General features: G+C 42.1%; 1 pseudogene; it reads right to left on the reverse strand.

The window, feature by feature from the left end:
• Positions 1-14,658: 14,658 nt before the first annotated feature.
• Positions 14,659-49,807, reverse strand: LOC148453546 (uncharacterized; annotated as a pseudogene).
• Between the last annotated feature and the right edge of the window lie 22,282 nt (positions 49,808-72,089).

Consider the following 72,089-nt stretch of genomic DNA (forward strand, 5'->3'; position numbering starts at 1 on the left):
TCCTTTCCCTGCCACTTCGTGTAGTGAATGGCATATTGCCAATTTTTTGTTTATCTAAAGTCAAATATCCTTTCAATTATTTTTTCTTAATTTCAGTAAAACCTGCTTTACCATATCGATGGCATGACAAGCCCTGGGGCATGGGCCTTCCTAGAGGTCGAAGAAGTTGACGGCCTTGTACTGCTGCCGGCAGCTACAACATGTGGTTCTTGGCCTTGCTCTCCTGTCATGTGACAGCCCTTCATATTTTTTCTGCAGTCCAGAAGCAGTGTCACAATCACCAATAGTGTAGCCAAGGTGTGGTTACAAAATTAACACATGTGCAGTCGTGCGCACACACAAATATATTAGAAAAAATGACAAATTATGATTTATATTTTTTGTCAGCTCCAGAAGAACTTGGACCCAGAGTAACGATTGATCACGACTGGAGTCTGTCAGCACAAGGTTGCAACTTGCATTGCTGGCTGGATCTTGTCCACTAATGGGGTTAAGCCGAAAACCCACCCACACAAACAAGAAAAAAATATGACACTTTAATTGTATTTTTTTTAAGAATGATTGGAGTCTGTCAGCACAAGGTTGCAACTTGCATTACTTTCTGGATCTTGTCCACTACTACGGTTAAGCCGAAAACCCACCCATACAAACAAGAAAAAAATATGACACTTTAATTGTTTTTTTTATTGAACACGACTGTAGTCGCTGTATCTTGTGCGCTAATGTGGTTAAGCCTAACACCCACGCACACACAGAAGAAAAAAATATATATGACAGTGACACTTGTATTGTTTTTTTTTTAAGATCGACTGGAGTCGGGCAGCACAAGGTTGTAAGTGCAACGCGCGTTGCTGGCTGGCTATTGTGCGCTATTGTGGTTAAGCCTGCCTAACACGCATGCACACATAGAAAAATAGAAAAACTTAAAAAGACACTTTTTTTTTACTTTTTTTTTTTTGGAGTCCAGAAATCGGGCCCAGAGATGAACACAGCACAAGCCCAGGACACAGTAGACAGCCCAGATGGATCACCAGACAGCACCGTGACCAGAGACCAGAATGGATCAGCACATACAGCACAGTGATAGTGATAGTGACAGCACCGTGACCAGAGACCAGAATGGATCAGCAGACAGCACAATGACAGTGATAGCACCGTGACCAGAGACCAGAATGGATCTGCAGTCACCAGCCCAGGACACAGCAGATAGCACCAGTACTCTCCCAGCACTACACTACCCACCCTCCCTGTTCACTTTACACAGCCGGAGTGAAAATGGCATCTGCCGCGTGGTCCCTTATATACTATATTGATCATAGAGATGAAAGCTCGCGAACCGGGAGATTTCCGTCTCTATGGTTTTGCCTTGGTTTTTCGAGAACCGAGTAAGGCGGGAACCTTCGAGCCTGCTTGGATTTGACTCGGTTATGCTAAATTCGGGTGGCCTCGATTCTCTGAGAACCGAACCCGCTCATCTCTAATTATTAGTTATACCCCTGAAAAAGCGATGTGTTCTTTATTTATTTATAAACCTCACTTATTATAAGAAGAAATTAAATAATTCACACAAATACAGATTCTAAAATGAATGACAATGCTTTTACTTTTAGACAGCAGTCTCATACATGTATTTTGCCAGTGCAGAGTTACAACAAAAAACATAACACTTAGGTTATTTTAGCAGCAGTAGGAATACTTGTAAAATAAATTTGTGACACCCAGTGTAGCATATCAATTAACCAATTTCATACATGCGTACGGCAACCGCAACCAGCACCCCTCAGACCCTCGATGTGTTCTCTCTCCTTCGTCCTCCGACTGCTCCCCCCTCCCTCTCTCTCTGGGGATTTTTTATACTTAATCCTGGCTATAGCTCCAATTAACCCAATGGGGAATATTAATTTATTTAATATTTCTACGTGCTAGACCTTAATTGGTTATGTGTCTCTTAACCAAAATATTGACAATATAATATGTTATCTTCTTTTTCTCTGTTCCCATGTAGCTTCTAGCTGCTGCTTCTTGTAGGCCAAGGCTATCTTGATTAGCCTTCTTTTTATTTATAAAGTCTGAGACTTGTTGTCTGCTGTTCTGCACACGCTAAATACTGACATTTTAAACCCATAATTCCTACTGCTAGAACAAAATGGCTTACAATTCTTATTGCTAACCACTAAACAAGATGGCTGCTGCATCAGACACAGGGCTTGCCTACTTTAAAGGGGATAGACAAGGCCCTATCCACTCTAGATTGAAGCCATTCGACAAATACGGTCTTCTGCAACTCACACAACTAATTTATAAATTCTCAATTATTTCTATACATTCTTAATTGCAATAAAAGTAATAGTGATATACATAAGCATTCATATATTCGTGAATTGCTGATGAGACGTGTACAGTCCGCATATTCCTGTGTTATCACCCCTTTCAGACATTTTGAGAATCCTGGGAATTTGGCCTTCGCGTATGTCTGAAAGGTACCTACCCGGGAACACGTTCCCAGGTAGCTGACCCTTCAATCGACCAGTGATTTTCCCGGGACTTAAGTCCTGGGAAATTACCCTGCTTATATCTGAATGGTGCTACCCAGGAATTTACTTCTGGGCTTCACCAAACAGCTCGTGATTGGCCGGACGCGGCTGCCTGTTGATGACATCATCATCAGCAGCCTGAGAGTGGAGGACAGATGCCACACATAGAGCTACAGAATTTGGGGCAACTACATCCCAGTATGCACAACAAGTAAAGTCCCCCACAGCATTTGGGGCAACTACATCCCAGAATGCGCAACAAGTAAAGTCCCCCACAGCATTTGGGGCAACTACATCTCAGTATGCGCAACAAGTAAAGTCCCCCACAGCATTTGGGACAACTATATCCCAGTATCCGCAACAAGCAAAATGTTGAGCCTGATCGGGGCCTATATCCAAGCATCCGCAAACACCTCAGTTACCCTCAACATTTACAGATAGTACATTAGATAATGTAATTGAAGGTCAATTATTTAAAGATACTTTGCCTACTAATACTCTGTCATAGGAACTTAGGACCTTATTCAGAGGCGGGCCATACGGTCTACGACCGCACGGCCGCCTCGATGTTTGGCCAGTGCGCATGCGCACGAGGGAGCCGGCTCCCTCGTGCGCATGCGTTTGACCCGCTATGACCGACAGCGCTGGTCGTAGCGGGTCTCTTTCCAAAGGGGGCGAGCTGTCGATGTTGATTGACAGCTCGCCCCGTTTGGAAGGCGGGAAAGGGGGGTGGCAGCCCAAACGGAGGCATTCCCATGGGAATGCCTACCATTTGGGGGAGGCCCCACTGACATCACTAGTGATGTCAGTGGAGAGCTTCCGGCACTGACAGAGCCAGAAGCTCTCCGGGGCTTACGACAAGTGAGACCCTACCCCAGGGTCTCGTCGTAAGCCCCGATGGTCACCCAAGCGGTCGTTAGAGCTGTGGGTGTAAACCCACAGCCTAATGACTGCAACAGAGGTGGGCGGTCAGGATGCAAGTGGCCGCCCAGTTTCTGAGCGACCGCTTGCATCCTCCGACCGCCTCTGAATGAGGTCCTTACTCCTGACAAGAACACAGAGTTTACAGTATACAATAATATGTAACTGTGGTATTCAAATATATCCAGTGATGTTAACTAGACAGATCTCATATGATTATGTTTAAAATTTTATGGATACTGGTTTTGATGTGTTATTTCTTTAAGGATATTCTGTGGGTGTAAACAAGAATATAACAAAAAATTGTGGACCTAATTGTTTTATTTTAAAGGGTTGTTTAGTGCCTCACAGCTATATGTGCACTTAACAATGTTCACATTGTCCACGCTCATAATATGAGCTTCAACAATATCAATCCATACATACATATGGACTACATTGTGCTCTGAAGTAAATGTGCACTTTTCTGTTTTTTTATACTATTGTTTGGTTTTTACATGTGTTGTATTTTGTGCAACATTTTTTCCTATTAAACAAATATGGAAGTAAGGCTTTCAAACTTCTTATGCAACTTAACCAAAAGGCCTTTATTAAAATGAGAGTTTTTTAGAACATTTAAAAATATCAGCTTTTTTATTTTTATACAATGACACCATAAAAGTAATGTTTTTAGAAAGGGTGCTTCGAATCAATTCTGTTTTACTAGTTCTATAAACAAGTGAGGTTGATGAAAGGGGAGAAGGATCACTCCCAACAGGCTCCTCCACGTTGTCCCACTCTGGCAGGTATTGTTTTCGCTATATCTCACAGATATTATGTATGATACAACTACAAACGATTTTTGCATATTCCCTTACTGAAAACCGTTGACTTGGTCAGTCTGACTGAACTACAAATTACAAACGAGAACGCGCATGAACAATAATCGTTCATCGTTTTAACTCAGAAAGTGAACAATTTTTTAAACGATTGAACGATAAATTATATTGTTAACGATAATCGTTCAAAAAATCATTGTGTGTGTATGCACCTATAGACCTATTAAACACACTACAGTTTGGGGCAACTTGTTACCCATAGCAAACAATCAGATTCTAGCTATTATCTTCTAGAATGTGCTAGTTACATGTGAAGTAGAATCTTATTGGTTGCTATGGTCAACATCTCCACTTCTAATAACCCTCACTTTAGTAAATATACCCCTAACTTTATGATACACTAGAATATAGAAGAAATGTAGGTAAAACATATTACAGAAATGTACACTATTTATATCTAATACTGCATCTATTATTATACTGGTTATTATTTCTGATAGAAAGCGTATATAAGATCAGGTTACAAGTATACATATAGACTTATTTTCAACAAAATTTTTTATTGAATTTTTCAAAAACAAAATACACAATACAATAACAAGATGAAATAAAATAAAATAAAAGAAAGTCAGGAAGAAAAAAAATAACGAGACATGGGGACCACATTCCATATCAATACAAACTGTACTATACGTTTAACAGAGCATAAAAATACAGAAATCAACAGATCGGCACAAATATCTTTATATAGAAAAATACCAGAACAAGAAAAAATGGTTTGTAATATAAAAAGTTTATATTGACAGAGTCATATTCCTAAGCAATAGGTCCGCACCCTCCCCATCAGTTACATATTCATGCCATTTAAACCATAGCGTCAGTGATGAGGAAGCAGAGGTGGAATAAGTAACATCAATTGTTTCCATCAGGAATGCAAACTGTACCCTATGAATTACCTTATAGATAGAAGGCAGAGTAGAAGATTTCCATAGTTGCACTATTGCCGTTTTGACAGCTATTAGGATGTGACCCAATATATAGCAGTCACTGCTGGACAGGTTTGAAGGATAAACATGAAGTAGTGCTGCAGAAGGGGACGGTTGCAAACTAACGTTCAAAACCTTGGAAGCCAAATTAAACACCTCTTGCCACAGAGTCCGGAGATGAGGGCAACCCCAAAAAATTTGAAATATGTCACCAACATTCACACAGCACCTCCAGCAATACTTACACTGGGTGGGCCACATTATATGTAATTTGGCTGGGGTGAGGTATAATCTATGTAGTATTTTATTATACTGTAACTCCAAATGGTTATAACATTTGGCCAATTTGTGGGCAGTTATGTAAATAGATTTCCATTGCTGGGGAGCATATGACTCCTGAAGATCTAACTCCCACTGAACTTGGGATTTGGACTTATCTGATGGACCGTCCCCAGGACAAAGGGCATACCAAAAACTAATAAACCCCTTTGAGTTGCCTCTTCTCATTTTAGCTAAAATATCTGCTGAAGGCAACTCCAAAGAGCCGCTCACTTTAACAAAACTAGCCACCCAATGCTGGATACGGAAATACATAAAAAGTTGGAATAGGTGGAATTGGGATTGTATTTGAGAAAATGGAATGAGTGTATTGGTGCTTAAAATGTCTTCAATGGTCTCGATCCCTCGGGAACGCTAGATCCCTACAGGTAAATCAGGTATTAGATGAGCGAGTGCAACTAAGGATAAAGTTTTAGCTGGCAATTTAATACATTTAGATTTAATCAGCATATCATCACACAGCTTGAGGGAGTCTATAACTGCCCTGGGAGTATTTTTTGATAAAGGGCGTATTTGTTTGGGAGTCCATATTAAATCTACCAAGGGGTAATCATCTAACAATGCCCTTTCTAAGTCAACCCATGGTTTAGTTTCGGGGGGGGGGAGAAACCAGTCACTGATTTGTGAAATTAGGCATGCTGACTGGTATGCTTCTAAATCAGGAACTTGGATTTTTAGGTCTAGTCAAGCACTGGTAAGCTAACCGAGGTGTTTTGCCCTTCCAAATATACGACACTATCAACTTACGAGTCTGGATTAGGTATCATTTTGGGACCAAAAAAGGAATAGTTCGGAATAAGTACATTAATTTTAGCAATATCATCATTTTGAATGCCGCGAGGTGGCCCAACCAAGAAACCTCAAAGCCCAACCAATTGTTTAATAATTCTGCTATTTGTTTAAGGATCAGATCGAAATTTATCTTAGCAAAATCATCAAGGCGATTTGGTATATTAATACCTAGATAGAGGAGGTAATCCGAGCTATACTGGGATTGTAGACGAGACAAAACTGAGTCTGATATGTTAAAAGGGAGAGCTCGGTCTTAGTAGTGTTTAGTTTATATAGAGATGCTGCACTATATTTATCTATCAATTCGTGTAGGGTGGGTAATGAAATATCTGGTTTGGTAACAAACATAAGTATATTGTCTGCAAACAGACATAATTGGTGAGAGGTGGGGCCAACAAGGAGTTTCTAAGTGCTGATGCAAAAGGTTCAATAGCCAATATATACATCAAGGGAGAGAGGGGGCATCCCTGTCTAGTACCATTCCTAATGGGAAACAAGGAAGATAAAAAACCGTTACTAAAAACTCTAGCTGTAGGGTTGCTGTATAAAGCCTTAATAGATTGCAACATTAAGTCCTGAAATCCAAAGCGCATCAATGTCTCATATAGAAACTGCCAATGGAGATGATCAAACGCCTTCTCAGCGTTTAGTGACAGGAGAATGAACTCCTTATGTCGCTTTAGCATCAGTTCAGCCAGATCAAAAACTCTGCGTGTGTGATCAGATGCCTGTCTGCCACCGACAAAACCCACCTGGTCCGGATGAATCAACTGAGGAATCAAAGGGGACAAACGCATGGCTATCATTTTAGCGTCAATTTTAATATCTTAGTTGAGTAAAGCTACTGGGCGGAAATTCGAACAAGAAGTGGGAGGGTTAAGCAATTTCTTTTTATTGGGACTTATGATAAATTCTATTCTATTTCTGGCCTGACGCTTACGTAGTTTACGTGCTAGGAACTTGCCTGCCTTATTCCCCAGATTATAGAATTTCTGTTGAAGTTTAGTTAGAGCGGATTTCATTCGGGCTAAAAACAACTTTTGTAGCTTGTTACGGATGGAATCTAGCTCCCTTCTAAGGAGACGAGTGGGACGAGCCCTGTTTAAAGACTCAACCTGTTCTAAGCGTAGTTCTATTTCAGAGTGTCAGAGCAAATATTGCTTCTTAAGTCGAGAACCTGTTTGGATGGCCACACCACGAAGAATCGCTTTGAGAGCACACCAATGGGTTGGAATGGAAGTGTCCTGGGAATCATTAGTTGCCTGATAAGAAGCAAAGGCATCCACTAAGGGTTGAGCAACTTCGAGAGATAACAATAAGTGCTCGGGGAAATGCCATAGTCTAGGTGGGATTTTTAGAGTGTTTCCGTCCCAAGTCAATATTACAGAAACATGGTCACACCATACGATAGGAATAATTTTAGAATGGCGGGTATGTTGAAGCAAATGTTTATCTAGCAAGATCAAATCTATACGTGAATAAGTATTGTGTACATGGGAGAAATATGTATAGTCCTTCACAGATGGAGAACGGACACGCCACACATCATACAAATCATATTACGCCATGAGTTTCTGCAGTAAAATGGAGGTATCAGTATTACCACTTTGTGTTCCAGAGACAGGCACTGATGACTTATCCAACCTAACATCAGGGACCAAGTTAAAGTCACCCATTATAATCATATAACCGCGTTTAATCTGTTGGACAGCTAAGAAATAGAATTTGGTGAGTATTGGGGGCATATAGGGAGACTATTGTGACCTCTTTACCATCCATTTGACCAACCAGGACCAAATAACTGCCGCTCTTGTCTTCTAACTTATTAGTAGGAACAAAGGACACTGAGTTATGACATAAAACTGCCACCCCATTTCTTTTAAATGGACCATTAGCATAATATGCAACATTATACCTCGTCTCTCTGCAACTGAGGGGCTAAAGTTGAAAAATGGGTTTCTTGTAAAGCGATAACTTTAGCTTTGTTCCTATGAAAAGTGGACAAAGCTAGCCTACGTTTGTTAGGAGAATTTAGTCCGTGAACATTCAATGAAAAAAATGTAACCATAAGTTAAAGAAAGGAGCCCCATTGTCGGAGAAGTAGCCCAACACATCAAAAATAAAAGAATGGAGTGGTCAATGGTACCCAGAGAAAAAAAAAAAGAAAACATAAAGTTAAAAAAGAAAATAATAGAGAATAGGTAAATAGTAAAAAAGAGAGAAAAATAGTGGAAAAACTGAGATAGCCCAAAAAATTGGGGCTAGAGTGTTTGCCGTGGGGGAAGGGAAATGGCAAAACAAAAAACATGAAGGAGAGTAGCCTGTGACAAGCAGCATACCAAAAATCCAATACAAATATGAACATAACAATAATGGTAGACACATTGTGGCAATGTACGTTCCATCCACCTGAAATCAGATAAATGGACCAGAATGCACATCAGCCATTGCAGTAGAAATTAACACAAAATAAATAAATAAAATAAACATGGAGTCGCTAAACCCCCAAAAAAACAACAAAAGCAATCATAGTGGGTGAGGCTGTGAAAACTTATTAGCATAAAACATCTGTTATATCCAACCAAAAGATCACATAAGAGAATGACCTTAACTTAAAATTAGAATGATAGTAAGGGAACCCCTAAGCGAACCAGCTCCATACTGATTAATAATGGAGTAGTCCAATAGGCTAACTTATTATTCACCTAAACAGATAATGACTACCCATTTCACTAAAAACAGGATCAAATGCAAGAAAAAACAAGAATATACATGTATATTAAACGTTAGTCTTATTCAAAACCTCTGGACATGTAGAGGTTGCAGCACTGGATTAAATCTAACAGAATCAACATAGTAAATGTAGGGGTGAGCGGGTTCGGATTTCTGAAATCCGAACCCCCCCGAGCCCCCCCGATCCGAGGCAGATCCGAGTCAGGCTCGACTTTTCCCGCCTGACTCGGATTCTGAAATCGAGGCAAAAGTCATCATCCCGCCTTCCGAGTCTCGCGGGTTTTGGATCCTATATAAGGTACCCGCGTCGGCGCCATTTTCTCACTCAGCTGTGGACAGTGAAGAGGGAGGGTGGGAGTTAGGGCTGGCTGGGCTGTGTAGTGTAGTGTAGTGCAGAGTAGTGTTGTGCTGTGCTGTGCTGCGCTGTGCTGCTGTTGTCCATAGGGGCTGTGTCCACTACTTCAAAGTCCATAGGGGCTGGCTGTGTTGTGCTGTGCTGCTGTTGTTAATAGGGGCTGTGTCCACTACTTCAAAGTCCATAGGGGCTGGCTGGACTGTGTTGTGCAGTCAGTTGTCCATAGGGGCTGTGTCCACTCCAAAGTCCTGTGCAGTGTCCCAGTCCTAAAGGAGTGCTGTAGTGTTGTCCAGGGGGTGCTCTGTCCGTCAGGGGTGCTCCCCCTAAGTGCTAAAAAAAAATAATATTTTTTCTGTGTTTGTGAATTGTGTGCGCAGTAGCCGCACGTGCATCAACAAAGTAGTGCCAAGCGTGTGCCTGTGTCATAAGTAAAGGGCCGGCTGGCTTGACCGTTAAAGGGTGCTGTAACCCCCAAAGTACACTCCAAACCAAATAACAAAATATTTTCTGTGTTTGTGAATTGTGTGCGCAGTAGCCGCACGTGCATCAACAAAGTAGTGCCAAGCGTGCGCCTGTGTCATAAGTAAAGGGCCGGCTGGCTTGACCGTTAAAGGGTGCTGTAACCCCCAAAGTACACTCCAGTCCAAACCAAATAAAAAAATATTTTCTGTGTTTGTGAATTGTGTGCGCAGTAGCCGCACGTGCATCAACAAAGTAGTGCCAAGCGTGCGCCTGTGTCATAAGTAAAGGGCCGGCTGGCTTGACCGTTAAAGGGTGCTGTAACCCCCAAAGTACACTCCAAACCAAATAACAAAATATTTTCTGTGTTTGTGAATTGTGTGCGCAGTAGCCGCACGTGCATCAACAAAGTAGTGCCAAGCGCGCGCCTGTGTCATAAGTAAAGGGCCGGCTGGCTTGACCGTTAAAGGGTGCTGTAACCCCCAAAGTACACTCCAGTCCAAACCAAATAAAAAAATATTTTCTGTGTTTGTGAATTGTGTGCGCAGTAGCTGCACGTGCATCAACAAAGTAGTGCCAAGCGTGCACCTGTGTCATAAGTAAAGGGCCGGCTGGCTTGACCGTTAAAGGGAGCTGTATCCCCCAAAGTACACTCCAGTCCAAACCAAATAAAAAAATATTTTCTGTGTTTGTGAATTGTGTGTGCAGTAGCCGCACGTGCATCAACAAAGTAGTGCCAAGCGTGCGCCTGTGTCATAAGTAAAGGGCCGGCTGGCTTGACCGTTAAAGGGTGCTGTAACCCCCAAAGTACACTCCAGTCCAAACCAAATAACAAAATATTTTCTGTGTTTGTGAATTGTGTGCGCAGTAGCCGCACGTGAATCAACAAAGTAGTGCCAAGCGTGCGCCTGTGTCCTAAGTAAAGGGCCGGCTGGCTTGACCATTAAAGGGTGCTGTAACCCCCAAAGTACACTCCAGTCCAAACCAAATAAAAAAATATTTTCTGTGTTTGTGAATTGTGTGTGCAGTAGCCGCACATGCATCAACAAAGTAGGGCCAAGCGTGCGCCTGTGTCATAAGTCAAGGGCCGGTTTGGACATCTGGTCCGGACTGAAGGACGTGCCAACAATTTCTGACAAGTCTACTGTCACTGCATATGATACTGTCCTCAAAGCAGCAGCGACAAGCGTGCATCTGTCTGTTAAAGGGTGGTGTAACCCTCAAAGTGCGCTCCACAAACAATAAAAAAATTCTTCTTTTTTTTTCTGTAGCCGCACCTGCATCCTTAAAGCAGCAGCGACAAGCGTGCGTCTGTCTGTTAAAGGATTACATCGGTGACAGCATCCAAGTAGGCATGTCAGACAGTCCGTACCTGTACTGGCAGGAAAAAGAAGCAATTTGGAGGTCCCTGTACAAACTGGCTCTATTTTATCTGAGTTGCCCCCCCTCCAGTGTGTACTCCGAAAGAGTATTTAGTGCAGCCGGGAACCTTGTTAGCGAAAGGCGTAGGAGGTTGCTTCCACAAAATGTGGAGAAAATGATGTTCATAAAATGAATTATCAACTCTTCCAGGAAGACCAGCCTCCAGAACGTACAGAGGGACCTGTGGTTGTGGATTCCAGCAGGGACGAATTAATACTCTGTGAGGATGAGGATGTACACAACACTGAAGAGGGTGAGGAATCGGTGGATGAGTAGGATGAGGACGACATCTTGCCTCCGTAGAGCCAGTTTGTGCAGGGACAGATTAATTGCCAGCTTGTTTTGTGGGGGCCCAAACGAACCAATCATTTCAGCCACAGTCGTGTGGCAGACCCTGGCGCTGAAATGATTGGTTTGTTAAAGTGTGCATGTCCTGTTTATACAACATAAGGGTGGGTGGGAGGGCCCAAGGACAATTCCATCTTGCACCTCTTTTTTTTCTTTGAATTATGTACTGTTTGGGGCCTAGTTTTTCAAACTGCCATCCTGTATGCCACTGCAGTGTCACTCCTAGATGGACCACGTGTTTGTGCCGCCCACTCGTATCTCTTAGCATAGTCATCCAGCTACCTCGGTGCAGCCTTTTGGATATAAAAACACTATTGTGAGGTGTGAGGTGTTCAGAATAGACTGGAAATGAGTGGAAATTAAGGTTATTGAGGTTAATAATAGCATAGGAGCAGAAAAATACACACATTCTGTGATTTTAGCTGTTTTTATGCTTTTTAAAAAAAAAAAATACAGATCCAAAACACAAAACCCAGAACCCAAAACACGGAAGGGTGGTTTTGGCAAAACCAATCCAGATCCAAAACACGAAGAAAGATCCAGATCCAAAACCAAAACACAAAACACGAAAAGTGGCCGGTGCACACCCCTAAGTAAATGTATATACGGTACATTCTCACGTGGCTTTAGACCAATCTTGGGACACTTGACCGCTAGACCCAGAAGCCCGAGCAGGCACTGCAATGTCCCATTCTGCCAGTAGCTTTATTCCAGCTTCTACAGTTGAAATAATATAAGATGCGTTGTAGCTGACCAGGAGTTTTACAGGAAAACCCCAGCGATAAGTGATGTCATTGTCCCTTAAAGCCGTGGTGATGGGGTGAAATGAGCGCCTCTTAGCCAGGGTAGCAGCAGACAGGTGTGGGAAGATTTGAAGGCCCCATAGGGAGTCTGTACCCTCGGCTTGACGTGCAGCACGTACAATTTGCTCTTTGAAGTGGAAGAAGTGGACGCGCATTAAGGTATCTCGGGTATAGTTGCCTGCTCCTCTTCTCGGATTGGGAAGGCAGTGGATCCTGTTGATTATCAAATCCTGTTGAGAAGCTGTAGGCACCAACTTGTGAAACAATTTAGAAACGTATTCCAACAGCTCCGTATTTGACACAGAATCTGGAATACCACGAATCTTCAGATTATTTCTTCGTGATCTATCCTCCATATCTGCCATTTTATCTCTCATGGACGATACTTCTGTTTGGAGATCAGCGTGAGCCGTGAGGAGATCATTATGTGACGATAGCAGTTCCTGCATTTTCCCCTCCAGAAGGTCTGTAAGGCCACTCAGCCCCACGAGATCGGCCCGAATAGATTGTATAGAAGTGTCCACACCCTTCAGCACATCAGACCAAAATGCCGCAAACACTTGAAACATTGCTTGGGTAGTAAGAGGAGCATTTACATCCAAATCTAGGCCCAAATTGGCAGGAGAGACCATAAATCTTGTAGCGGACACAGTAGTTGTACCGTATATAAGAGAAGACATCTGTCCCACTTTGGACACAGGAGTAGCCAGAAAACGGATAGGTGTAGGTAGTTTGTGTTGTCTCATTTTCTTAGATGGCATATTTAAAGATAACAAGTAGCAGCAGCAAATTAAACCTGAAGGTCGTGGCACTTCTTGTTGTGGGAAAAGCATTATCCAGAGACAGACATCATTCTTTACTTGGACATATTCACATTATTGTGGTTGGTCACTGCACACTGGTGTATAGCAGATATGGGAAAGCTGCAAAAGTGCCTGGTATGCCCACATCCAAGATGGCAGCCACTGTATTTTCCCGGAGATCCACACTAGTAACTGGGCCCATAGGACTTTATGGCAGCCAGTAGCCGGGTGCAGGGGTGTTAGACAGCTCACCTGCAAATCTGGCGCAGTGGAAGGGTGGATTGGCGGTCAGCCGCGATCATGGTAGCGCTGACTGTGACTTCCGCCCAGCCTCAAACTTTAGCCCGTGGCTTCAGCCCAGCAGTAGGCCCCGACAACGGGGATCCATCTCCGGCAGCAGCCCTGGCCTCCGGACACTCACTAAGCAGGGTGGGTGGAAGGAGGGTACACACAAGAGGGCTCAATGTAAGGGTGAGTTGCTTGGGGCCCCAAATACTCCAAAACGGCAGGAGCTAATGGCGCCCACATCCTCTCCAGTCACTCGTAGGCCACGCCCTCCTACATATAGACTTATTAAACACACAACAGTTTACATCCATTACTTTGCATGCAGGTCACAATATATATCAAATTAAAAGTAATAAAAGGGGTTTACCAATACCGATGGTCAATGATGGCTTGCAGAATAATGGAATGCCATCCCTTTCTGTTATAATAGTCAGCTGGGGATTAGGAACAGTGTGAGCAGCTTCAGCCATGCCTCAGTTGCTGTTTAGCACACCAAATCCACCAGACATAACAAGCTCTCCATGCTACACAGATGCTTGGAAATACAGCAATGCCTTATGGGTGCCCCTCCCAGTCCCTTTATACCAAGCCCCCACCTTTGCATGACCTCATTAATGTGTGCCAGCATAACATCCACTTAAAATGACAAAACTGTGATTTTCTGTATAAATCTCTGAAAAACCTTGCTCTTGTCTGAATGGTGCTACCTGGGAATTTACCGGGTAGAAGCTATAGTGTGAAAGGGGGGTCTCTACCAAATACCCGGGATTTTGCACAGGAGAAATTCCCGGGTCTCAGGAGGAAATTTCACAGGACATATGTCTAAAAGGGGTTTTAATAACATTATTGTTTACACCCCCCCCCAAAAAAAATACTGTAGCACAACACATCCCAGCGTGCCCAAACATTGACATCTTTGTACTCTGTGCAATCTAGGTCACCGCATACTTGTATGTGTAGTTCTACAGCAGTAGCTTATTTTACAATAATAGAGCAATACTAACACCCCATAAAATTATGCTAATATAAATATGTAATATGAGTATTGTTTTGTTAATCACCAATAGGGTGCCCGATTTGGAGGTCTGTCTGTATCCTTAATCTGAGTTCCGGGTAGGATCTCTGGTGGAATGATTTGTTTGAGTTCTTGTTCATAAGATGTGTAGTGTAGGGGATGTGACAAGCACCACTGGTCTTGTGGGACTGATTAACTTCATCCACCATTTTTCCCTTTAACACACGTTTGATGTCATTGAAATATTTTTTAACATTGTAAACGTCATGTCTGCAGCTACTGGCAGCATTAACAGCTTCTGTGATGCCAAACCCCATTTGTTTCTGGCCAGGGGGTACAGTGTGCGCGTTCTCCCAGGAAACGTGTGAACACTGGTACCATAGCATGTACCAGTGCAGAATTTTCTTCATAGGTAAAGTGCATATTGCGCCCACAGCGCGTCTTCCCAGGCAAAGGACCAGCAGACTCAGCCTCCTCCTCTTCATCCTCCCCCTCATCTTCATTTTCCTCCTCCAGCTGTGTGTCATCATCCTCCTCCTGCGCTTCCTGGTCAGACAAACCTTCCTCCTCCTGATGACTCTGACTCTGCCTGACAATCACCTCCAGATCCTCCTCCTCCTCCAGCCTCTGCTGAGCTCCCCCAGCTTTCCTGCTTGCCATGCTGCATCACTGTGTCTGCAGTCAGACCACACCTCTCCTCTCATTCACTCAGTTCCTCACTCCCTATCAAAGCACAAAATGGTGGCTCAGGGGTTTATATAGTGTGTGTGATGCCTAAGTCATGGGACTTTGGGGGTCATTCAGACCCAGTCGTTAGCGCCGATGCGCTCGGACCGGGTCGATGGCCCCCCACAGAGCATGCGCACGACGGCGCCGTCGCCGTCATGCGCATGAGTGAGACCCGCTACGACTGACAGCGCTGGTCGTAGCGGGTCTCAATCCAAAGGGGGCGAGCTGTCGATGTTGATTGACAGCTCGCCCCGTTTGGAAGGCGGGCCGGGGGGGTGGCAGCTCAAACGGAGGCGTTCCCATGGGAACGCCTACCGTTTGGGGGAGGCCCCACTGACATCACTAGTGATGTCAGTGGAGAGCTTCCAGCTCAGACAGAGCCAGAAGCTCTCCGGGGCTTACGACAAGGGAGACCCTACCCTAAGGTCTCGTTGTAAGCCCCGATGGTCGCGATGGTCTCTGATCTGATTTTGATATAGATATTGCAATATTACTTGTAGTAGATATTTAAGGACACAAGTTCTTGGTATGCAGAACAAAATAGTTCAACGGTTACAGACAGTAGATTCAAAGGTGCAACAATTCTATCTCATATCATAGAGCATTCGAGAAATGTTGAATATTAGAACTATATAGAGTTCTAGTTCCAGCTAGAAATTGATATAATTGAAATTATATTACTGAATCATATAAATTTATTTTTGGAGCAAAAAAAAAAAGTGGTTACACCTAGACTCAAGCCCTAAACGCTTGGTGTGATGTGCAGTCACCTTACCCCTACGCTATAACATCTACAGTTAGAAGCTGCTGCTGTCTTTTACCTTTTACATAGTGAAAATTAACTGAAACTGACAGCTTCTATAATAGAGTTCTAGTTTCCAGCTAGAACTATAGCAACAGGTTTTTTTTCAGCATATGAAATATGGTGCTATATTTCCAAGCGCTATTTTCAACTGTATGTCGTTTATCTAAGAATGCTTATTTATGGCTCCAGTATATGAAATATGCTGCTATATTTCCAAGTGTTTTTTTCTATTCTATAGGACCTTTTATTGTATTGGTAGCCTAAGTATGCAGGGCATTTTGTAAGCCTGTCTGTCACTACAATGGGAGGCAACATACAGTTCAGGATCTTCTGCTCCAGCATTCTACTTACGCAGCCGCAGTATACTTTTCTAAAAATGCCACCTGCTGTCTGAAAAGTGGTACTACACTACATTTCAGCCTCCTTACACATGTCCCGACATGTATATCTTGGCAGGGCTGGTTATCTGATGCCATGAATGGAAAGCCATGGCTCAATTTTCACAAAGGTGTATGTGGACACATATGTACTAATTATTTTGGGTCCGCCACTGCCCCCCTCCCTCTTACCTATCAGCAGTCTCTCTCCCCAGCACAGCACATAGTGCTGTCGGGTCGCGAGGTTTTGTTTTGAGTGGGCTTAATGCTGATTGGCTGAGAGAGCCATCTGTCATGGCTCTCAGTCAATCAGCGTTAAGCCCATTGAAAATGCACTAGGAGAGAGAAAAAGATGGCACCCACATCCCCTGCCACCTGACACCGCCGGCACCCCCACTGGTAGAATACCCTGCTGCCGACACCACAGCTGCCGACACTCCTGCACTGCTGCCCCACGTACTGAGGACACCGTCAGTGACCCCCACACCGCCAACACTGCCAACACTCCCACACTGAGGACACCAGCAGCACCTTTGCACTGCCGACACTGTCAGCACACATGCACTGAGGACACTGCTGGCACCCCCGCACTGCCAACACCGCCGGCACCCTGCATTGAGAACACCCCCTGCACTGCTGACACAGTCAGCAAACCTGCACTGAAGACACCGCTGACACTCCCACACTGCAGAGACAGCCAGCAAACCTGCACTAAAGACACCGCTGGCACCCCCGCACTGCTGACTTCACTGGTACCCTTCACTGAGGACACTGCCAGCACCGCAGTCCTGCCATTCCATGTACTGAGGACACCGTCAGCAACCCTGCTCTGCCGACACTGCTGTCACAATAAGTGCACTATTGGTGTATCCAACCCAAACTGTATAACGCAGTGTATCCATGTTGGAAATTAGAAGCTGAACTGCCACATGTTAGTGCCACCCACTGTGTCACTTAGCTTAGTCAGCCAGCTAGTTGAAAGCAACCTTTTGGCCTTAACTAGATGAAACAAATAATATTGTGAGGTAGTTTAAATTGACTGGAAATTACTGGAAATAAATGTTATTGAGGTTAATTATACTGTAGGAACAAAAACAGGCCCAAATTATGTGATTTTAGCTATTTTTATGGTTTTTTAAGAAAAAAATCCAGATCCAAAACCAAAACACGAAAACAAAACACCAAGGAAAAAAATCCAAAACCAGATTCAGATACAAAACCAGGAGAGATCCAGATCCAAAACCAAAACACGAGGGTCGGTGCACATCTCTATATCTAACAGCTCTTTCGGAAATAAATTTATGACGGTGGCCAGCTGCCCACCTATCCATCAACAACTTGAGGCATCCAAACATCCCCTACCAATTAAAACAAGAAGTCTATCTGGACCAGTGATGCTGCTGACCCCAGTAGGGTGATATCAGCCTAACTCACACATTGATGGAAAAAGCACCTCAGGGCACAAATTCTAAGCTCTAAGAAGGGCCCGTTGTTTCCCGCAAAAGCTGACACAAACCAAATAAACTAAGGTGTGATGGTGGGCAACAATTCTAGGAAAGAGAGCTCTCCCAACCCTGAATAACATAAGAGGACCCCAATACTCTAAAAACCCCTTATGATTGGATCAAAGACCTTTCATACCACCATTAACTCTAAACTAAAAAAATAACCCTTTATGTACCTAAATGTGACCTGACCCTTACCCTAGAGGTCATATAAAATGACATCTGTATTCTGTATACAAAAGAATGCAGCCTATAAACTCACATGAAATGTGCGCTATCACAAAGGCAGATTCATTTTTTGTCATAAAGACCAGATTTTGTGTGTCGAAATTCAAACTAGTTTCAATTTCATTGTTGAAAAATAGAGTATATTAGACTAGTACTTTATGCTCTAATAATTTTTCCTTTGAAACTTCAACAATGGTTAAGATGTAGTATTATCTAATTCCTAATAAATCATTTGAGGATCTAATGTACAACCTTCAATCTAATAAAGTCAAACTTCAAATTGTAATTACATTTTGAGAAAATGTGCTACGGCAGAATCTGATCAAACTATAACATTTTAGTAGTGGTATTGCAATATTAAATCCAATTGGTCGCAAAGGAAAATTCAAAGTCTGATTTTGAAATTTTTCCTTTCAATGATTCTGTTGTTCTATGCTTAATAAACACACTTGTAAAAAAGGAGTTTCTAAACTGCACAAAACTGCAAACAAGTAATAAAAAGTAAAAAGCCAATTGGATACTTTGATAAAGGTACTCAGATTTGAATCTGCCATAAAGACTATTGCATCAGATGTTTTTCACATTCACTGATACACTACTGGCGGAAGATGTAGGTTTGGCGGAATGTGCTGGCTGTAAGTTTAAGGTATGGTAGACTTAAATAAGCCAAAACTGCTCAATTTTAATTGAATATACAGTAGAAGCTTTTGCAGCAGAAGTTCTTCACATCTCCCTGCTACTGTATTTTTCAGGCATTATCTTACAACAACTTTACTTATAACACCCGAACTGTAGAATAAAAATGATGAGCCAATTTTTTATTTTACTTTAACTAAATTAACAAGTTCAAGGATACCGCAAATGTAATTTCTAAATCAGTTGTCTTTGTTTCGGACTCCATTGCTAGAGTCGAAGACAGTTTCCACATTATAATGCAATAAAAAGTTTCCTCCAATAATTTCCCATTCATAATACCTACACATCACCCGCTGGTTGTGAGGCAGAGTGCTTTTTTTTAACTAACTTCTTCTACTGTCTATAAATCTCTAAAGAACCATTTAATTACATATGGGGATTTTATTACAGTTCTTGATATTAACCTTGATTGCTCAAGTACTCTAAAAAACAATGAAAGGAAATCCCTATGTAAGAAACACATAAGGTAATAGCGTATATGAGTCTATGCAATCTATATGACTTTTAGAGTGGTCCAGTCATCTGATGATCTCATTACTGTATTACTCAGCATGAACTCGCTCATTTACATGATTCTTATTGATCATGTGACCACTAATTCAGTCTGCTCCTCTCGGGTTTCCTCTGTATCTTGGTCTGATCATAGCACATAGCATGGTTACATTAGAGTTAGACCTGACAAGATGGTGTTTCAATGACAACTTCATTCTTAACATTTGGGATGTTATTAAGATGAGTACTAGAGAACTTTTATAAGCATAAACTCACAAAAATAATATTTTTCTTAAACAAAAAGTTCTCATCTTCTCTCCCTAACAAATCAGCATAAAAATATCACAAAAAGAAAACATACTTAAAAATACTTGCAGTCAAAAAGTCAGTTGTAATAACTATGCAAAGCTACTAACACATTTCAATGTCATAATCCGAAAGAGATGAGAAACAGCCAGAGCCATAACTAGGGGCAGGGATGGACTGGGGCTCTGGATCAGCCCTGGCAGCCCCCTTGCTGAAATTCTGGCTGCCCAGTCCGGGAGGGAGCAACCAAATCGGCATAGCAGAAGGGCATGACTGGCATAAGGGGGCGGAGCCAGACAGCTTACCTGGCATTTGTGGGCATACTGGGGCTCGTATTATTTTTGCCCTGACCCCTGCTACACAATGTAGAGATTACCGGCATTGTGAAGCAGGGGGTGGGGCCAAAATGACTCGATTCAGTGTGAAATGCGTCACTGGCGCCCCCACTGCGGTGGTTTATCTTGTTACCACAGGGGGATCAGCAGCCCCCAGGGGGCTTGCCTGCCTTTCTGGGGGCTGGGAGCGGCACCTGTATTTCAGGAGACTCCTGGCTGAATCGGGAGGGTAGGCAAGTGTGACTATATAGTTCTCTTTGGATTTTCTCCTAACAAGCGTAGATACTTCAAAATAATGTTGCAAAAATATATAAAGCTTTCAATCAGTCAATTATAAAACATTAAAATAATGACTCTTTAAGGGGGAGATGTAGTAAACTTTTGAGAGTGATAATGTGGAGAAGTTGCCCATAGCAACCAATGTGATGTATTTATAATTGTATAATGTGCAAATACTCCTAGCAACACAAATGTGTTGAACACACTGTAGTACTGCCAGTTCACATTATGCTACACAGAACCCTCACTTCACATTATGCCACAGCATCTCCCACTCTGGGGAAGTAGCTATGTGTGGAGGTCCTTGGACTACCACCCCGACTGTCCTGCTGGCACTGAGCCCACCCACGGTTAACATTAGGATACCCACTCCACTACTCCTTTCCAGGTACTCAAAGAAGGAAGCACTCTGCATAGCCAATGGGCAGGGCAGAGCTGCCACAGAGTAAGGCAGAGATACAGTAGAGGAGAAGGAACACACAGAAAGGAGAGGGAAGGAAGAAGGAGGGACAGGTACACCCACATGTGAGGAAACAGTCACCTTGAAACAGAGTACCACAATTTTGCCCTCCTTTATGACTTGGGCCTACCCTAATAATCAATATATATGGAGTACATGGGAAATCCCTGGTGCCCACCCCTCTGCCTGAGGGTCCACCCTCTCTTCTAGTGGTCAGGTTTCAGACTGTGCATATGTTACATTATACTGCATTCCCAGGATTATGGTGTATTCACTAAAATGCATTGTACTTACAGTATCATTATCATACATGCACTATCAGTATTTACTAAATATATATATAAAAGGACTCAGACCATGCACTTTTTAATGACTGGCCAAGCCCCTGTGGTGGCTAGCCACACCCCCTCTAGAGATTGGTCACAACCAACTATCACTGCATCCCACAGTGGGCCCTTCATGCCCCAGACTGACACTGTACTGTACTCTCTACTCTGTAACTGAATCTGGCAGTTCTCACAGGTAATACAGGTTGAGTCTCCCATATCCAAATATTCCGAAATACGGAATATTCCGAAATACGGAATATTTTCAGCATGACTGAGATAATGAAACCTTTGTCTAAGGCACAAATTATTAAAAAGATTGTATAAAATAACCTTCAGGCTGTGTGTATAAGGTGTATATGAAACATAAATGAATTTAATGTATGTATACAAACTTTTTTTGATGCACAAAATTATAAAAAATACTGTCTAAAATGACCTGCAGGCTGTGTGTATATGGTGTATATAACACATAAATGCATTCTGTGTGTATATTTGGGTCCCATTTCCAAGACATTTCATTATAATATGCAATTATTCCAAAATACGGAATATTCCGATATCCAAAATACCCCTGGTCCCAAGCAGTTTGGATGAGGGAGACTCAACCTGTATAACAAAATAGTTAACTTCTCCTAAGCTCACATATAAACTTATTGAGTCACAGCAATAGTTTACTACACAGCTCAATTTTGGGTTTCTATAGCAACATTCGGGCAGCCTATCTTCTATGTTTATCTCCTCTTCTCAAAAGAGAATTCCCAAGTAGGTACAGTTTCTTAGCGGATTCCCTCAGCACAACATTCTCTGCTTCACCTGGTAGGCAAATACAATCTACCCTGGAGACAAGGCGGCAAACAATTTGAGATGAATAATTACCTTGGTAAGTCTATAGTCAGAACAGCCCTTGAGCTGTTTCAAGAACTGCAAGAGAAAGTAATTTTTCCTGGTATTAAATTGCATACGACAAGAAAAAAGAAAGCTTGGTGCACCCCCTTGTGGAAAATTGCTGTAATATTTTTTATTATGAAATATATTATATAAGATACATCTGTACAAACCTTGTAATACTTGAGTTCAGAATCCTCCCCAATATAGAAAGGGTGAATTAGTACACCTGGGGGTATATTTACTAAAGGTTGATTTTAATAGATTTTAATCTAAATCGATCAACATCAATGTTGTGTTTCTGGAGGTAAATCACACATTTACTAACAGACAGGTTTTTTTTTAAGTGTTAGTAAATGTGTTATTCAGCCCCAGAAACACAGCATTGATGTTGATTGACTTAGATTGATGTGAAATAGATTAAAATTGACCTTCAGTAAATATACCCCCTAGAGTATGTGCAGCCCAGGAGTTGACTTAGGGACTAATACAGAGGTGGGTGGAAATACATACATAGCTGCGATTTTTTTTTTCAATGCCCGTGGACAGTGCAACTCCACCGGTGGACTGAAACATACCACCATCAGTGCAAAATCGCAATCACCATTGACACTTACGATGCCTTATGGCTGGTGCATAGTCTCCTTCAGAACTTACTCTAGACATGACCTCTGTATCTGAGAACACAGCAGCATTTACTGACACTCCCGTGATACTCCCATAACACGCCCGTGAGGTGACCTCTTTTTTCGCATTCACTTCCACCTGCTCCCAATTGTCTCCGAAGAACACCCATGGCTGTACACTGCCAACTCTACTGTAAACAACTCTGGGCTTGATTCAGCATGGAACGCAGTTGTTAATAAGCACACAATCGGCAGATTGTTGCATATTGAGTATGTGCGAAGGTGCCACTGTGAGCGGCACTGCGATTGCAGTGACTACGCAGACCCATTGCAGAGTGATTGACAGGAAGTGCCATTTGTGGGTGGTAACAGGGGGGTTGGTCGGGAAAATGCAGGCGTGCCATGTGTTTGAATGCCGTTGCATGCACAAATTAGCCACTGTGATGCCCTACGCAGCCTGAAGTTAGCAATTTCTGAGTAATGTCAGAGCTTGTGAAGTGAGGCTGGCTGGTACAGGTAAGTATGTCTGAGTGGGATGTATGAAATAAAGTTTTACTAGGCACAGTGTGTGTTGTATCTTTATTTAACTATTTTACAGTAGGGCTATGGGTGCCGGCAGCCTGCTGGCATTTGTAGTTCCACAAGTGCCAAAGGGCAGGCATGTTGTCACCTGTAGTCCCACTGTAAAATACAATAGTTTACTTATATTTATCACTTTATTACCCCTGTACTCACACCCCAGGGGTGTGGGGAAGAGCCCCACAGCCTGGGGTTTTGGGGGGGTGGGGGGGGTACACATCTTCTTGGGGGGTCCCCACTTCCCCTGAGATCCCCAGCTTGGCCTGAGCAGCTTGGGCTGATAATGCTTTGGTCATGGAGCCCCAGTAATAGGGTCTCCAGGCTGTGGCATTACAGCCCAGCCATTTTGCGTCTGGTGCTGGTTTTAAATATAGGGTGACCCCAACACAATTTACTTCCCCTATGATTAAAACAAGGACTGGACCTACAGCCTGGTGCTGGTACCTAAATTATGGTGGAACCCTACTAGTTTTGTTCCTCATAATTTTAGGTACCAGGACTGGCTGGCAAGTCTGGGGCTGGTTAAGCTTTAGGGCCCCCCTCTATGTAATTCTTTTTTTACATTTAACCCATTTTTTAACACCACAGATCACAAGCAGCCTTCACATATCTCACTGATATGTGCAGGCTACTTGCTCGGGAGAGTTTTGCAGGGAGAAGACATTGCAATCTCGGGTGAGTAATCTCCTGCAAAACGTGCTACTCATCTCACTCTCAGTTGAACTCACTTCTTGGTAAATTTGAGAGTTTCAGCAGCCTCAAATCACCTGAGTTTCGGTGAAGCTAATCGAGTTTCTAAAAAAAAGCAAGCTCTCCCAGACTCGATTCTAGAAAATTTACCCCTTAAAGTTATCCATATAAACGTTTATACATTAAAAATAATTCAGATTAAACAGCCTATTTTTAACTATTTTTATCTCCTATTCTGAAATCTGCTTTACTCTACATCATTCTTCATGTTCAACTATTTTGTCGCAACAGAGACCATTTTATAATATAGATACTATATACCACTCTTGGGTGTTTGGGTGCGCTTTGATACACGCACACCTGGTGTGGTTGAAAGCACGAGACTGAAGGCCTCATGCCTCACAATGCACACCAAGGCATGCATACATCAGAGAGCAACTGAACACCTAAGAGTGGTAAAGCTATCACACTGGACATCACATGCATTGCGTCACTCTGACAGTCCTTTCTGGTTCTGCAGGAATTCAGAACCAGAACCATAAAAAGGCGGGAGTCTGGAGTGATTCAATGCGGTTCAAGAAAGTTATTCCTGCATTCCACGTGTGGTCCATGACCAGGAGATGAACACTGGAGAGAAACACAAGCTTCAAGACTGGATTTGATTTAAAAGATTTTAAAAGATGGTGTATTTGTACAGGGGACACCGAAAGCTTCTCACATTAGATCACAGGCCCTGATTCAGAGCCGGACACTCTAACAGAGCGCTCGCTCTGAATCAGGGCCTGCATGCATTTGCCCCCCAGGCTAAAAGTTGCCAGCCAGCCCCTGGACGCATGCATTGTGTTTTTTCTGTTCCACATCATTTTATTTCCTCCAACATTAGTAGTGCCTCATATCTGGTTATCTGTATAGTTAATAGGTCTACTGCTAGTGCTGAGAATCCAGGAAGGACAGAGACAAGGCCAAAATAGCTTCATCAATTAGCTGTGGTGTTTTGGATTGAGATATGAACTGTAACAGAGGTACTGTAGTTAGGTGCTCCTGTTATTGATGGCCAGCTAGCTGGACAATAAAGTAGGGTCCATGCTTCTCACTCTGAATGAGTTAGGTGCCCAAAAGAGGGGAAATAATAGGCCCTAGTGGAAAGCTCACCAAGTCATGTCTGCTCACTCCTAGAGCCGGATATCCTTTATGTTGCATGATATGTGGCAAAAGGCACATTGTGATAAATTTAATATTTAATAACTTTTTCCATTGCCCTCTTGGGGCAACAAATCTTTTACATTAAAATTCCCAAATCATCACTACCTGTGTTAGCATGAGTTACGTCAGTATACTATTTCTCAAAATTATTTATGGAATTCAAGCTTTTTTAAGAAAGAGCCTGGACACACATATTTAAGGTTCTCTGTCTTCAGTGATCACTGATTTACAGCAGCAGCTCCTACCCTCTTGCATGAGGGGGGCTGCCACTGCTGGTCCAGCTGGCTTGGTCATAGTGCCTGTGCAATGGATCTAGCAGGTGCCGTAATTGGCGCATGTGCAGAATTGGCGGTGGCACTGTGCATGCGTATAACACTGGTTTCTAGAGACTGCATCAACTGTAGAACCCTAAAAGCCGTGTAGGGCTGCCAAAAAGGCAGAACAGTGGTTTCCACTGGAAGTTGGTCTCTGCTAATAGCAGCTTGGACTGACAGTCCCAGGGGGAGAAAACACATCACCCTGGGGCTGCCAGTCCTGTGTGTGACTGGCAGCTAGTGCTTCCAATGGGAAGCCACTGCCAGTCTCAGTGAAGCCAGTGCAGTCATGGACTGCAACTGGCTCACTGAAGTGGAGAATTTTACAGTGGGGGCTGCATCCCTGCAACACCTAGGTAATATCTGACATTGCTGATTTAGCTGGTCCCCCTGCAAGAATCTTTAGGGCTGAGCATTGTGGGAGTTTTTATAGAGGCCTTCCATTTTTAAGGAATTCCTGGGCTAGATTTTGTTTTGCATACATTATAACTTCAATAAAAGAAAATAAATATATTTAGGGGTAAATTACTAAGAATCGAAGTCTGGGAGAGTTTGCTTTTTTTTCTACTCGGAAACTCAGGAGATTTGAGGCTCCTAAGACTCTCAAATATACCAAGAAGTGAGTTTAGCTGAGAGTAATGGTGAAGCAGAACGAGATTTCTCCCCCAAGTAGCACAATTTGCAGGAGATTGCACATATCAGTAAGATACGTGTAAGCTGCTTGTGTTCTAGCCTGTCAAAAAACAGGTTAAAAGTAAAAAAAAAATGACATAGGGCCCCCCTAAAGCTTAACCAGCCCTGGACCTGCCAGCCAGTCCTGGTTTCTAAAATTACAGGGAACAAAAGGTGTAGGGTTCCACCATAATTTAGAAACCAACACCAGGCTGCAAGGCCAGTCCTTGCTTTAAATATAAGGGGGGAGAATGCATAGGGTACCCCCTATATTAAAAACCAGCACCGGACGCAAAATGGCTGGGCTGTAATGCCACAGCCCAGAGACCCTTTCACTGGGGCTACATGGCCAAAGCATTATCAGCCCAAGCCAGTCAGGCCAAGCATGGGATCTCAGGGGAGGTGGGAACCCCGAAAAAAGGGGTCCCCCTTCTCCCTTAACCCCAGGCATGGACTAAAGCCCAGGGTTCTTCCCATACCCCTGGAGCATTGGGTACAGGGGTAATAAAGTGGGAAATATTAGAAAACTATTGTATTTTACAGTGGGACTACAGGTGCTGGCATGCCTGCACTTTGGCACTTGTAGAACTACAAGTGCCAGCAGATGGGTGGCACCTGTACCCCCACTGTAAAATAAATAGTTAAATAAATAAAAAAAACACACACCGTGACTAGTAAAGCTTTATTACATACACCTACCCATTCACACATACTTACCTATACCAGATGTTTCTGTCCTCTTCTCCAGCAAAATCCTTAATGACTGGCCCTGCAAAAAAGATTGCATACTCACCTATATCCTGGCACTGGTCTCCGTAGCATCCCCGAGACTTGGACAAAAAAAAAAGACTTACCCGAACCACACATACTGATACCTCGCGAATGCCAGCTGACGGGACTGCAAGGGTTTGCTACGGTCAGTAGCCAGAGCCAGTCAGCGGCCACTCTACAGTTAGCGGCCACTGATTGGCTGGCGGGACGTGCAAACCTTGTGCAGTCCCATCAGATGGCACTCGTGAGGTATCAGTATGTGTGGCAATTTCCTCCTCAATCAGGATCGGAAGTAGTTCTGCAGGCCATGTCACTGGCATGACTGACTCCTCTCCTATCCAGGATTCCTCCAAAGGATCCTGCATTGCTACGCCTAGTGCTGCCGCTGCTGCTATTACTGCTGGGTGTCGTTCATCATCCCAGAGAGGAAGTTGGAACACCACTACTTCTTTTACTAAGCAATTGAGCATCCAACAGTCCTTTGCGTGGATGATAAAGTATGACAGCAGTCATCCTGTTGCAAAGCGGATAACTGAGTCCTTGACAGCTATGTTGGTGTTAGAAATGCATCCGGTATCCACCATTAGTGCAGTGGGATTTAGACATTTGATAGAGGTAGTGTGTCCTCAGTACCAAATCCCATCTAGATTCCACTTCACTAGGCATTCAATACCGAGAATGTAGAGAGACATCAGAAAAAGTGTCCTCAGTGTCCTAATAAATGCAGTTGTACCCAATGTCCACTTAACCACGGACATGTGGACAAGTGGAACAGGGCAGACTAAGGACTGTATGACTGTGACAGCCCACTGGATAGATGTACCATTGTACGCAGCAACAACAGCAGCATCACCAGTAGCAGCATCTCAGAAATGCCAGCTCATTACAAGGCAGGCTACATTGTTTATCACTGGTTTCAGTAAGAGGCACACTGCCAACAACCTCTTAGAGAAACTGAGGGAAACCATCGCCCAATGGCTTACCCCGCTTAGACTCTCCTGGGGATTTCTGATATCTGACAACACCACCAATATTTTGCGGGCATAACATCTGGGCAAATTCCAAAACATCCCATGTTTTGCTCACACAATAAATTTGGTGGTGCAGAGTTTTTTGAAAAATGACAGGGGAATGCAGGAGATGCTTTGGGTGGCCTGAAAAATTTCTGGCCACATTCGCCATTCATCGACTGCGTGCCAAAGACTGGAGTGCCAGCAAACACTCTTGAACCTGCCTTGCCATCAACTGAAGCAAGAGGTTGGAACTCAACCCTCTATATGCTTCAGAGGATGGAGGATCAACAAAAGGCCATTCAAGCCTAAACATCCACCTATAACATAGGCAAAGGAGGGGGTATGCACCTGACTCAAGTGGAGTGGAGAATGATTTCCGTGTTGTGCAAGGTTCTCCAGCCCTTCGAACTTGCCACACGTGAATTCAGTTCAGACACTGCCAGCTTGAGTCAGGTCATTCCCCTCATCAGGCTTTTGCAGAAGCAGCTGGAGAAAGTGAAGGGGGCGCTAAGACAGAGCAACTCCGCTTGGTATGTGGGACTTGTGGATGAAGCCCTTCATTTGCTTTTCCATGATTCGAGGGTGGTCAATCTGTTGAAATCAGACTACTATATTTTGGCCACCGTGCTCGATCCTAGGTTTAAAGCATACATGGTGTCTCTCTTTCCGGTGGACACAAGCCTGCAGAGGTGCAAAGACCTGCTGGTGAAAACACTGTCAGCTAAATTGGAACGTGACATGGCAACAGCTCCTTCTTCATTTTCTCTGGCAAATGGGGCTGCTAGGAAACAGCTTAGATATCCTAAACAACCCACTGGCGGTGATGCAGGGCAGGCAGGACCAAGTTTGGACATCTGGTCCAGATGGAAGGACCTGCCAACAATTTCTGACATGTCTACTGTCACTGCATATGATACTCTCACCATTGAAAGAATGCTGGAGGATTACATCGGTGACAGCATCCAAGTAGGCATGTCAGACAATCTGTACCTGTACTGGCAGGAAAAATAGGCAATTTTGAGACCCCTGTACAAATTGGCTCTATTTTGCTTAATTTGCCCCCCCCCCTCCAGTGTGTACTCTGAAAACACGGGAACCTTGTCAGCAAGAGGCGTAGGAGGTTGCTTTTACAAAATGTGGAGAAGATGATGCTTATCAAAATGAATTATCAATTCTTCCAGGAAGACCAGCCTCCAGAAAGTACAGAGGGAACTGTTGGGGTGTATTCCAGAGGGGACAAATTAATACTATGTGAGGATGAGGATGTACACAACACTGAAGAGGGTGAGGAATCGGTGGATGAGGATGAGGAAGACATATTGCCTCTGTAGAGCCAGTTTGTGCACGGACAGATTAATTGCCAGCTTGTTTTGTGGGGGCCCAAATGAACCAATCATTTCAGCCACAGTCATGTGGCACACCCTGGTGCTGAAATGGTTTTGGTTTGTTAAAGTGTGCATGTTCTGTTTATACAACATAAGGGTGGGTGGGAGGACCCAAGGACAATTCCATCTTGCAAATCTTTTTTTTCTTTGCATTATGTACTCTGTAGGGCCTAGTTTTTCAAACTGCCATCTTGTCTGCCACTGCATTGCCTCTCCTAGATGGGCCACGTGTTTGTGCTGCCCACTTTTGTCGCTTAGCATAGTCATCCAGCTATCTAAGTGCAACCTTTTGGCCTAACAACAATATTGTGAGGTGTTCAGAATAGACTGGAAATGAGTGGAAATGAATGTTATTGAGGTTAATAATAGCATAGGAACAAAAAAAAACAAATTCTGTGATTTTAGCTGTTTTTATGTTTTTTCCAAAAAAATACAGATACAAAACCAACACAAAAACCAAAACCTGGAAGGGTGGTTTTGGCAAAACCAATCTAGATACAAAACACGAAGAAAGATCCAGATCCAAAACCAAAACACAAACACAAAAAGTGACCGGTGCACACTCCTAGTTTAAAGCAGGTGTTTAATATGCTTAATGAAGAAGGAGTCACAATGCTCCTGTCGGTGAAGTTACTGTCCAAAAATCACTAAAAGCTGCGAGTTAAGACATGAGGCGGTCCCAGATGCTGCACAAGGAAGACTGACTACCGCCTAGGGTAAGGACAGAAGTGCGGGACGCCACCCCTGTATTATCTTATCCTATTTACCCACTGCACACACATCTAACAGTGCCAGGATAGCATAGTGAGGGGATATATGATACACTTATGTAGCAGGTCAGCCACTTACAAGGGTAAACCTAGACCCTACACTTGTTTCTAACAGGACAAACCCTGCCCACTTTTTTTTGAGGTTCACTCACTGGGGACCATTTAACCATTCAACCACTGGACATATCCAGGTTGTCACATTCAGTGTTAAAAGGGAAACATTGGCACTTGATGCTATACGGAAAGAGACACCCTAAAGGAGTCTGCTTATATAACCTCCAACCAAAGTGTAAGAAAGGACCTACTTATCTGGGCTGTCCCCTACATACTATGGATTAGCACCAAGTCTGGCCATAGGGAGACGTAGACACACATTTATGCCGTATGGAAAGAGGCACCCCAAAGGAGCCTTCTTACCTCACCCAATAAGAGCCAGAATCTATATATTACTGTGATTTTTGGACAGTAACTTCACCAACAGGAGCATTGTGACTTCATTAAGCATATTAAACACCTACTTTAAACATATAATGTTTCATGAACATCTGTAAAATAACATACTTCACTATACACCCATATACTTATAAGCTTAGCACTAGACACTAAACCCTAATTCTATACTACTATTTCCTGAGCCTGGACAACTCTGTGCCCAGCAGCTTCCAAGACAATTGGTGGGGACATTGTAGCACTTGTGTACAAAAAACCCCAGGAGAACATAAGTAAAACCAGGACTGGCCCTGTAGCCTGGTGTTGGTTTCTAAATTACGGTGGAACCATACAAATTTTGTTCCCTGTAATTTTAAGAAACCACGACTGACTGGCAAGTCCGAGGCTGGTTAAGCTTTAGGGGGTGCCCTATGTCATTTTTTAAAAAACTTTTAACCTTTTATTTCCTATTTAGAGGCAGAAACATACATGGATCACAGTGATCTATGTATGTTTCTGCCAAACTCGCAGATCACAGCCAGGTGTATTTATTTCACAAGTTTTTACAGGAGAGTGTTCCCATCTCATGAGAGTTTAGAAACACTCTGCTTGGAAAATTCCCGGATCCTATCTTCACTAGTGAAAAGGTTCTCGAGTTTTGCCAATGGTGAATTGAAGAGAGTTTGCTAACTCTCCAGTATTTTCCCATAGCAAAGTACATCTCTCTCCTGAGTTAGACATTGTTGGCAGGTCCTTCTGTCTGGACCAGATGTCCAAACTTGGTCCTGCCTGCCCTGCATCACCGCCAGTGGGGTGGTTAGGATATCTAAGTTGTTTCCTGGCAGCCCCATTTGCGGGAGAAAATGAAGAAGGAGCTGTTGCTGTACCATGTTCCACTTCAGCTGACAGTGTTTTCACCAGCAGGTCTTTGCACCTCTGCAGGCTTGTGTCTACTGGAAAGAGAGACACCACATAGGCTTTAAACCTAGGATCGAGCACGGTGGCCAAAATGTAGTGGACTGATTGCAACAGATTGACCACCCTCAAATCCTGGCAAAGCAAATGAAGGGCTTCATCCACAAGTCCCACATACCGAGCGGAATCGCTCCATCTTAGCTACTCCTTCACTTTCTCCAGCTGCTTCTGCAAAAGCCTGATGAGGGGAATGATCTGACTCAAGCTGGCAGTGTCTGAACTGTTTTCACGTGTGGCAAGTTCGAAGAGCTGGAGAACCTTGCACAACACAGAAATCATTCTCCACTGCACTTGAGTCAGGTGCATACCGGCTCCTTTACCTATGTCATAGGTGGATGTATAGGCTTGAATGGCCTTTTGCTGATCCTCCATCCTCTGAAGCATATAGAGGGTTGAGTTCCACTGCATTACAACCTCTTCCCTCAGGTGATGGCATGGCAGGTTTAAGAGTGTTTGCTGGCACTCCAGTCTTCGGCATGTAGTCGCTGAATGGCGAAAGTGTCCAGAAATGGATCACAGTGATCTATGTATGTTTCTGCCAAACTCGCAGATCACAGCCTGGTGTATTTATTTCACAAGTTTTTACAGGAGAGTTTTCCCATCTCATGAGAGTTTAGAAACACTCTGCTTGGTAAATTCCCGGATCCTATCTTCACTAGTGAAAAGGTTCTCGAGTTTTGCCAATGGTGAATTGAAGAGTGTTTGCTAACTCTCCAGTATTTTCCCATAGCAAAGTACATCTCTCTCCTGAGTTAGACATTAGTAAATTTGAGAGTAGGAAAAAATGACTAAACTCTCCAGAGTTTGCAAACTCTCCCAAACTCTCACTATAGTAAATTTACCCCTGATCCACTGATTCCTCACCCTCTTCAGTGTTGTGTACATCCTCATCCTCACACAGTATTAATTTGTCCCTGCTGGAATCCACCCCAACAGGTCCCTCTGTACTTTCTGGAGGCTGGTCTTCCTGGAAGAATTAATAATTCATTTTGATGAACATCATCTTCTCCACATTTTGGGGAAGCAACCTCCTACGCCTTTTGCTGACAAGGTTCCCGGCTGCACTAAAATCTCTTTCAGTGTGCACACTGGATGGGGGGCAACTTAGGTAAAATATAGCCAATTTGTACAGGGCCCTCCAAATTGCCTCTTTTTCCTGCCAGTACAGGTACAGACTGTCTAACATGCCTACTTTGATGCTGTCACCGATGTAATCCTCCAGCATTTTGTCAATGGTGACAGCATCATATGCAGTGACAGTAGACATGTCAGAAATTGTTGGCAGGTCCTTCTGTCCGGACCAGATGTCCAAACTTGGTCCTGCCTGCCCTGCATCACCGCCAGTGGGGTGGTTAGGATATCTAAGTTGTTTCCTGGCAGCCCCATTTGCGGGAGAAAATGAAGAAGGAGCTGTTGCTGTACCATGTTCCACTTCAGCTGACAGTGTTTTCACCAGCAGGTCTTTGCACCTCTGCAGGCTTGTGTCCACCGGAAAGAGAGACACCACATAGGCTTTAAACCTAGGATCGAGCACGGTGGCCAAAATGTAGTGGACTGATTGCAACAGATTGACCACCCTCAAATCCTGGCAAAGCAAATGAAGGGCTTCATCCACAAGTCCCACATACCGAGCGGAATCGCTCCATCTTAGCTACTCCTTCACTTTCTCCAGCTGCTTCTGCAAAAGCCTGATGAGGGGAATGATCTGACTCAAGCTGGCAGTGTCTGAACTGACTACACATGTGGCAAGTTCGAAGAGCTGGAGAACCTTGCACAACACAGAAATCATTCTCCACTGCACTTGAGTCAGGTGCATACCCCCTCCTTTACCTATGTCATAGGTGGATGTATAGGCTTGAATGGCCTTTTGCTGATCCTCCATCCTCTGAAGCATATAGAGGGTTGAGTTCCACTGCATTACAACCTCTTCCCTCAGGTGATGGCATGGCAGGTTTAAGAGTGTTTGCTGGCACTCCAGTCTTCGGCATGTAGTCGCTGAATGGCAAAAGTGTCCAGAAATTTTTTAGGCACCCAAAGCTTCTCCTGATTGCCCCTGTCATTCTTCAAAAAATTCTGCATCACCAAATTTATTGTGTGAGCAGAATATGGGATGTGCTGGAATTTGCTCAGATGTTATGCCCGCAAAATATTGGTGGCATTGTCAGATATCACAAATCCCTAGGAGAGTCTAAAGTGGGGTAAGCCATTGGGTGATGATTTCCCTCAGTGTCTCTAAGAGGTTGTTGGTGGTGTGCCTTTTACTGAAACCTGTGATACACAGCGTAGCCTGCCTTGGAACGAGCTGGCATTTCTGAGATGCTGCTACTGGTGATGCTGCTGTTGTTGCTGCATAAGGTGATACATCTACCCAGTGGGCTGTCACAGTCATACAGTCGTTAGTCTGCCCTGTTCCACTTGTCCACATGTCCATGGTTAAGTGGACATTGGGTACAACTGCATTTTTTAGGACACTGAGGACACTTTTTCTGACATCTCTGTACATTCTCGGTATCACCTGTCTAGTGGAATGGAATCTAGATGGGATTTAGTACCAGGGACACACTACCTCCATTAATTGTCTAAATCCCACTGCACTGATAGTGGATACCAGACACATGACTAACACCAACATAGCTGTCATGGCCTTAGTTATCCACTTTGCAACAGGATGACTGCTGTCGTACTTCATCCTCCTCGCAAAGGACTGCTGGACAGTCAATTGCTAAGTAAAAGAAGTAGTGGTGTTCCAACTTCCTCTTTGGGATGATGAACGACTCCCTGCAGCAACAGCAGCAGCTGCAGCAGTAGGCGTAGCAATGCAGGATCCTTCAGAGGAATCCCGGATAGGAGAGGAGTCAGTTATGCCAGTGACATGGCCTGCAGGACTACTTCTGATCCTGATTGAGGAGGAAATTGACGAGGAGGGAGTTGCTGGTGTGGTTTGCAGGCGCTTGGATACAACAGGACAAAGGGATTTAGGTGTCCCTGTTCTGCTTATGGTACTAGCCACAGTTTCTGAACTTGACAGTAACTTTTTATGAACGTGCTGCAGGTGACTTATAAGGGAGGATGTTCCTAGGTGGTTAATGTCCTTACTTCTACTTATTACACCTTTATATAAGCTACATATGGCAAGACAGTTATTGTCTGGATTTGGATAGAAATATTTCAAGACCAAAGAGGTGAAATTTTTGTTATTCTGCCCAGGCATGACGATGGGCTTTTTCATCCCATGGACAACAACTGTCTCCACCAGTGCCTGATTTAAACAAACCACATCACCATCAGAATCCTCCTCATCAACGTCCTCCTCAGCGCCAGCTACACCAATATCCTCATCCTGTTGTACTTCAACAGTGACATCTTCAATTTGAATATCAGCAACTGGACTGTGGCTGCTCCTTCCAGCACTTGCAGAGGGTGTACAAATGGTGGAAGGAGCCACCTCTTCCCGTCCAGTCTTGGGAAGGTCAGGCACCACAACCGCCGAAACATTTGGACTTTCCTTGGGGATTTGTGATATCTTCTTAGAACACACAATTCTTTGCTGTGCTTTAGCCAGCTTAACTCTTTTAATTTTTCTAGCTGGAGGAGGAGGGCTTCAATCCTCATGTGAAGCTAAACCACTAATCATGAACATAGGCCAGGAACTTAGCCATTCCTTGCCACTCCGTGTCATAAATGGCATACTGGCAAGTTTACATTTCTCCTCAGATGATTTAAATGTATTTTTTGGGGTCATTTTAGTGAACTTTGGCTTTTTGGATTTTACATGCCTTCTCCTATGACATTGTACATCGGCCTTGGCACGTTGAAGGCATTTCATCATCTATGTCATGACAAGTGGCAGCAGCTTCAGCACTAGGAGGAAGTGGTTCTTGATCTTTCTCTATTTTATCCTCCAAATGTTTGTCCTCCATTATTTTTATGGAGTGCATTATTTTTACGGCGTGAATCACCCCTGTAAAAATTATTTGTATGAAGGGCAATGTACCCCTACACCACACAGGGCAGCCCCTTTAAAAATTATTTTTATGAGGGGCAACGTACCCCTACAACACACAGGGCAGCCCCTGTAAAAAATATTTTTATTTTGAAGGGCAGCATACCCCTACACTACACAGGGCAGCCCCTGTAAAAATTATTTTTATGAGGAGCAACGTACCCCTACAACACACAGGGCAGCCCCTGTAAAAAATATTTTTATTTTGAAGGGCAGCATACCCCTACACTACACAGGGCAGCCCAGGTAAAAATTATTTGGATGAAGGGCAGCTTACACCACACAAGGCAGCCCCTGTAAAAATTATTTGAATGAAGTGCAGCTTACACTACACAGGGAAGCCCCTGTAAAAATTATTTGGATGAAGGGCATCGTACCTCTACACCACACAGGGCAGCCTCTTTAAAAAAAAATTTGAAGGGCAATGTACCCCTACACCACACATAGTTTAGATGAAGGGCCGCTTACACCAAACAGGGCAGCCCCTGTAAAAATTATTTGGATGAAGGGCAGCGTACCACTACACCACAAAGGGCAGCCCCTGTAAAAATTATTTGTATTGAATATACAACAGAGGACAGCACCACTGGACTGGATTGGACTGATACAGCAGAGCAGGTAACCCCCAGACTGATACAGAAGCACAGAACCACTGGATTGGACTGATACAGCAGAACAGGTCACCACCAGACTGATATAGCAGCACAGCATTACTGGACTGGATTGATATAGCAGAGCAGGTCACCAACAGACTGATACAGCAGCATAGCACCACTGGACTGGACTGTTACAGCAGAGCAGGTCACTACGAGACTGATACAACAGCACAGCACCACTGGATTGGACTGATACAGCAGAGCAGGTTACCCACAGCTCAGACTGTTAAGCAGCATAGCACCAGTGGACTGGACTGATACAGCAGAGCAAGCAGATTTGATACAGTAGAGCCACTTTCCCACAAACACTACACTACACATTCTCTCACTACACTCTCCAGGACTGGAGTGAAGATGGCGGGGTGGGAGGTGCGAAATGTGCAAAGTCCAGGTCTCACGAGAATCTGACACCAGGCTGATGATGTTTTGCTTCGTTCCGGGATCCGAGTCTGGCGGGAAAACTCAAGCTGGACTCGGTTCCCTGCTCGGATCGGGGGGATTCGGATTTCAAAAATCCAAACCCACTCATCCCGTTTGCACTAGATTGCAGTTGTTAGGTAAAAAACACATGTGACAAAGATACTTGCAATCTTTTACACACTTCCCACATACTCCATCTACCTATAATTCTAATGGTGTCTATTAAAACAAAACTACAGCCCACACCCTTTCCACAGACTCTCCTGTATGAAATGGCACCTGATCATGAAGGAGGGACTCTTATGTATATGCAGTCCAAAACATTCAAGATCCCAGATTTCCTGGAAAATCATGTTTGGAAAATCATGGTGGTCACCCACAGCTATGCGAGTGGCCAGGAGGCCGCTCCAAAACAAAGCCCGGCCCTGATTCAGAGCCAGCGCTCTGTCAGAGCGACCGGGTCTGAATCATGCCCTGAATACTGAGATAAGTTTCTGACATGCGAAAAACCGTGATCGGCAAAATTGAAACTGAAATTGAATATGGGCCTTAGCAGGAAGTTACGAGCCAGGACTCAGGGCCTAATTTAGACCCACTAGCTAACCCGCAATCGCACGCAGCTTGTCGATAGTCTGCAAACAGCACAGTGCGCGTGCATGAAACACTCACTGTGATCGTCTAGTGCTCGCTTACCGCACACAGTTGTACCGCAAGTCTGAGTGACAGAACGTGGCATTTGTGGGTGGTGACTGTGGGAGGTCATGAAAAACGGAGGTGTGGTTGAGCGAATGCAGGCGTGTTCTGGGCATTCCCAGGGTCGGTTTATGGGAGTGCTGTAATTTTGGCTTGCGATGGCAGGTGTAGCTAGTGATGTACAAAGCGAGCAAATGCATGCAGTTCTTGAGGCAGGGTATCAACCTCTAGTCTGTGAGTAGATCAGATCTGATTTGATGTCACCGATGTTTCCTCAGTTGTGGGATTGTAATTGATTGCAGCAATTCTGCAATTTGCAATCGATTGTGTATAAAATGTTTTCCCTTTTTCAATTGATTGTGGCAATTCTGCAATCTGCAATCGATTGAAAAAGGGAAAGATTTTTTATACACAATCGATTGCAAATTGCACAATTGTTGCAATCAGTTGCTGATGTATGGGGGCCTTTAGATCACTACTAATGGAGTTGTTGCATCTTGGTTGTTTTAATCCTGTTTTTTTTTTTTAAACTCATTTAAGGTAAGAGATTTTTTTTAAAGCGTAGTACAGTGTATATGTATATGTGTGTGTGTGTGAGACTCAAAAATTCACTTTGTCTTTTAACTGCACAAATAGAACTGCAGCCAGTGATAGACTCAAGGAACTCCTTACAAATTTCTAAATATAAATATAAGAAATAAAAATTCTCCCTACGGTGCTGTCCACAATCAAAAAGAATAATTCAGAAAAAGTTCAGTTGCACCCCCAAACTCAATGGGTTCTTCTCTTTGTTAGGGTCACTCACATTTTATGAAATTAATCAAGCCTTTCACAGCATCTCACTGATGTGCAGCAAATGGACTCCTCAGAGATCTTCTGTCACCTTAGGATTCTCCACTAAAATAGTTGGCTCTCACATGTAAAGAAGAGTGATATAGTGCAATATTGTTTGGCACAAATAACAATAAACATTATTTATAGATGCACACTCACATTGAAGATATTGAAAAGTCAGCATATAGCATCACCATGTTGATGCAAGCATAAAGAAGTGACACCAAAACTTTCACTGGGATAAGGAGTAGGGGCTTCCAGACACCAAACCACTCACCACCACAGATCAAGCGCAGGGCCATCTCTTCCATTGGGCTTGTTGGGCAGTTGTCCAAGGGCCCAAAGCTAGTAGGGCCCGCCAACCCATCCAGCTGCGGCCAGCTGGTAAATTTGTGATATTTTTATAAGCCGGCCACCAGTGCACTGTATTCTGACCTAATCTTCCCCACCACATCCCTCCCCTGGTGACGAGTACTCACCTCAGTCCCAGTTTCACTTCATCCGCCGGCTTCAGACCAGTCAGAGTCTCTCTGCATGTGTGGGAGGTCTGATGGGCATGCAGGAGGGTTTAATTTTATTGGCAATTTACATTTTTTCCCGTGAACGGGTGGGTAGGGGCCCCAGTGCATTGCTGTGCCCAGGGCCCACCCTGCTGTTAAAACAGCCCTGATCCAGCGGTATCAAATAGGATATCAATCTCCACCAGCTTGATGCATTTTGGATGCTTAGGTCCTTCATCAAAAGCATGGTGGTAAGTTCTCCATAAGGGCTTAAATCCCTTTGTTAATTATAGGCTCCTCCCCTAAATCCACTACCTTTTCCCACCAACCGGAAGTGATGCAAGGTGGATCCAGGCCACAGTGCACATCTAGGACCTCATTCAGAGTCTCTCGCTAGCACTGTGTGCTCGCAAGCGGCCCGATGTTTTGTGTATGCGTATGTGCATACTTTCTTCTGCACATGCGCAAACTACTCTCTGCGATCTCAGGCCACTCGCTCGCCCAGCAAAGACAGCCCAGTGAAATGAGTGACAGGAGAGGCCGTTTGTGGGTGGTGCCAGGGGCAGGACACTAATAACGGGGGAGTGGAGGTGTGAACGCAGGCTTGCTTGAGTGTTTCAATGCCATTTTAGACGCATGCATAATTAACATGCAGCATCATAGTACACGTCACAAGCCTGTTTTTTTACACTGAAGTCCTCGCAGTGCTAGCGGTAGGGTAAGGCAACCAGAAGTGCTGCAATCGCCTCCGATTGTCCTCGATGTACCAATGTTTTAATACACTTCCTGGAGATGACGTGTGCTGGTGGGCGGCTCTGCCTGTGTGATTGGGCTTATGCTGGCTGCTCGCTAAGACAAGGAGGGCGTGCTTATGCCTTGGCAAGTGATCATTTTCCGTGGCATCACTTTGACAAATTTGCATACACTGGGGGCGAGCGATCGCATCAAGCGAGAGACTCTGAATGAGGTCCCTAGTCCGTGACTTCCTGTTACAGACTCCCCCATCAGGTTATCCACTAGAGGCCAATTTGTTGGTGCAGGAAGCGACCTGGACCATTAGGTCCTTTGGCCCCGTCACTTCCTGTTGCCGTCCCCACGATCGCCAGATGTCATGTGGCTACTGCCATCACAGAGCACCATGTGTCGAATATCATGTGAACACCGCCGTCATGGAGCACCCCGTGCCGGAAGTCCTCCCAGCATGTGGTCTCCAAAAATCATCCATACATCGGCCGGACGTGATGCAGTGATCTAATAATCTATCACTCACTTACTGTTTAAAAACATTACAAAAGATAGGTAGTGGAAATAAGGGGCTCAATTACAATATCAAAAACATAACAAGTTAATAACATTAAAATATATAACACTTCTTATGAATGGATATACTCAAAGTTAATTTAGAAATGTAAAAAAAAAGCAGAAATAGAAATTTACTGAGGAATAAATCAACCACACTTATTTGAACCACTTCAATTCGAAGTCACCGTTCAAAACATTAGGTGTTAAAGTTTTTAGCTTATATATCCAATTCATTTCTGACTTGGAGAGTCTAACATCAACATCGTTTGATCTCCATGTTGCATTAACCTGTTGGATGCCACAAAAAGATATGAACTTACATGGATTACAATTGTGGCAAGTTTTCAAATGTGCAGATACGGTATGTGTATCTAAACCTTTTTTGACATTATAAATATGTTCAGATAATCTGATTTTCAGGTTCCGGATTGTTTTTCCTACATAAAAAAGATTACATGAACATTGTAATAAGTAAATGCATTTTTTTGAGTTATATGTGATGAATTCATGAATAGGGAAATTCTCATTATTTACCTGGAACTCTTTCTCTTTCGATGGACCTTTTACCGTTCTGCACATTAGGCAAAGACCACATCTGTGGAAGCCAATGCTTCTCACACTCATTCTTTTAGGGACATCAAGATAGCGTCTTGCTAGTTTAACCTTCAGAGATGGTGCCTTTTTATATATAAATTGTGGTCCTACAGCTAGAGCTTTTCCTATTATGGGGTCCTGTTTTAAAATTCTCCAATATCTCTTTATGACAGCTTCGATTTCTCTGTTTTGGGAATTAAAGCCACTAATAAAGGTCCATTCGAATTTGTCTGTTTTACAATTTTTTTCCTTTACTTTGAGATCTTTTCTTTCAATTTCATTAACTCTAGATTGTGCTTTCTCTAAAGTTTCTCTGCTATATCCTTTATTACGGAAATGTTCCATCAGTGAGATGTTGTGAAAGGCTTGATTAATTTCATAAAATGTGAGTGACCCATTATTTGAGTAAGATTTAACACAGTGTCACCACAATAGTACACTATTCCCTGTTCTTTTTCTTTTTTGGGAGGTATAATATAATTCTGGTGGAAAGAGAAGTTACCCTAACAAAGAAAAGAACCCATTGTGTTTGCGGATGCAAAGGAACTTTTCCTGAATTATTCTTTTTGATTGTGGACAGCGCTGTAGTGAGACTTTTTATTTCTTATATCTGTATTTAGGAATTTGTGAGGAGTACCTTGAGTCTATCACTGGCTGCAGTTCTATTTGTGCAGTTAAAAGACAAATTGTATTTTTAATTTTGTATTTTTCCTTAGTAGTCTTTGTCTGCAGCAGTTATGTTTTCTTTTAAGGAAAATAAGAAAGAATTATTGAATGATATGTTTGGAAGTATTATAGATAAGGAAATGGAAAATATTTATGATGAGGAATTATCAATGGTCTTAAAGAAGCTGGAAACCGCCATTTTGAAAGAGAATCACATGTGGTGGGAGGTGGTCACCCTGGAGAGATACCAGGTAGACCATCTAATCCCGATGGGATTAAAAATTAATGAACCACCCTCAAGACAGATTGGGAAATTATATTAAGAAATTGTTCCTTCCAATTGATTGACTTTATTCTAAAGGAAAGACGTAGAGGTTTAGAAGTTCTAATTGAGGAAATTAATACTCTTCAGAGCATGACTGAACACATTAGAGATTTAGATGAATTTAATGATGCAGAAATAGAAATTATGAGGAAATTGAGTAAAGAAACAAGGGATTTAAAAGAAAAAAACAAAATAAATATTGCAGGGATTGGGATGCCCTAAGAAAATTGAAATACCTATCGATATTGAAAAGGAGACTCATATTAGAAAATGTCAAACTCCAGTGACTAATAGTTTTAATGGGAATAGAATAGAAAGAATTGATTATGACAATCAGTATATAACATTTCAGCCTAGGAAAGGAAATAGATGGGAATACCCCAGAAGGAGAAATTATTTTGAGAGGAAGAGACAATATCATCAAAACAATAAGAAAAATAGACAATGGCATGAGAGACTCATACCTGAAGAATATGGCAGTTTTCGGTTCAGGAGAAATTCCATTAAGTTTACTAATAGATATGAACCTCTAGAAAGGAGTAACAAACAACAAAATACAGGGCGCTTTAAGAGGGTCCAAATATGTGGTAATGGTAAACCAGTGATATATATGCCCTCAGCGCTGCAGCTCCAAAGAAACCTACTGTGAAGGTTCCAAAAAAATAGAACCAGAAAAAATACAAATAAGACTTGCGCTGCTGATGTATATTAGATCACTGTTTAATAATAAATTCCACAAGGGAATATCAAAGTATAGAATGCACAATAAACCACAAATAAAAATAAATAATATTAAGTGGGTATATAAAAGGATCTACACATGTAGAATAGAAGGAACAAGTAAGAAAATGAATCAGAATAGAGAGATATACAGTATCAAAATGAAACCATAATGGGAAACAATGTGTCGTTTCCTAAAAAAAGAAAAAACAGCTGGTGACTAAAAAAGGGGATAATTGAAGTTCCTTTTAAATAGGTGGTGGGCCTTCTTGGCACAACAGAGTCTATTGGAGATTTAAAGGTGATCCCTAAATAAGGGCACAAATCCTCAATTAGCACACTGAATGTTACCCGCTGTGTACTGTAAATATGCAACAAGGCAAATGACTGAGGATATTTTAAACAGGTAATAAGCCTCCTTGGCACAACATAGTCAGTTAAAGGTTTAAATATATTCCCTTTTATAGGGCACAATTCCTCAGTTAGCACACTGAATGTTCCCGCTGGTAGTATGTAAAAATGGTAAGTATATACTCACAGTGAGGTGGACAAACCTTGAACGATTACCTAAATAAGGCACAAACTTCAATAGGTATGTATAAGGTCCCGTAGATGATATGCAAGGATCAACTCACAGTTAGATGAATGATTCTTGGAGTAGTAATAATGCCGTGTATCCCTGGTATTCAACACAGACTTGTGAGGTCTGCTCTGTAGATGGAGCACATGTAATGGCAGACGACTGTGAGGAAGTACACAAGATCTATCCGAGCGTCCTCGGAGATCAGTGGAGATAGTGCGAATTATATTTCCATGGCATAACAGATTGGTAATTAAAAGCCATAGAATAACTGGTTTTCTAAATGTGAGGGCAGAAGAGCGGACTGTCCTTATTAGGTCATGTATCCTTTGAGTCATGTTAAAGGTTAATGAAAGGCAGGAAAGATGTAAAGCTAACCATTTGACATGCAAATGGAACCTAGCTCTGTATGTTCCTGAAAGGGCCTAATTGCACATTTCGGAGCCACAGCTTAATTGTAAGAATTGTTAAATGTCATAGGACTCACATGATAATTATTCTTGGAAGTGTACAAGATAGAAAGCCTTTGGTTAGAGTCTTGCCCAGGTAATGAAATTAACATGTTCCCACTAGCCTGTTAATTAAGTAAGGAAATACTACACATATTTGTCTAGCTCTGAGCCCATCAGTGTGTCCACTCAATAATGGTAACATTGTCACCAGGGCATGTGTATTGCTCAGCCTTTGTGTCTGGATCTATAGACAGTCAGCACCATAGGGGGTAAAACAAATACAAGATATAGTAGATCAAAGAATTGTCATATTTGGATGGTTTATGTGACAGAATTGATGTATCAGTGATAGCTAGAAGCTTGGAAAATTATATATATATATATATATAACAGGACCCCATATTCAGGTTGGGTGCGATTCCCAGATCACTGGGACATACTGAGTTTTGAAGATATGAGATATCTCAAGAATGCACTATGACAACCACATTATATTTACACTTTTATAACAGATGAAATAAGGACCAGTACAATGAACACCCCATATTGTAGGTAATACATCCACAGGGGAAGTTATTTGGCTTATTCTGTTATAAGTTTAAAAGGATTTAGAAGCGGGCTGGGAGGCCCCTGTCCTCCAATTACCTAAACAACCAATCAGAGCGGATGGGTACGACATCACCTGATGTGTGATGCTCTTCTAATAAAAGGGATTGAAGTCCTGTGTTCTGGGTTCAAACTGGGGGATCAGTTTTTCACATTGAAGTTAAACCTGCATTCCTTGCATTTCTTACCATTTCTCCTGGGCAGAATGCTGCATGTTTTCTAAAGCTGCATGTTTTCTGTAAGTTTCTACTTTTACCATTTTTATTTTATATTGCTGTATGTACCTTTGTAACCATTCTTTTCTCTGTAACATTCTTTTTTAAACATTGTACTAACTTTTGTCTAAATAAAGTATTCTTTATTAGTTTATTTAATATATGCTCCAAAACCTAGTCTTTGAAGAGATTATTAGTATGCTAGGGTGATGCTACACATATTGTTTAGTATGCAAAGCAGAGGGTTGGTCTCAGCGAACTGTGTGGTCATCTGGGATGCTGAGTCTGCGCAATTGTGGAGAGGTTAAGCAAAAGATTATCTGCGTGGGAATCTTGTTGCTGAGCCTGTGCAATTATTGGGGCAATAGAAGACCGGTTGCCTCTTTAAATTGTTTCCATCAGTTGTGGCAGTTTCATAAGTAAGATATTTGTATTATGGTGCTCTGACTATAGCAGAGGGCACCCCCCACATCAGGGATACTGGGTATGGGTCCCTGACACACCCCAATGAGTCAAATTTAACCTTTTAATTTTTACTTCGATTTACAGAAATATATCAGAACATTAACAGTGAAAAAAATTTTTCTGAGTAAAGACAATTAGGATGAGAATAAGGATACCGGAGGTCCCTCAGGACCCTTGTTCAAACCAAAGTCAACATTTTATCCGACACACCAAAAAGGAAGCTTTATTTATTGTTTCAGTAAAATGGTTAATTAGGAAATGGAAAAGATTTTGGATAGTAAAAGGATCAATAAAAAATGCAATTTGACCAAAAATTAATTTAAGGCATTAAAAGTGTTAAAAATGGATAAAGATATTTTTTATTAAACTCGCTGATAAGGGGAGAGCTGCAGCTCTAATGAATAAAGAGGACTACATTACTGAGATCAATGGTCAATTAAATAGTGGAAAGACATATAAGAAATTGAAATGTGACCCTACCGCTAGGATAATGAAGGATTTACTTATTTTAACTGAGAAAGCTCTGGTGAATGGAGTATTGACAAAATCAGAATTTGACTTTATTAATCTTAAAAACCCATCTGTACCTACAATCTACACTTTACTGAAAATCCATTAGGATCCGATGCATCCCCCTGGCAGACTGATAATTTCGGGAACAAACAGTATCACATCTAATATGTCAGCAGTAGTAGATTGTTATTTACAGCCATTAGTGAAATTAACTAGAGCTTATTTAAAGGACACCAGTGATGTTCTAACAAAATTGAACATGATAAAATGGGAAGAAGATTATTTTTAGTGAGTGCTGACATTTCCACACGATATATGATAATAAAAAAAAGGGAATACAGCTGTGTCATATTTTTAAAATTTGTCTGATCTTAAACTTGAAACCAAGGAGTTAATTTTAGAAAGCATACAATTTATTTTAACGAATAATTATTTTTATTTCAATGGATTTTATTATGTTCAACAAGTGGGAACAGCGATGGGCACCAGGTTCACCCCCAGTTATGCAAATCTATTTATGGGATATTTGGAAGAAAAAAGGATTTGGCATGGAGGAGAACCTGGTGAAGGGGATGAAAGAAGAACTGCTGTTATTTTGAGAAGTTTAAATGGGAATGATTATAATATAAAACTTACCTTCTCTATTAGTCAAAATGAGATTGTGTTTTTAAATTTAAATATTTACATAAAAGAAGGTGTACTGCATACAAAGACTTATAGGAAAACAACTGATTCAAATAGCTAAATCACAAGAGATAGCCTCCATCATAGAAATTGGTTGGAGGGTATACCTTTTAGCCAATTCCTTAGAGTCAAACGGAATTGTTCTGAAGAGCAGATTTTTAATACACAGATAGAAGAAATGACAGAACGTTTTTGTAATAAAGGATATAGCAGAAAAACTTTAGAGAAAGCACAATCTAGAGTTAATAAGATAGAAATAAAAGATCTCAAAGTAAAGGAAAAAATAACTAGTAAAACAGACAAATTCAAATGAGCCTTTATTAGTGGCTTTAATTCCCAAAACAGAGAAATCAAAGCTGTCATAAAGAGATATCGGAGAATTTTAAAACAGGACCTCATAATAGGAAAAGCATTACCTGTAGGACCACAATTTATATATAAAAATGCACCATCTCTGAAGGTTAAACTAGCAAGAAGCTGTCTTGATGTCCCTAAAAGAATGAGTGTGAGAAGCATTGGCTTCCACAGAGGTGGTCTTTGCCTAATGTGCAGAACGGTAAAAGGTTCATTGAAGGTGAGAGTTCCAGGTGAATAATGAGAATTTCTTTATTCATGAATTCATCACCTGTAACTCTAAAAAATGATATTTACTTATTACAATGTTCATGTAATCTTTTTAATGTTGGAAAAACAAGCCAGAACCTGAAAATCAGATTATCTGAACATATTTATAATGTCAAAAAAGGCTTAGAAACACATACCGTATCTGCACATTTCAAAACTTCTCACAATTCAAATCCATGTAAGTTCATATCTTTTTGAGGCATGCAACAGGTTAATGCAACGTGGAGACCTAATGATGTTGATGTTAGACTCTCCAAGTCAGAAATGAATTGGATATATAAGCTAAAAACTTTAACACCTAATGATTTGAACGGAGACTTCGAATTGAAGTGGTTCTTATAAGTGTGGTTGATTTATTCCTCAGTAAATTTCTATTTCTGCTTTTAATATCTACATTTTTTACATTTCTAAATTAACTTTGAGTATGTCCATTCATAAGAAGTGTTATATATTTTAATGTTATTAACTTGTTATGTTTTTAATAATATAATTGAGCCCCTTATTTCCACTACCTATCTTTTGTAATCTTTTTAAACAGTAAGTGAGTGATAGATTTATTAGATCACTGCATCATGTCTGGCTGATGTATGGATTATTTCTAGAGGCCACTTATCTGGAGGACTTCCTGCATGGGATGCTCCATGATGGCAGTAGCCACATGACATCCGGTGATCACGGGGACGGCAGCAGGAAGTGACGGGGCCGAAGGACCTGATGGTGCAGGTCACTTCCTGTGCCAACAAATCGTCCTCTAGTGGATAACCCGATGGGGGAGTCTGTAACAGGAAGTCAGATACTAGATGTGCACTGTGGCCTGGATCCGCCTTGCATCACTTCCGGTTTTTCATTATGCACAGTAATGGTGGGAAAAGGAAGTGGAATTAGGGGAGGAGCCTATAATTAAAAAAGTGATTTAAGCTCTTATGGAGAACGTACCACCATGCTTCTGATGAAGGACCTAAGTGTCCAAAATGCATCAAGCTGGTGGAGATTGATATCCTATTTGATACCGCTGGATCTGTGGTGATGAGTGGTTTGGTGTCCGGAAGCCCCTACTCCTTATCCCAGTGAAAGATTTAGCGTCACTTCTTTATGCTTGCATCAACATGGTGATGCTATATGATGACTTTTCAATATCTTCAATGTGAGTGTGCATCTATAAATAATGTTTATTGTTATTTGTGCCAAACAATATTGCGCTATATCACTCTTCTTTACATGTGGGAGCTGACTATTTTAGTGGAGGATCCTAAGGTGATGAAAGATGTCTCAAGGGGCCATTTGCTTCACATCAATGAGATGCTGTGAAAGGCTTGATTAATTTCATAAAATGTGAGTGACCCATTATTTGAGTAAGATTTAATACAGTGTCACCACAGTAGTACACTATCCCCTTTCTTTTTTGCGAGGTATAAAAGAATTCTGGTGGAAAGAGAGGTGACCCTAAGAAAAAGAAGCACCCATTGTGTTTAGGGGTGCAACTGAACTTTTCCTGACTTATTCTTTTTGATTGTGGACAGCGCTGTAGTGAGACTTTTTATTTCTTATATGTCTGTGTGTGAATGTTTAACATTTGTTAATCCTCTAATTTAAGTTAACTTTGCTTTAATACGCCACTGGATTAAATGTATAAGGGTACCAAGTATTGTTTTAAGCAGGTATGTATGTCTAAGTATGTATTTATGTAAGCAATTATGTATGTATATAACACAAAGAAAAAGCAGTCAGCGTTCACAGAAAAGAGACAAATGTTACCACTAGCTGCTTACTCGGAAGGTGTCCTAAACTTCCCCAATAGCAATAAATACAAGAAAAGAGAGAAAAGCACTATGTGGTAGAGGAGTATATAGATGCAAGGATGTATATGAGATTTTGTGTCTAATTAATAGAATCTTAATGACTATGGCGTTTTATGTGAATAGGACATCTAGATATTTATAATTATATAGTCTTCTGTGGAGATAAATAAGAGACATCAGGTGGGCAATAACTTGAGGCTGGAAGTTGACAGATAATTAATATGGAATTCGTCCAATGATAAATGCGAACAATGTCTTTGTAATTGAAGCCATCAGTCTATCTGGCTCTGACAGGTGGGCAACAACTGTAGGCTGGATGTTATGTCCCTAATACACCGATTGCGGTGGCCATTAAAAATGGGGGGGGTTCCTATGTATAATGATGAGATGTGGTTGATCAAATGAATGAATGAATGATAAAGGGGAAAGTTAAAAGAGAGACATAATATATAGATAGATGCAATAGTAGAGCACTACTGTATGAAATGGGGTAAAGAAAAATCTGTGTCCATAAACATAATCTATTATAAATGTACCAATGAATAGGTATAAATTAAAATATATGAAAATGGCCATTTTGGGTATGGTTGTTGCAATGGAAAAGTTATGCCTTATATACATTTTATACTCTGCATACCGATCAAAGAAACTGGTATGGATAAATTACTAAGTATAATTTTAAGATATAGCTACATAACTAAAATTTTGAATATAGGGCGAGTGATGTTTGGATTAAACAGAATGTATAAATAAAACCTAATAAAAACTAATATATAAAATGAGATAAAAATTTTATTAGGTAAAAGTGATAAATGAGAATAAATATAAATATAAATGTTCATATCTATAAATATATAACTGATGTAGATAGATGGAGAAAATATTAGTACAATTATTAAATAAATTATTTATATAAATTAATAGGTAAATAAATTCTATATATTTTTTATATAAATTAATAAATGAGTTATGGCATCACTGGAAGCTCCGGGGATAGCATGTCTAACAGAGACACTGATACGATGGAGTGGGACTGTCTATGCATCTTAATTAATTAAAGAATATATATATGGAACACGCTTCTGACTTCATTTGTCTAAGGATCTATATTTAAACCTTCAGGGTGTAGTGTTTGCAGATCATAAATCCACCTGCTTTCTAATCTGTCTATTTGCTCTGCTTTATTACCCCCACTCCAGTTGTAATTCATCTTGTCTATCCCTAAAAATTTGAGGCCTTTCGGGTCGCAATGATGAGTACTTCTAAAATGTTCAGAGACACTAAGATTTTCAAAACCCCTTAATATGTTTCTCACATGTTCATAAATCCGGACTTTCAGAGTCCTCGTCGTGCATCCTATATATTGCAGTCCGCATGGACATTCTAGAAGGTAGACTAAATTGTCACTGTCACATGATAGGGTTCCTCTGATTCTAAATTCCTTATTTGTCTGGTGAGATACTATCTTACAGGTGGGTTTCGTGCTCTTGTAACCTAATCTGGTGCAATTTCCATATCTCCCACAGTGGTAGAAACCCTCTCTAATGTTGTTACCTTCGAGGGTGACCTGTCTGTTTCCTTTGTCCACCTTTAGATGATTGCGGACTAATTTGCTCTTAATATCAGGAGCTTTATGGAAAACTACATCTGGTTTGGCTTGTAGGATAGTCTTAAGGCTATTATCCATACCCAGGATATGCCAATGTCTATTCAGTATCTGCTTCACTTTATGTGATGCTCCAGTATATTGTGTCACAAAATAAACTTTTTTCTTTTTCTTTTTCAAATAAAATAGTATTTTAGTCAATACTGGCTTAATTGTGTGCTACACATATATATGGGCCCCTCAGTCACATGCACCTAGCCTACCGGGACGCAAGGAGGAGTCAGTCCAGCAGCTATCCACCCTGGGTAAGTAGATTTTCACTTTTTTATTACTGCAATATAGTGTCGCAAGACATCCTGATACTGCGTTTCCTTATCCTCAAGGTGGCGTTGTTTACAGAGGAGGTGGCACCTACAGCATACAGCTTTCATCATCACACAAGGCTTTCACTGCAACATCCAGCCTACAGTTTTTGTCTACCTGTATAGCCAGATAGACTGATAGCACTATATTTAATTGCATAAGGATAGATGGTCCCATTTTCCAGCACCATATAAGGCTTCCATTATATCATCTCCTACTTGACAACATCCAGCCTACAGTTGTTGCCCACCTGTCAGAGCCAGATAGACTGACTTCTTTAATTACAAAGACATTGTTCACATTTATCATTGTACGAATTCCATATTAATTATCTGTCAACTTCCAGCCTCGCAGACTGGCGTGTTCTGTGAGAAGGGGTAGCACCCAATGTAGTGGGTATAGGCCCGGTGCTTGGCAATGTGATTCCAGGGGTGGTGGGAAGATCTCTTGATCCATGAAGGGAGGTTTGCTCCCGCATGGTGTTTGCCTGCTCCTGTGCCGAGGCCAGGCATTCTAGGGCCAAAGCTGTACATTCCTGACCCACAGCTGTACGTTCCTGGCCCACAGCTGTATGTTCCTAGTCCACAGCTGTGTGCTCCAGGACCGTGGCCATTCTCACAAGAGCTGCCTGGATGGTTTCAAAGATGACCATGTTCTTATTAGTCTCATCCAGCAGCTCTTTGAGAAGGACCTCAGCCCTCTGGCCCAGTGGCAGATCTAGACTTTTGATTTAGGGGGACAGTTTAATGATAATAACAATTATTCCTCCTTTTTACTATCCTGGTACCTCACCTTTCTGGTCCCAACTCCTCCCCTTGGTGACTAATACTGTGGCGACTTACACATGCAGATGTCAACTCAGTGTGTGGTATATATAGTATTGCACATTCATATATTACATGGGACACATGCACATACCCACACATTACATAGGACACACACACAGTTATATTACTTAGGACACATACACACACATATATTACATAGGACACATACACACATGCACAGAAACACACATATATTACATAGGACCCACACACATATATTACATAGGACACACACACACATATATTACATAGGACACAAACACACAAGCACATACACACATATATTACATAGGACACATACACATACACACATACATATTACATAGGACACATGCACACACATATATTACATAGGACACATACACACATGCACATACACACATATATTACATAGAACAAATACACACACATATATTACATAGGACACATACACACTTATATTACATAGGACACATACACACATGCACACACATATATTTGCATAGGACACATACACACATATATATTACATAAGACACATACACACATGCACACACACATATATTACATAGGACACATACACACACACACACACATATATATATATATATATATATATATACATACTCAAACACACTTTCACTTACTTTGTGATCCTATTCTGAGATGCTGCAGCAGGTTGTTGATGGGGTGATGCCGGGAAGTTCCATCATTAGGCTCCTCCTCCCGAGGCATAATCCCGTGATTCGTGGGTCTGGGGGAGTGGGTGATACTAAAATTATGCAGTTCTTATAAATGCTAATCATTTTGGCACCGCCCCCTCCCCATAGACCAATGAATCACGGCATAATGTTGCAACGGGGCGGGGCTATGAACGTGAGTAAAAAAAAATATTTTTTTCAGGGGGGGTTGAATACTGCTGGCACCTGACACAAGGGGTAGGGTGGAGGAAGGAGCCTCTGCTCCTCTGATATTGTTGTGTCCTAGTCAGGAGGACTGGAGTGCTGTGCATATCTGTATGCATTGCCCCGACACAGGAGCAGGAGGGGGAGGAGCAGAGAGAGGCAAAAATGCTAGGGGGGCGATCACTCCAATTGCCCCCCCTAGATCCTCCACTGCTCTAGCGAGAGGTGTCAAGAGCATGGTGTTTGCAGGGTCAGCAGCTGGTATGTTGCTTTATCCCCTGCAAAACACTCCTGATACACTGGGCCCCGAAAAGCACTCTGCAGCAGGCTCATCATCATCTATATCTGAAATTAGAAAAAAATGCAAAAAAATTACCAATATTGTCTAGGTTAATTTGTAACAAAATAAACAATTTACAGTAGTGATTTTTAGATTAAATTTGTTTTTAAAATTGTAAAAAATTACCCTCGACACCATGTGAGGCTGCAATGTTAGGCATGTCTGTGTCCATATTAGACACGCCTAACACCTCCTCTTCTTGAATACACCCCAGACTCATTTCTTCTAAATCAGTGTATTCTAATGACTCTGGGGTGGGGCACCCACCTGATTCCCTGGCATGCATAGCCCTAGGCGCCATCTTTCCCTTCAGCCTATACTTGAAGTCGGACCATCTGTAATTGTTTGAAAATGCAATCTTGTTAGAACCCCCTTTTTTTAACTTATTATCTTTTAGCCTAAATTATGTAACTCATAAAAAATTACCGTCTCTTAACGTCATTAGTAGTTCCCTACCAAGTTGATAGCATTGGCAATCTCGTCCCAAATGCAACCTCATTGTGCTGCCCCCACATTTCTCAGCAATTGACAAGACATTCCATGGCCATCCCAACCAATGCCTCCATCTCTCTCCTAGTGAATGCTGGCTGCCTCAGCCATCTACAGGGCTGTCTGGGCCCACCGGCTTCCTCCATTGGGTCACCAGAAGGCTGCTCCACAACTTCATTGTCTATTATACATTTTTTATAAAAAAAACAAAATTAGTTTATCTTATATGACAATGATTACATTTTCACCATTACAGCATTTTATATTTTTTGGGGGGGACATTCATACAGTTTGAAATACCTGAATTAAGAGGTCTCTGAACTTGATGTTGTGCTGGCTCCATTTTGTCTGAAATGATACCACAACATCATCTGAAGAAGTTCACAGTGTATTTATGCACATATGCGTATGCATCATAATACGTGCTTTGGTGGGCTATTGCGCTTTGGCGGGCTGTTGCGCGGTATTTAAGGATGTGTTTGTACTCTTGCTTGGGGTGCATTCTTGATTAAAGTGTCTGTGGATATTTTGGCTTTAATTTAATTTGTGTTTTCTTGGTGTTTTTGTAGCCAGGTAAGTTATTGTGTGTGTTTTCTCAAGCAACTCCTTTAAGTGAAGCTGTGCTTGCATGCCAGGGTTTACATATTGACTGGTTTTATGTTTGCAATCCTCTAGGTTTGCCATATTTCATTTTCTACACCTAATTTCCTTTGTCTTTTCACCCACGCACGCAGGGGAGGTTTCTGAGTACCTAGAAACCCCCCCTTCCAGCTGCTCCATCACTGCGCAGCTGAACTATTTTTTTTTTTTTTAAAAGAGAAGCTCAGGCAACTGTGCCCGCTGTCATACTGTGCTGGCTGTAGGGGGAGCTGCAGCGGCAGCACACAGTCCCTCCTATGCAGATCACATGGCAGCACCAGTATTGTGAGAGGCTGAGAGGGAGCTGCTGCCGGGTGACAGATCTGATCGTACTGCCGGCAGTCTCTCCTGGACTCCGGTCTGTGTATAACATGTAGCTGTATTTATTTGTGTTTTTAAGTGAGAGGTGTGTGTCAGTGTAGTCTTTGTCAGTGTGTGTATCAGTGTGTGTGTCTGTCTGTGTGAGTGTGTCTGTGTCAGTATGTGAGTGTGTGTGTCTGTAGTCTGTGTCAGTATGTCTGTCTGTAGTCTGTGTGTATCTGTCAGTGTGTGTGAGTGTGTCTGTGTCAGTATGTGAGTGTCTATAGTCTGTGTCAGTGTGTGTATGTCTGTAGTCTGTGTCAGTTTGTGTGTCTGTAGTCTGTGTGTGTGTCTGTGTCAGTGTGTGTGAGTGTGTCTGTGTCAGTATGTGAGTGTCTGTAGTCTGTGTCAGTGTGTGTATGTCTGTAGTCTGTGTCAGTTTGTGTGTCTGTAGTCTGTGTGTGTGTGTCTGTGTCAGTGTGTGAGTGTGTCTGTGTCAGTATGTGAGTCTGTAGTCTGTGTCAGTGTGTGTGTCTGTGTCAGTGTGTGAGTGTGTCTTTGTCAGTATGTAAGTGTCTGTAATTTTCAGTGTGTGTGTGTATGTCTGTAGTCTGTGTCAGTGTGTGTGTCTGTGTCAGTGTGTGAGTGTGTGTATCTGCAGTCTTTTAGATTTTTTTTTGTCATTGATTGTGTAACCTAGTATTTGGAAACCCCCCTTTGCAAATCCTGCGTTTGCCACTGCTTTTTGGGGCAGGTAAGTCTTTGGGATAAATTTACTAAAGTGAGAGTTTGGGAGAGTTTGCAAACTCTGAAGAGTTTGGTCATTTTTTCCCACTCTCAAATTTTCTAATGTCAAACTCGGGAGAGAGATCTCCTTTGCTATATGAAAATACTGGAGAGTTAGCAAACTCTCTTCAATTCACCATCGGCAAAGCTCGAGAACCTTTTCATTAGTGAAGATAGGATTCGGGAAATTACCAAGCAGAGAGTTTCTAAACTCTAATGAGATGGGAAAACTCTCCTATAAAAACTTGTGAAATAAATACACCTGCCTGTGATCTGCGAGTTTGGAAGAAACATACACAGATCGCTGTGATCCATGTAAGTTTCTGCCTGTAAATTGAATAAAAGTTTTAAAAGTTAAAAAAAAAATGACATAGGGCTACCCCCCTAAAGACTAACCTGCACCGGACCTGCCAGCCAGTCATGGTTTCTTAAAATTACAGGGATAAAATGTGTAGTGTTCCACAGTAATTTAAGAACCAGTACCAGGCAGCAGGGCCAGACTTGGTTTTAATTATAAATGGTGGGGGGCCCTGTTCACTGGAATGGACTAGAGTGTTTGGGGTGTGCTGCAAATAATAGATAGGTCACCCTTACCATAAGTATATAAAATAGAAAGGTAAAACTGCGATCTACCCCTTCTGTGTGATGACTAAATAATAAATGAATGCAGGATGTGAAATGATATAAACACACTTTTAATTCCAAAAATGTGGGTGAAGTGAGTACAATGTATCAGGGTATACACATTAACAGCAAACTTGTGTTCTTATGTAAACATGTCTATATTGTTAGTTGTGATGGTAATCCTATAAAAATGTCTTAGGGGCATATTCAATTACCCGCAGGACTTCTCCCGCGAGTAAATGAGGGGTGAAAGTCCCGCGACGCGGGGTTAAGCTATTCAATAGAATAGCTTTTTCCCCGCGTCAAAAAACAGGACTTCCACGCGAGAACACACTGATTCCATGAGAACTGCGGAATCAGTGTGTTATTCTTGCTCACGCGAGGCCGAATAGGGTGGCCTCACGCAGATTTTACCTCGCACCTACATGAGGTGCGAGGTAAAGTCAAACAGCGGGGACTTGCGCGCGGGGTCTCAGGGACACCCGCGCGTGGATTCCCCGCTAAATGAATCCCGTCCAGTGCGCAAATTAGCCGTGGGGTAAGCCCCGCGGCTAATTGAATATGCCCCAGAGTGTACACTACTACCCAATGCGATAATATGAGATAACATTGGTGGGTGGTAGGTAAAGTTCTGCTTAATGAAAAGTCTCTCTGTCTAATACCTGTGTGTTCAAGTCTGTCTGTGTGAGGTACCTTCACTTCCTTAGTTGAGTGGCGTCCTGCTTTCCTTGGCATTGTGGTGCACCTCATCTTTCTTTGGTGTTGGTTCTGGTGGGGAGTAGTGGGGGCCCGGTGGTTTCAGACTTATGGTACAGCTAACTCATGTGGCTACCTATACCGCTGTGGTGCTCCCTGTGAATCACCTAGTTAATGTTCACCTTGGGACATCTAGCTGTGGAGGTGCCTGGCTTTGGATGTTGTGACCTCCCTCCAGCCTCTATTGGGGGTCTGTGGTTGGTCTCTCCCTCCGGCCCCCGCGGTGCACCTGCCATCTGTTTCTGATCACTTTCAGGTCCTGTCACATGACTGTGAGTCCTTTCTCATGAGTCCTAGCTTCCTCAATGCCTCAATGACGGTTCTTAATAAATATGAGATAGCATTTCTCGGGTGGGTAAGTATCAATGTCCCAACATGTTTCGGCCCTTGGGCCTTCCTCTGGGGATATGTGGAAGGAGATCTCTGTCTCTGTGGCTCTTTTATTAGTCCATCTAGATGTTAAATGTTATCCTATTGGGCAGTAAAAGAGCTGTGTTGATTGGTGCATAGGGCTGTCATTCAGTATGTACTTTTACAACATGGGTATTACTGTTCCAGTTTGGCATGTTAGGGGTTAAACGGCCATCTTGGTTGTGGCTTATGAATGGGTAGTTAGCCACAGCCATCTTAAATGTGGAATTGTGTGCTAATCTTTGTATTTACTTGGTATTCATCTATTTGGCTTGTTACAGGTTAAACAGTCATCTTGGATGTGGCTGTGTGCCCCACTAATTACTTTGTATTATACTTGGCAGCCATCTTTGATGTGGCAATGAACATACTAAACTTTCTTATTTATTTTTATTTTATTTCTGTTTAAGTTTGCCCTGTTGTATAGAAGGGCATATTCTAATCTGGTAACATCATATGGGTGTCCAACGTACTGGGTGTTGCTATGTACAGGTCCAAGATACATATAGATGTCTGCTAATATATAATAATTATATCTCAGGTGATATATGTAACAAGAGGGCAAATTCTCATCTAATAACATCATATGGATGTCCACATGCTTGGTATCTCTAGGTACAGGTCCGAGAGACATTTAAAGGTCTACTAACCCATAATAATTGTATCTCTGGTGTGTGGTATGTTATTCAGTTACATATGATCGATCTGATTGCATTGTCAATGTTTAAGCCTTTAGGGGTAAATTTACTAAAGGTCGATTTGGCATTTTGAGTAATTTGAGGTGCGATTTGCATGCAATTTTGGTTTTGAGTATTTACTAAAGCCTAAATCAAATAGTAATTCGCACACCAAACTGATTTTCACAACAAATCGACCGTAACTCGAACATCGACAAAACATTGGTACTTTGTCATTGAACAACACAGAGCAACCTTATTTACTATTAGTCAATTTCAATTGGCACACCGAATCGAAAATGAAATCGACTTACAAACCACCAAAATAATAGACTCACTCCATTGTGTCGATTTAAGTTTTGAAACCTCTTTGTATTGGTTGTTTTTTAATTGGCCTCTTTATAAAAGTATACACAAGCATCAACTGAACTGTGGCAGTTGTTTTAATGGCGAATCCTGGCTATGCAATGTTAGGAGCTTACCTGCAGTACAACAATCACCACCTGACTCAGAGGACACAGGATCCTGAAGCAAAGGAACCACAGCAGCTTATTGAGGTAATGCAGAGCTTACACAGACCTAGTTTTTTCCGTGTGCAGTTAAATCTCAATGCATTGTCTGCTAGCAAGGTTATCCAGATGTTTCGCCTGACACATACAAACCTTATGATGCTGTCTGACCTCGTCAAGACTCAGCTTGAGCCAGACACTGCATGGTCTCGTGCCATATCTGGCCTGCACAAGCTGCTGTGTGCTCTGCATTTTTTTGCTACTAGCTCCTTTCAGTCAGTGTCTTGGCAAGTGTTAGGTATTTCCCAGTCTACATTTAGTAGGCACCTTGTACAAGTCATGGCTGCAATGATCCCCCTCTGTTCCACCTACATCAGCTTTCCTAGCCATGAATCACAGTGGCATGTACTTAGGGTAGCCTTCTCTAGACTCACAGGCATGCCTAATGTCCTTGGAGCTATAGACTGCACACACATTGGGCTGAGACCACCCAAGAATACTGCACACCTCTACATCAATCAGCATCATACCTATTTTATGAATGTACAGGTGGTCTGTGATGCAAAATGCAAAATCATGAGTGTTGTAATTGGCTATCCTGGTTCCTGTCATAATGCTTATATCCTCAGAATGTCATCCCTCAATGCCAAATTTGAGTCTGGTGAAATGACCGAGGGATGGTTGTTGGGTAAGTTTTCCTTTTTTATTTTGTCCAAAAATAGACCCTCTACATTATTTTATTAATGTTTTTTTTTCTCCAGGTGATTTAGGCTATCCCTGTACTTCATGGCTTTTGACTCCACTGTCGTATCCGCATACTCCTGCTGAGCATAAGTATAATGAGACACATATATTCACTAGATCCGTGATAGAACGCACCTTTGGACTATTAAAAACTAGGTTCAGGTGTCTTGATAAATCTTTTTGCATTTTATTATATCATCCAGCTAAAGTCTCAGATATTGTGCTCTGCTGCTGCCTATTGCATAATTTGTATTTAAATCAGCCACTACCCCCAGATTATACAATAGACAGTGAGCAAGCAGGTGTGTTGTTACCCTTGAATGATTCTGTGAGCATAGGTGAAACTGGGGGGTGGTCCAGGGGAGCACAGGACCACCCATTAGCCCAGTTCGCCGAGCTGCCACTGCTTGCCCACTGCCATCCAGGGCAATGGCCGGCAGCTGCCCTGCACCCTCCCACACCCGCTGCCACAATCGGAGCTGAGCTCCGATAAGGCAGCTCTACAGTCTACAGCTTCTGCGCAATGCGCATGTGCAGAAGCTTACCTTTAAAAAAAATGCCCACCGGGAGAGCTGCTGCTCATGCCCAGCTCATGGAGGAATGGGGCAGAGAGATGCACACTGGAGCTGGGGAAATGGGGCTGAGAGACGCACTGGGGCAGAGAGATGCACACTGGGGTTGGGGGGAATGAGGCTGACAGACATACACTGGGGCAGGGGGAATGGGGCAGAGAGATGCACACTGGGCAGGGGGAATGGGGCAGAGAGATGCACACTGGGGCCGGGGTAATGGAGCTGAGAGATGCACACTGGGGCTGGGGGAATGAGGCTGAGAGCCACAGGTGGGCCTGAGGATGGAAGGATGCAGGGGGTCCTGGGGATGGGGAGGCCCAGGGGGTCCTGGGGATGGTGAGGCCCAGAGGGTCCTGGGGATGGCGAGGCCCAGGGGGTCCTGGGGATGGCGAGGCTCAGGGGCCCTGATGAGAGACAAGGGGGCCTGGAGAAGGACAGACATGGGGGCCTGGAGATAAAGAGACACAGAGAACCTGGTGAACCACAGGGGGGCCTAGGGATGGAATCATTGGGGGGTCTGGAGTAACACTGAGGAGCCTGGAGAGACACAGAAATTTGATCAGGGAAATTAAAAATTTTCCAGCACAAAAACTTCTCTTTCTACAATATATATTATCTGGTTATGATGTAAACAGGCATCTTCCAGACAATGTGATCTCCTGCATGAATATTGAATATCGGCTGAAGACACTGTCCAGTTAGGCTCAAATTCCTCAGAGGTTCCCCGTTGCAGAGAAACTACCATATAGGTAAGAAAAGACTTTCAAACTGACTGGGACCCCAAAAACCTGCTGAGGGGTCACACCAAGGTAACAGGAGCTGGGTGTTGCAATGTAGCATTAAGTGCAGCACTCGGCTCCTGACAGTGTGAGGGAGCCAGAAACGCACAGTGCTCACCCGTACTTCTGGCACCCCCACCACACCGGACCACTGGGGTTCGGGCAGCAAGGCCATACCCCTTCCAAAGTGACCATGCCCACTGTCCATGAGGCCATACACCATGGGGACAGATGCCACTGGTGTGTGTGTGATACTGTTTTCTTTTCCAAGAAACAGTAACACAATATCTGACATGCTAAAACTGGGACCACCCATTACCAGATCTCTAGTTTCGCCTATGTCTGTGAGCTCAGAAAGTGGAAGGCAGATTAGGGCTTCCCTTATTTCCCTTATTTCAAACTATTTCAGGTGTAAGTATGCTTCACTTTGTCTTTGTTTCCAATTAAACATAGTCTATAAACAATAATACTGTATGTGTTTTTGAAAACACAAGAGTTGTTTTTAATTGTTTTATGTGTAAACACAGAGCCACATTTAACAACACAAAATGACTGGGAGATTTGAGCTCATTAACCAAGCCTTATGAGTTGTGCGTTTTGGATTTTTTATTTTTTTTTGGGGGGGGGGGGGGGGGATTTTGGCTTTAAAATATTGTTCTAACCCTGTTTGTATTTGTTGCTAATGTTGTTATCTTTTTGTTACATGTGCTGGATACTATTTGGTTTTGAAATTGCAAAACACAATAGGCATTGTTACATTATACTTTGTAGCCACTTACACAGAGAATTGAGTTTCCGCTTAGGCGAAAATAGTGAATGTGTGATAGTTTTTTGCATACACGAAAGCTTTTACATGGAACTGAGTTTCTGCTTAGGCGAAAAGAGTGAATGCACGATACTTTTTCGCATACATGGAAACTTATAGCACATTAAACTTATAATACAAGTTTCCATTTTTTACAAAAAAACATTAGCTGAATCAATATTTTTTATTAAGCAATTACTTTGCAAAACACTTTATAGAAATTAACAATCACAAAATAAGTCCGCAATAACTGTATACTTGTTTAATCGACAAACGCAATACAAACATCTTCCAAACAAAAGTAGATTATTAAACAAATGCACATGAAACTTTGTCTTATTACTTGGCAAAATAAGTACAAGTAAAGATATTCAAATCAAAGTTTAGTGTGGCTTTAAATGTTAAATAACATAGAATGCAAACATTTATATAATTGAATGAAAACACAAGCAAAGCACAATTGAATTAACACAAATGCAACACAAAAATTCCAAAAAATTATCTTTTTCTTTTAGGATATTTAGCAGAGGGTGGAATATCTACATTCCTGCGTGTTATCCCTCCTCGGGTTCTGAGGCCAGACCTGGGTTGGGAAATTGTTTCTTCATTTGTTGTTGGGGTGCTGCAAATGGATGTAGAAGGTAATGTTTCTGGAAATGTAGTTAAAATCCGGTCAGCTAGTGTACTGATACTTTGGGTTAAATCAACAACAACATTAGTGTGGCCCTGCTGAATATGACTAATATTACTAATTAATATTTGTTATGTTGAGAGGAACCCACTGACTAATGCCTGTTGTTGTGTGAAGATCTCTGCTGTTTGACTTTGAATGGCTAAGGCCATATTGTGCATATTTGAATTCATTTTGTCTAAGGTAACATTAATATTGTTAATGCATTAGTTACTTTCCGATGAAGTTTATTGGTTGCTATGGGCAACATCACTTCTAAAACTCACTTCTAAAAACTCTCACTTTAGTAAATTTACCCCTAAATATTTTAACCAAAAAATATATTAAAAATGTAATATATTTCATTTGTAGGTTTAATGAGCCATACCACAATCAACTTTTAATGTTTTTTTGTAAAAATGAAACACATGTTAAAAATCATGTTTGTAACATTACTAAATCAGAGAAATTACAACTTCTTTATCAAAACAATACAAAACGGCTACAGTTCATGGCAAATAAACATACCTAAATCAACAATGTCAGAGAGTGTTTCCTTACAAAATAAAATAAAAAAATCGCAGCATTTAAAGTATGCAAAGTGGATAACAAAGGAGTGTTAGATGATATGTTAATTACAAAACAATTAATACAACCTCAATTACCTGGAAAATCATCCTGAAGTTGTTGGTTAGGTGAAGGGACAGGTGCAGTTTTCCTTTGTGCTGCAATCAAACTGTAACAATCAAATCATTTGGGACACATACAGATGTGCCCAGCTAGTTTGTTGTTCGTAGGGTGCCATTCAGGGCTCTGTGTCGTGCCATGGAACGTTATGTGATGGCTGGACTTGTGGCATACTGTGGTATTCTTCAATGAAGGATACGCTATGGCATGTAATACAGCGCTTAGCCTCTAGGTGGCGAGTGCTCCACTGTTGTAATTTGTACTGAATACCATACTGTTAAATTGGATGGCTATCACATTCACACACTGTACAGTATGTGTATGTTCGCACAACCAATATTTTTAATATCACATATAGTACATACAGTAAGCTCTTTGAACGGGATGCAAATCAGAACACATATTGTACATAACTTTATAGTAGTGTAGTTGCCTGAGTTGTTACCATGGTATAACTGATACTGTATATTAATGAGATGCATGCACAGCTTTCAATGAGATGGGGTGAATTATTCTCTAATGATGGGGTACTGTGTATATACAGTAAGTACTAGTACTGTATAATATCTGGAAAGGAAGACACATTTTTTATTATTAAAAATAGCAGCGGGTGAGTGGAGTGCACGCAAGGATGAGCCCGCAACAGTATGTGCGGTTCTTCATATACTGTAGCTGACTTGTGGGCTAGTGGTTAGGTGACTGCTTTGCAACAATGATTGTCCCAGGTTTGAGCCCTGCAAAAGAATAATTTTTTTTGGAACTGTCGGCTCTGGACACTATAGTGAAACTACTGTAGTAGAGGTCTGTTTAAAAGTAAGGCATTACAAACTGATTGTGCGTTTAAAAAGTGAAAACTTGTGTCAATATCTGTGCTGTGGTGGCTGTCAGCTCTGATGGGTTACAATGGGATCTCTGGCACATACCCAGTGGAGAGATTACAATGCAATCTGTAGCGCATGCCCAGTGGAGCCAAGCCATACACCATGTAGCGCTATGCCATTGCATATGGAAGATCATTGCACTGCGCATGCCCAGTTGTCTGTATTACTATGCGTTTGAATTTTCACACTTGCGCCACTCTCTGCACTGTCCCTGACTTGGACACTATAGTAATTTCATGACATCAGAAACTGTTAGTGGGTTCTGTTTGAGAGAGAGGTTTCTGTATTACAAACTGACTGTGCATTTAAAGTGCAAACTTGTGTCAATGTCGATGCTGTCCCAGGCTTGTACACTATAGTGATTTCATGACTTCAGTAACTGTTAGTGGGTTCTGTTTGAGAGAGAGGTCTCTGTATCACAAACTGATTGTGCATTTAAAAGCGCAAACTTGCATCAATGTCGATGCTGTCCCAGACTTGTACACTATAGTGATTTCATGACTTCAGTAACAGGTAGTGGGCTCTGTTTGAGAGAGAGGTCTCTGTATTACAAACTGACTGTGGATTTAAAGCACAAACTTGCATCAATGTCTGCATAGTTGGTGCTGTGGTGGCTGTCAGCCAGTTCTGAGGGGTTACAAATGGTATCTCTGGCACATGCCCAGTGGAGGGGTTACAATGGGATTTCTGGCGCATGCCCAGTGGAGCCAAGCCATACAGTACACCATGTAGCGCTACAGTATGCCATGGCGTATGGAAGATCACAGCACTGCACATGCCCAGTGGGTCGGGAGTCAAACACAGCAAAAGTGGGATGTCTGTATTACAGTACATACTTTAGAGTGCAAACTTGCATCAATGTCGGTGCTGTCCCAGACTTGGACACTATAGTGATTTCTCATGACCAGTAACTGGTAGTGGGCTCTGTTTGAGAGAGAGCTCTCTGCATTACAAACTGACTGCATTTAAAGTGCAAACTTGCGTCAATGTCTGCACGGTTGGTGCTGTGGTGGATGTCAGCCAGCTCCGAGGGGTTACAAATTGGATCTCTGGTGCATGCCCAGTCGAGGGGTTGCAATGGGATTTCTGGCACATAACCAGTAGGTCGGGAGTCACACAGAGTGCATCAGGTCCCTTTCTCCAAAATCAAACAAGAGACTTTCATTACCATAATAAAGGATGCTCTGTTAGCAATTTACTGTAAGCAGTCAGTTCTGCCCTTGTATCCTAAAAAGGCTACAAATGGTGACCATTGCCAAGGACACCATCCCCCATCTGCTAGGGAAACTAGTGTGCCGCTATGAATGTGTCTGTACTATATATTAAAACTGTAGTTGAATTTGCACACTTGCGCCACTCTGCTTTCCCAGACTTGGACACTATAGTGATTTCATGACTTCAGAAACTAGTAGTGAGTGGGCTCTGTTTGAGAGAGAGCTCTCTGTTTTACAAACTGACTGTGCATTTAAAGCGCAAACTTGCGACAATGTCGGCACTGTCCCAGGCTAGGACACTATAGTGATTTCTCATGACAAGTAACTGGTAGTGGGCTCTGTTTGAGAGAGAGGTCTCTGCATTACAAACTGACTGTGCATTTAAAGCACAAACTTGCATCAATGTCAGCATGGTTGGCACTGTGGTGGCTGTCAGCCAGCTCCGAGGGATTACAAATTGGATCTCTGGCACATGCCCAATGGAGGGGTTGAAATGGAATTTCTGGTGCATGCCCAGTGGTTTGGGAATCACACACAGTGCATCAGGTCCCTTCCCCCAAAGCACATAAGAGATTTCCATTACCATAATAAAGGATGTTCTGTTAGCCATTTACTGTAAGCAGTCAGCTCTGCCCTTGTTTCCTGAAAAGGCTATGAATATTTACAACCAAATATAGCAAAACCAAAGTTGAATTCTTAGACCTGAACATATCTATAGACAACAATGAAATACATACCAACACATTTAGAAAATTGGTGGATGTAAATAGCATGATTCTAGCCACAAGTGGACACTACCCCCGCTGGTTAAATAACATACCAGTGGGGCAGTTTAAAAGACTAAGACAAAATTGCTCTAATGTCAGGGACTGTGATGATCACAGCCGAACACTAGAGGCCCAATTTGTAGAAAAAAAAATACAACAAACATGCAGTCAAGGAAACCCTTACTATGGTGAGGCAATAGGATAGAGAACCACTACTAGAGTATAAACCTAAAGCAACAAATAAAATAGAGAAAAATGAAACATACTTTGTAATACAGTTCAATAGATAAGCCAACCAGATCAAGCACATGATCAACAGACACTGGCACATATTACTCCAAGATAAGGTCCTTAGTGGAGTATTGCCACCAGCACCGAAGGTAGTATTTCGGAAAGCACCAGATGTGAAGAGCCAACTGGTCAAAAGCCACCTACCACCCAAACAAAGCATCCAAAATATGTTAAATAACAAACCCATCACCGGGGGTTTCTACTTCTGTGGGACATGCATAGCTTGCAAAACTACCAAACAAAGAAGCACAGCACCTATACATGAGGTAACCTCTACCAGCAATGCACACAGACTGAAAATAATGGACACATTAACATGCCATACTAAAGGACTGATATATTTTCTTGAATATCCATGTCAAAAGCAGTATATTGGTAGGACTATACACCCAATCAAGCAGAGACTTAGCGAACATATAAAAAAAATATCACAAAGGGCTGTGAGGAACATCCGCTTTCTAAACATTTCAAAGAGATACACAACTGTAACCTGGCAACACTCAATTTTGTAGGCATAAAAGAAGTGCATAGAAGCTGGAGAGGAGGGGATTACACCCTACAAATAAACAAGGAAGAATTGAAACACATGATCCTTTTTGACACAGTGAACCCTAAAGGCTTAAATAGCGCTGTAGCAGGATGGCAGTGCACCCTGTAATACACTGCCACCCCTCTTGCTCGCCCCCACCCCCCTCCTCCCCCTGAGTGCTTACCTTTTCCTCTAGGAGGTGGGTGGAGGGTGGGGATCTTCATCAGCATTGCTGCTGTGCCACGCAGCACAGCAGGAGGTCTCTTCCTGCAGATCTTTCCAGAGCCGGGCAGTTTGTGGCCGGTGCCGCTAGAGGATACCGCCGTGTGTGGGCAACGGCCGCACCACCCTCCCTACGGCCCTGGGCTTAAACATTGACAATGCAATCAGATCGATCATATGTAACTGAATAACATACCACACACCAGAGATACAATTATTATGTGTTAATAGACCTTTAAAAGTCCCTTGGACCTGTACCTAGAGACACCAAGCATGTGGACATCCATATGATGTTATTAGTTGAGAATTTGCCCTCTTGTTACATATATCACAAGATATATAATTATTATACGTTAGCAGACATCTATATGTATCTTGGAACTGTACATAGTAGCACCCAGTATGTTGCACACCCATATGTTGTTACCAGATGAAAATCTGCCCTTCTATACAACAGGGCAAAGTTAAACAGAAATAAAATAAAAATAAATAAGAAAGTTTAGTATGTTCATTGCCACATCAAGATGGCTGCCAAGTATAATACAAAGTATTTAGTGGAGCACACTGCCACCTTCAAGATGGCAGTTTAACCTGTAACATGCCAAATAGATGAATACCAAGTAAATACAAAGATTAGCACACAATTCCATGTTTAAGATGGCTGTTGCTAACTACCCATTTATTAGCCACAACCAAGATGGCCGTTTAACCCCTAACATGCCAAACTGAAATAGTAATATCCACGTTGTAACAGCACACACTGAATGACAGATGGCGGGCGCACGGTTTGGGCCTGAGAGACCAACCACAGACCCCCAATAGGGACCGGAGGGAGGTCACAACATCCAGAGCCAGGCACCTCCACAGCTAGATGCCCCAAGGTGAACCTTAACTAGGTGATCTGCAGGGAGCATCACAGTGGTAGAAGTAGCCACAATGAGTCAGATGTACCATAAGAACCGGCCTGAAACCCCCAGGCCCCTGCCGCCCCCACCAGAACCAACATCAAAGAAAGAAGAGGTGCACCACAATGCCAAGTAAAGTGGGATGCCGCTCAACTAAGCATGTTGATACAGTAAGGTAATGACAGCTCATGGAGAATGAAATATCATTAGTACTGGGCCACGAGTCAATCAGCAGCAGCTTAATATTAGTGGCCGCTCATTGGCTGGGACCCACGTGGAGGAGCCGCTCATTAACTAAGTCCACGTGGGTCCCAGCCAATGAGCGGCCGCTAATGTTCAACCACCGCTGATTGGCTCATATCCTGGCACTAATGATATCTTATTCTCCATGAGCTATCATTAGCTTACTGTATCAACATGCTGTAGTATGTTGATACAGTGTGTCCGGGGCCCTATTTGGATTACTGCAGAGAACATCTTGGGACAAAAGGAGAGTATTGGATCTTATTTTCAGGTACTTCCATAGGAAACTTTACGTTGAAAAGGGGACGTGAACATCTGGGAACAGGTGAGTATGTGTGTATGTATGGATGTAATAAATCTTTATTTTCATCGTGTGTGTCTTGTGTTTTTTACACATTTCTTTACAGGTGAACTACATGTACCAGTGACTTCTAATGCCCTGAATGCTGGTACTTGTGGTACTCTAAGTACCAGCATATGGGGGAGGCTTGCTGGGACCTGCAGTTCTACTGTAAAGACAATGTTGTTAATTCTATTTTTCACACTACACCTACACTATCAACCTGCCACCCACCGCGGGTCCCCAACTCACCAGGGATCCCTGGCCTGTGCTGACTAGCGGTCAGGGCAGATGCTGTGGCTGGGGGACCCGATGAAGGGGCACCCATGGCTGTGGCATCAGTCCCCTGCTAGAAAGGGTCCAGAGCTGGTTTTAAATATAAGGGGAACCTCACACATTTTTTTTCTCCCTATATTTAAAACCTGGTCTGACCCTGCTGCCTGGTGCTGGTTCTTAAATTATTGTGGAACCCTACACATTTTGTTCCCTGTAACTTTAAGAACCAGGACTGGCTGGCAAGTCCGGGGCAGGTTAGGCTTTAGGGGGGGTCCTATGTCATTTTGTTTTTTACTTTTAACGCGTTTTTTTAAAGCCTAGAACACAAGCAGCTTACACATATCTCACTGATATGTGCAGACTGCTTGGTCTGGAGAGTTTTGCAGAGAGAAGACACTGCAAACTCGGGTGAGTAATCTCCTGCAAAACCTGCTACACGGGAGAGAAATCTTGTACTGCTTCACTATCGGCAAGCTCACTCTCAGCTAAACTCACTTCTTGGTAAATTTGAGAGTCTTAGGAGCCTCAAATCACCCGAGTTTCGGCGTAGCTAATCGAGTTGAAATAAAACCAAACTCTCCCACACTCGATTCTTAGTTAATTTGCCCCATTGTGTGTTTTCTCAGGCAACTCCCTTAAGTAAAGCTGTGCTTGCATGCCAGGGTTTTTTTTAAATGTATTAACCAAGAAAAACATTTGTCTTAGTGGCCCACTTGAGTTGTTATTTTTTGTTATTTGGTTTACATTATTTTTTTGTTTTTAAAAATGTTTATATATTTTTTTTAACAAATATATTTATCAGCTACCATTTTGTATAACTTTTGCCAGCAGCCAATTTAAATTTGATTTAAATTATTGTTTGCTGCCATTTTAGAGCCTAGAAGTGTCTCTTTATATTTTATGTGCATATTTGTTTTACAAAAATGTGTGTATGTGTGTGTTCTTACATTCTTCAAGTGTTATTAGAATTGTGAAATATTTATTTATCAATATATTAATTTAGAAAGAGATAGAAACAAATGCACACACACATTTAAAGTTTTATATTTTAAATATGGATTGTTGTTGTTAATCCAAATTATTTACAATATACATATCCTTTATCTTTTAGGACAATGCAGATGAGCAAGGAGAGGGGCTGTTCATCCCCTATCTCCCCCTCTCACTCCTCTCAACATCCACCCCCTACCTCCCCTGCTCACTCCTCCCTCCATTCCTACAAGCCTGTTTGTGTGAACATTTTTAAAAAAGCAAAAGCAGGCTACAGGGCACATTTCAAATCTGAATTTTGTTATCAGGCAAATTCTGCAGATGGTGTCTGAAAAAACCTACTGCATTTACAAAGGCAGCACTGTCACATAACTTGCAGTGCTGGGTTTACCATAGGAAGCATGGGTGGGTGATGATTTAGACAGTTAAGCAGATTTTTAAATTAGAATGTTTAAACATAAACAAACATTTTTTGGGTTTCATTTCAGACGTGCCACAGGAATGTTTGGCTGATGTTCTGCGGATGGAACTTGCCATGTTGTCCCACTGTGCCCAAACAATGGGGGAGGCCATAGCTAGCATTAGGAGGGCATTATGATTGTTTTGTTTTTGTATTTTGAGTTTTATAAAGATTTTTACATAATAAATAAAATATTTGTTAAAAAATTGTATTATATTCAAACCTAATAGCTAGTGTGACTGATTAAGGGGAACATTTAACATTGCATATTTGTTAAAAAATCAACACAAACATTTTTTTGTGGGTGTTTGCCTGTAATATTAACCATCTCACTAATGAATTACATAGGGAATGCAGCAGGTATTTCCCATACCTGCTGCAAACCCTCCACTACCACTTGCAGCCACACACACCATAAGTTTTTATGGGTGATACTATGATGGCAAATATACCAATAGCAAGAATGTAAAGCAATTCAGATATTCTCCTAAGTAGCTAACGCCATCTGAAGATGGCAATAGCCACTGTAATCTATGGGCTACAGTGCGCACTATTAGCCGGTGGAAGGATCTGCCTAAACCATCCCCAACTACACTGGATGTGCATGTGCAGTCCCCAGGACTGTGCATGCACACCACCCCCTGCATTGGACACATCTTCTTCCAAAACATCATAGGGATGGCCTCCTTTCGGAGCCTATGTACCTGCATGTCCTGGATAATATATCCTGCAAATATGATCAGTTTTTGCAAAGCAATCAGGGACATTACTGCCATGGCCTGAATGCTTTGCAAAAGCAAACATTTATACATCTGCCCCTATATATACACATTGATACATACACTTTTATTTAAATACAAAAAAAAATGGATGGAAGTATCCTGCCAAATAAGGTGCTCATAACTGACATTTTTGATACAAAGCTTATAAAGTGACAGATAAGAGCTGAATAAATAAATAAATAAATATAAATGTATATATATATATATATATATATATATAGTCATATAGCTGACAAAACGCGTTGGGAAAATTACTCCATTCTTCCATTCTAAATCCATGAATCATCTCTATTTAAAGATAAGCATATTGCAATCTTTTCTCAATTTCTATTTTAAGTATTTATTTCCTATGAAATTTATGTGTATTTTTCTCTCCTAGTTATTTATTGTGTGATCTGAAATGTATTAATTTTAAACTATTGTTATTATCATGGATTAAATACATACTTTTTATTTAAGCATAAGCACTTTCCTGGATATATTATTTAATCAGTAAGCACTTTATGTGAGACAATAAGTAATTATTTATCTATTTATTGTATTTATTTTTTAAGACACGTAGCACTTTAGTAATTGTTCATCTAAGGAATAACACTGTGTATAAAGCACCTTGGTCACTCACTTTCAACCCCTGCGTACACTATTTTTATTATATATGGTGGTTAGCCACCACCATTCATTTTGTTGTTAGAGCTGACACTTACATTTATTAAGGAGTGCATTACACTGATATTGTTTACAAAAAAACACTTAACATCACCGGAAGGGATTATAAGGGTGTTTGCTGACTCTTTTGGTGCTGGGGACACTTACAATATCTATCTATCTATATATAGTGCATACGGAAAGTATTCACAACACCTCACTTTTTCCACATTTTGTTATGTTATAGCTTTATTCCAAAATGGAATAAATTCATTTTTGTCCTCAAAATTCTACACACAATACCCCATAATGACAACGTGTAAAAAGTTTTTCTGAGATTTTTGCAAATTTAATACAAAAAACCACTAAGAAATCACATGTATATAAGTATTCATGACCTTTGCCATGAAGCTCAAAATTGAGCTCAGGTGCATCCTGTTTCCACTGATCATCCTTAAGATGTTCCTACAGCTTAATTGGAGTCCACCTGTGGTAAATTCAGTTGATTGTACATGATTTTGAAAGGCATAGACCTGTCTATATAAGGTCTGTCAGGACTGCGACTATTTCAGTACATAAAGATAGACTACTTTTGCCAAAATTCCATTGTGGTCGTTGGAGGAGCTGTCCTGCTTGCTGGCATGCTTTTCATTCAGGGGATAGAGTGCTAAAGTGATCATCTGTTTCCCAGGTGTCGTCAGGTTGTGGGATTCCTAGATTGCTCATTATTTCAAACCTGATTCCATTTGGGTCACATGTTCTGAAACTTCCTATGGATCACAGACCTCCAGTATAAAGCCTGTTACTAACTGTGTCTCAGTGTGTGTGCAACGTTGGTTTCACGTCTTTTCTTGGAGTCCTGCCAGATCCCCACTGTGCCTGTGGATTGCTGTGGACTTTGTTGTATTCCAGATGAACATCTGATGTCAGTCACCTGCTGCACTACAGGGCCCAGCATTCCTATTGCCTAAGTATTGCTGATTGCTCCATCACTGCAGTTTCACCATTTTGCTGCACTTTTTACTTTGCCTGTTGTCTTTCCATTCCTGTGGATATTGAACTTAACCTTGTTACAGTTGTCGATTGCACCATTACAGTGTCATCTCTGCATCATGGGGCTCAACCCCGCTCTGAACCCTAGCCACACTACAGGGCCCAACCCTGCTACAATCTTCTCCACATCCCAGGGCTCAACCCAGCTACAATCTTCTCTGCATCACAGGGCTCAACACCGCTACAATCTTCTCCGCATCCCGGGGCTCAACCCCGCTACAATCTTCTCCGCATCACGGGGCTCAACCCCGCTACAATCTTCTCCGCATCATGGGGCTCAACCCCACTACAATCTTCTCTGTATCACGGTGCTCAACCCTGCTCTCAACTCTAGCCACGCCACAGGGCTCAACCTTGTCCTGGAATCTCAACGTCTTACAGGGCTTAACCCTGCTTCGACTTCACTACTCCACAAGGCTCAAATTTGCTTCATCTCTCACTGCACCGCAGGGCTTGGTCCTGTCCAGGAGCCATATTATTCTGCAGGGCCCGCTCTGCTCCGGATTTCCATTACTACAGGGTTCTACCCTGTCAAAGGTCCTTAATGTCATCCTGAGGTGTTAGCCTCATTCTGGACTCGGGGTTCCCTACCACGTTAGTTCTTATATGCTAAAAACTGCTTATATATATTTGGGGATTCTCTCCTATACATATTATTGCATATGTGAACCGCTGTGCTGTTTGAGACTTTTTTTGAGACCTTGCTGTTTATAATTCTTAAGTGAATAAATTCTATTTTACTTTCATCCTGTGCTACTGAGTTTCATGGAAAGGTCATTCCTAAGACCACCCCAGTTTATTGTGCCTAGTAGGCCTGCCTCCCTCCAGGAGTCTCAAGTGTCGGCAGCCGTGACAAGGTCCCATACTTGACAGTGCATGTCAGAGCACAAACCAAGCATGAAG

The sequence above is a fragment of the Taudactylus pleione genome, unplaced genomic scaffold, assembly GCF_031769625.1.
Source record: "Taudactylus pleione unplaced genomic scaffold, aTauple2 ptg001137l, whole genome shotgun sequence".
Taxonomy (NCBI): domain Eukaryota; kingdom Metazoa; phylum Chordata; class Amphibia; order Anura; family Myobatrachidae; genus Taudactylus; species Taudactylus pleione.